The sequence below is a fragment of the Aegilops tauschii genome, chromosome 3 (genome assembly GCF_002575655.3).
Source record: "Aegilops tauschii subsp. strangulata cultivar AL8/78 chromosome 3, Aet v6.0, whole genome shotgun sequence".
Lineage (NCBI taxonomy): Eukaryota > Viridiplantae > Streptophyta > Magnoliopsida > Poales > Poaceae > Aegilops > Aegilops tauschii.
In genome coordinates, this window is record NC_053037.3 from 435947522 (window position 1) to 436018622 (window position 71101).

At 45.6% G+C, this 71101-nt stretch overlaps 3 protein-coding genes across 7 annotated transcripts; 1 reads left to right on the forward strand and 2 right to left on the reverse strand.

The window, feature by feature from the left end:
- Positions 1-4205: 4205 nt before the first annotated feature.
- Positions 4206-5773, forward strand: LOC109736092 (uncharacterized). The gene is made up of 2 exons (XM_020295315.4): positions 4206-4642; positions 5363-5773. The coding sequence occupies exons 1-2, from the start codon at positions 4280-4282 to the stop codon at positions 5537-5539; spliced, it is 540 nt and encodes a 179-aa protein (XP_020150904.1). The 5' UTR covers positions 4206-4279; the 3' UTR covers positions 5540-5773.
- On the reverse strand, positions 5726-40349 carry LOC109736091 (inositol hexakisphosphate and diphosphoinositol-pentakisphosphate kinase VIP1). Of its 4 annotated transcripts, none has more exons than XM_020295310.4 (31): positions 40070-40349; positions 39878-39937; positions 39079-39125; positions 38528-38611; positions 37846-37909; positions 32589-32742; positions 32028-32098; positions 31324-31428; positions 30372-30464; positions 30129-30203; positions 29315-29409; positions 28995-29198; positions 28822-28921; positions 28661-28731; positions 16825-16903; positions 15789-15947; positions 15437-15479; positions 12369-12451; positions 11568-11630; positions 11418-11492; positions 10976-11098; positions 10343-10581; positions 10196-10240; positions 9296-9362; positions 8856-8927; positions 8357-8595; positions 8222-8279; positions 7841-8008; positions 7025-7099; positions 6724-6939; positions 5726-6231 (listed from the first exon to the last, which is right to left on the reverse strand). In XM_020295310.4, exons 1-31 carry the CDS (start codon positions 40139-40141, stop codon positions 6223-6225), a joined length of 3108 nt encoding a protein of 1035 aa, XP_020150899.1. In that variant the 5' UTR covers positions 40142-40349; the 3' UTR covers positions 5726-6222. The 4 variants fall into 4 exon arrangements, with proteins under 4 accessions (XP_020150899.1, XP_020150900.1, XP_020150901.1 ...); XM_020295311.4 differs by having other exon boundaries at positions 10343-10470; positions 40070-40345; XM_020295312.4 differs by lacking the exons at positions 37846-37909; positions 38528-38611; positions 39079-39125; positions 39878-39937; positions 40070-40349 and adding an exon at positions 31814-31865 and having other exon boundaries at positions 32589-32662.
- Positions 40350-41900: 1551 nt separating this feature from the next.
- Positions 41901-46502, reverse strand: LOC109736089 (ultraviolet-B receptor UVR8). 2 transcript variants are annotated; one of them, XM_020295308.4, is made up of 8 exons: positions 46205-46500; positions 45258-45413; positions 44929-45087; positions 44286-44447; positions 44075-44206; positions 43883-43996; positions 43247-43345; positions 41901-43163 (listed from the first exon to the last, which is right to left on the reverse strand). In XM_020295308.4, the coding sequence occupies exons 1-8, from the start codon at positions 46428-46430 to the stop codon at positions 42988-42990; spliced, it is 1224 nt and encodes a 407-aa protein (XP_020150897.1). In that variant the 5' UTR covers positions 46431-46500; the 3' UTR covers positions 41901-42987. The 2 variants fall into 2 exon arrangements, with proteins under 2 accessions (XP_020150897.1, XP_020150898.1); XM_020295309.4 differs by having other exon boundaries at positions 42687-43163; positions 43895-43996; positions 46205-46502.
- Between the last annotated feature and the right edge of the window lie 24599 nt (positions 46503-71101).

The window sequence follows — 71101 nt, forward strand, 5'->3', positions numbered from 1 at the left end:
TTATGATGATTACATAAGGGGAAGGAAAAGTGTAAATACCCCTAGAAGTATCCCCGTTTCGTCCACATAAACCCTCATGTCAAAAAATAGGATCTTAATCTCCTCAACTCCCGACCCCACCGAAGCGATATGGAACGAGCGGTTCTGCTTACGTGATGCTTGGGTTGAGCGACCAACCGCAAAGCGGTATGGAACGGTAGGTTGAGCGACCAACCGACCATGCCAGATATAGGTTTTGCTGGATGCGGTCTAAATGACCCTCTGCCCCTTCACCTTCGTCCCCTTCTCTTCTCATGTTGTCATCGCAATTGCCCCTCTCTCTCACACGGCAGTGACAAGGTGTAAGACGAAGATCACTGACAGGAACCCAACATCGTACAATGGTGTGACGAGCAGATCCGTCCCCATAACTAGGGCGTGTTTGGTTTCCTAGGCGCATCTGGCCTGCATCGCATGAGGGAGCCCGGCTGGGTCTGGCCTGGTTGAGCTGATGCAAGTTGGAGTTGAGATGTGTGTTTGGTGTACTTGCATGATATGGGCCAGGTTCACCTTTGATGTTGTTTGGTAGGCTGCATGAGGCCAAATAATATGATAGATGTAGAATTTGATTCTAGGTACTTATACATGTATGTAAAATAATTAGAAGACAATTTTGGTGACATGCACTTCAACTCAGATATTTGCTTATTGAAGTAAAAATAATATGATCAAATACAGATAAGAATCATAATATTCTGAATCTAACTAATTTCATATGAAGATCCTTTGAATCAAGGAGGTAGCTAAACAGCGAAAGGAAACAAATGAAAACCAATGTATTTATATGTATACTCCATTGTCAGCATTCACGAGGTCCTATAAATTAGCAGCCGATCCCTGCGTTTCCGCTCAGCCTGGCTGGGAGCCTGATTTTGCATCAGTCGGGCCTGGCCCAGTGAGATATGCGGCCTACCAAACATGGAGAAAATTGCTTGATGGATGCGATGCAGGTGCAAGCCAAGGAACCAAACACGCCTTGATCTCCATATGAGTAATTTATGAATCTCTCCTTGTTATCCATTCAGGTAGTTTTAGGGGTTCACCTTAGATTGCATCAAAGACTATCTTTAGATGCTTTAATCGGCCTCGTGTCACAATTTTATTAATTGTCGGAGATCTATAACTTAAAAATATTAAATCTGAAAAATAAATGGCTTCGATAACATCAATACTTGCTAAGGGCATCGTGATTATGTTTATTAATTTAAGAAAATAGCCATACCATCCACGAGAGTTTTTCAGAGAAAATCAATGGGCATTGATGAAGCTATTGCCGCTTCATTGTCGTCTCCGGCTCTTACTAAGAAAACAGAAAACTGGAGAGAGAAAAAGTGGATATTGCTCAGGAGAATCTGACCAATAAAATATCTACATCTCTACATAATAATAAAGAAGCTATTGCTTCTGACGGTATCATGTAATTTACCCTATAAGTTGACAAAAATTACCCATCAATGCCACCTGTAAGTCAAATCATTTTTTCTTAAGTTGCTTCCATTCGCTTTTAGTTCATGTACATCTATGTCCTGAAACATCACAAGTGAACAACTGGCTAAGAGCAACTCTAGCAGACCCCGCAAAATGCCCGGCCCGTAAAAATTCCGGCGAGTATGTGGGCTCGGCCCAATTTTCCGGCTAAAACAGAGCCCGCATACTCGCCCGGCCCGCAATTTTTTTTGCCGCAGCCCGCAAACCGCACGCCCCGAGCACTATAACTGCGGTTCCGCGACCCTTTTGCGGGTCCAAACCCTATCCCCCGCCGCCGTGAGCCACCCGATTCCCCTTTCCCCTCTCCATATTTCTTGCCGCCGGCGACCACCTGCCCCGCCTCCAGCCGCCATGTGGGGCCGAATGTGGAGCTCCGGACGTGGCTCCGGTAGCAGATCCGGCCGTGAGAGGGACCCGGAGCGCGAGCGGCACGTCCGGTCGGACGGCGCGAGGAAGTGCGGCGCCCGAAAGTGGACCAACCACGAGATGTCGCCGCCGGCAAGCTTCAACCGCCGCCAGACGGAGGAGTACGACCGCCGGCGCGCGTCCTTCTCCTCCGCGAGGTCTTCCTACGCCGGATCCTCCTCGTCCTCCGGCGCAGGCTTTCTCCCCGTGAAGAGGGAGTGATCGGACGACGACGAGGAGCCGGTGCCGTTCGCCTTCGTCCCGGTGAAGGAGGAGCCCGCTCCGCTCGGCCGCCGCGGAGTCGTCAGGCCCAAGGACTACGTTGCGGACTTCGAAGCCGTTGCTGCCGCCATCGCCGAGCGGAGGAGAAGCCCTCGAGTGGCGGCAGGCGGTCGCCGACAACGTCGCCGCCAACGAGAAGGCTGAGGAGTGGCGCCGCATCCGCGCGGAGTAGGCGGCGAAGTACGTCGACCTGTGCAGCTCCGGCGAGGAGGATTGAGCGTCGCTCGGCCTCCACGGCGTCGTCCATTTTGCCGCGACCTCGCCGCCGTCAGATCCGACCCCCTCTACTACTAATTAACGTAGCATGTAGTATGATCTATGCTTAATTTATTCATCATGTAGTATGTATGAACTCTATAGTATGTGATGTGATGAACTATGTTTGTGCAATTTCTCCGGCGAAAGTGTTTTTTCAAATTATGCAGGTTTAGATACGGTATCTGATCGGCCGCGCATGTTTTCGACACGCAAACGCGATCTTCGTGAAACCGCAAATGCATTTTGCGGGTCGAATTTTTGCGGGCTCTGCTAAAGTTGCTCTAACGGGCAAGCGGTTTGATTCCCCCTACTCCCTATTTTCTGTTTCTTTTTCTCTTCTAATGAGTAGATGGGCCGCACAGTGTCACAATTCGACACAGCCTCTCTGTTTAACTTTTCTTTTTTTGGGACAGTTAAGTGCTTTTTAAAATAATAATATTTTTCAAAAATTAACACCAAATTTAACATGTTATTTATGGAAATCGCTCAGAAAAATTTGTAGATTCCAAAAATGTTTTTTTCTCATAAATCTTACATGTTAATCATTTTTAAAAAGTTAATACTTTTTCTTATATGTGGTATTTTAAAATGTTTATTATATATGTTTCCTACGCATTTAAATTGACTAGATAGGATAGTACAATGTCACAATTCGGCCCGGTTTCTTAATTTAACTTTTCTATTTTTTGACACATTCAATTAATTTTTAAAATATTCATATCTTTCAAAAATTAGCACCAAATTTAACATGTTATTTATGAAATCGCTCAGAAAAAATGTGTAGATTCCAAAAATGCTATTATCTTACATGTTAATCGTTCAAGAAAAATAGTACTTTTTCTTATATGTGATATTTTGAAAATGTCCATTACATATGTTTTCCATCCATTTAAATTGACTAGATAGGATAGTTTGATGCTCCCACAAAATATATTATTGGTGCCTAGCTTTCGTTCCTTTTTAAAGAAGAAACTACTAGCTAGCTTTTGTTCTTTTCCAAAGAAAAACTACTAGCTAGCTTAGTGATATATATGTACGTGTAGAAACATATGTCTACATGTCATTGTGTACAGTGGGGCCGCCGCCATTGCATGTCAACGCTCATCAATGTGAAGCAGTTGATGGTCGGCTACAAATGACATGGACTGGAAAGGAGCAATGTCAGATTCAGGGGGCAAGGGAGCTAGGGTCTGAAGTTTGCACGAGCCGCAACATCAGACGGCGATTGGAAGGGGAGGAGGTCTCGACCAGATATCAATCATGATCTCGCCTAACACAAACAAGCATGTTTTGCTTGCTCCCACCGTTACTCCAGATTTTAAATTTAGCTCATGACATCATGTCCAAATTTATTAATAATGTTATTACTTCAAATTTTAATTTTAATTTCAAAATGAATTAATAAGCTGAACTAAGTTGACTCGGGACCAAATCTCATGTCTCAAATTGACATCCTGAGAAATCCTACCCTTTCATTATTCCACATGTTGTTCATTGTTTTGGAAGCTCACTGTGCCGAATGACCATTGGTCGTGATGTTAAAATAGAGGGCATGGACTTGTGAAGAGTCATGAGAATGCTTATCATATTAGAGACGTGTGTTATTGTTTGATCTCCCGTTGCAACGCACGGACACATTTACAGGTATAAATCTAAGTTCTTCTCCGAAGAAATTATAAATCAAGTAGCACAACCGTATGTCAGAAAAACAACGCCGCAGAAAGTCTCAAAAGGCGCCCAGCCACAAAACCAACTGAAGTCTGAGCTCTGAAGCGGCGGCCACCCTCAATCTGTACGGACTAGAGTCATGAATCGACGCTCGCGCCGCAGAGGCAAGCGCGGGCGCACGAGCCCGGACCCCCAGGCGAAGCGCCGCCGCGGCCCGCTGGAGTCGATGCCCGGCGAGCTGGAGGCCGCTCCAGCTCCAGTGCCGGCGCCGGCGCCGGCTGCGGCTGCGCAGCCGTCCGTAGTCATGGTCGCCGGGCTGCCGCCCGGGTGCGGAGTGATAGAGCTAAAGTCGCGCCTGGAGGCGTACGGCACCATCGCGCGCACTCGCATAGACGCCGCCGCGGCCACCGGGCACGTCACCTTCCGCTCCGCTGCCGCTGCCACGGCCGCCATTGCCGCTTCCCTCGACCCCGAGTGCGGCATCACCATCGGATCCAAGAAGGTAAAGATCTACGTTTGCTGAAGCGTGATGTCGGAGTTACTGGATTCAGCATCAGGGGAGCCAATTCTTTTGCTAGATACGGCCAATGGTAACTTGCTGTACATCTAGCAAGATCCGGTGAAGGTTCCAGCCTTTTTTTATTAGGTTTATTACTTATAGTGCCAAAACAGATGGATTTGTTGAAGTGCAAAGCAGTTATTTGATGGTGAATGCGCGAATGGCACCGATGCTTCTTCCAAACCTAGGCCAGACCAGGCATTGGTAGTCCATTACCCCTTTTAGGTTCATATTATGTTGGTAGGTTTTAGCTCAGTTCAGACATGTGAAACCCAATCTGGCTGTTCACTTTTGTCATTCACTTGGTAGTTTAATTTTTTTTATTTACCCAAGCATTCTAGATTTTCTTAATATAATCAATGTGCATGCTCATCTAGCTCTGCAAAGTTGGATTGACTATTTGATATGCTGTGCTTCATATAGCAGTAACAATAACTGATTAAAATGCGAGGACTTGCAAAATTGAATACAGACCAGAATTAAGCATTTATATCTGTGATATACTGCTTGACATCACCCAATAGACTCTGTTGATCTCTCTGAGATTGTTGCTCAATTCATATGAAGCGTACGGTTGTGGGTTTCAGATGTATACTGTGTCTTGCTTGCACTTTATTTGCCAACCTTTGGTACTCAGATTGGTGTTTCTTTCGTTTGATACAGGTTTTAGTTGTACAGGCAAGTGAGGCGCCAAATAATTCGACAAGCGTAGTTCAATCAGACCCAGCAGATGCGAGTAACAATATTGCTAGTGATGCTTTGGCCATCCCAAGCTCCAGAATAGCTCCAGAGGCGATCCACAAAGCGCGAGAAATAGTCGCTTATGATGATCTGTTCTGATAGGCATTCTTCCTCTAGATAAGGGAGAAATCAGTGTGCTGTTGTGCAATATTAGGGTCTTTAGCTGTCTAACTGTAACTGAGAGGGGTATCTCCTATCTCGTGATGTTGCGCTGTAGGCCACAACTAATTGCTTGTCTTCATCATTGAACCTATGTGTAGATCAAGCAGTGTCGTACTATGTGACTTTTCACTGAATTAATTTATTACCATGCAAATCAGGCATTATACATGATTACATTTGTACTAGAAACAAAGTGGTGTAAGCAAAAAGAAAGCAACTCCTGGTTAAACTTTCTGTAATGTTGTAAAATTTAAAGGGCACATCATCTGTACTCCATGTATATCATGGAAGAAATGGTATCAAATAGTTGGCCTATACACACAAGCTATTATTTACACATTAGTATCTGGGAAATGAGCAAGTTTCTTTCTCAGTGTGGGCGAGATTCTTTCTGCAGCATGATGTCATTGGACCTTGCCAGCATTTCACTGAATGGTTTGCCTCATCTTGGTGATAGTTGGGTGCTTTATCAACTTCAGTCTGTTGGTACACCACTTACTTGAGCTCTTTCATTAATGGTGACTTTACTGACTCAGAACACATTGCAGCTGAACTGAGCAATTATGTGCTATTCTTGCAGCTTCTTGCCTTCCTTCTGGGGTACCACTCAGCATGTCTCACTAATGTTGCTACAAAATTTTAAAATAAAGAAAGTTAAGGAGAATCCCAAGTGTCACAACAGGTCACCCTCCAAAATCTGTGTGCTGGTAAGATAAACGAAGACGTAAATTCTAAGCCAATGTCACAACAGGTTAAATACAAGGAATAGCCAAAATGCATCATTTGTTGAAAGAGGAAAAGAGCCTTGTAATAATATCTGCCTGCCCAATTATTCATATTGATATGACTGGTTGATTACTGTCAGAAGTAACCAACGTTCTACACAGATAGATTGGTCAAAAAAAGCAGACATAATTCTAACATTAACTTGGTCGCATCTTCATACTCTTTTTGGATTATGAAGCTCAAGAACAGCATGCCATAGTGCACTAAGGTTATTAAGACAAAATGTGTGCACTTCATCAAATGAAAGCAACGGGAATAAAAGACAAAGAGACAGGAAAGGAAGGTTTTATCCACTAGCAACAATATTGATAATAGGAACAGGGATAGAGACTAACCCGTCTTGCTCCTTGCGATTCGATATCTTCACAGAAGCGGACTGCCAAACATTGAGGAGTAGCTGGGGGGAAATCCTCAGCTGGCATTGCAAATGGGCGGGTCATTTTATCAAATTTGTCTAAGGTGAGATATGAACCAACTTCTTGCAATTGCTCCGGTTCCATAATTTGCATTGTGTGGTCATCAGGTAGAAAATAATCTGTGTTAGTTGCACTCTGCATGGAGAAATTTTAAGAAACATGTGAATTAAAGAGTAATGCATTCATTAAGAACAAATTCATGTTAATCAACTAAAATCACCTCTAAGCAACTTATATCTGCGCCACGACTATATGTCATCTCTATACGGAACCTCTTTGGATCTTCCAAAGGCACCTGTAATAGTAGTGCCAATTAAAGAAAAGAAACAACATTGCTTCATGTCAGATATGTTTCTTGCATGTCCTAATTGTTCCAGAAAATCAGTTTGTGACTTCGAGGTGGTATAAGCCTCAAAACTTATAAGACAGAATCAGAGATATTATTTATCTAAAATATTGCCATGGAATGAATCCTAAAAGCATTAAAAGCACCTGTATGAACCTGATGTAGTTGGTGGCATGCTGTTCTCCATTATTATAATTAATATGGGTGCAGCTAGATTGCTTAAAGAAGCAGTGCCGCAACCTCACTGTTAATATTTCTCCGTATCAGGGAATTTGAGGATTAAATTCACGGAAACAAATACTTAATATTCCCCCAATATCAAGATACTGAAACTAAATCTGGAACAGATGTAGAAGATTTATCTGTATTTCAGTTGGTCATGCTTTATGTTTTTTCCTGGCATGATGCTGGCAAGTTGGGTTCCAAACTTGTTTATACCAAGAGATGGAAACTACATCAGCTATTTACTGGCAGGTTTGACAAGTTTGTATCAATTTGATAGCAATTATACTGCATCAAGTAACATGTAAGAAAACAAGTGTATTTACACATTTAATAGTAGATCCTTTTCTAAAAAACAAAAGATAAAGACAGTAATAATTGTACTGTTTGCTTTTCGTTGGTGAAGTTAGTAGCAAACACTGCAAAGGTATGACGATCCATTACACATGGTTAAGGGAATTTTAATACCTCCGTATTCTCGAACATACGCAACACAATGTAACTCATGTAGTCAAGTTCCTTTGTTTTAAATAGATGATCTGAAGCATTTTTGCAGATAAGACTCTCTTCTCCATTCAGAGACTCGTCCAAATAGCAGTATCGAAGTACGTTCATTAGAGAATGTATATGTGATTCCTACAAGAAGAGAAGAACAAAATCTTGAGTCATGCTTCTGAGGAGAAAACGAGTGAACAAGAAAACTACTCCAGGATACACTTAATTTATTGAGAATGTAAAAAATGAGCATGATTGATATTTCATGCTCTATGATGTCATAACACGAGAAAGCACAAATGAACAAAAAAAATCTTGCAAAAAAGAAATAAAGGTTGAAGATCATCTACATACCGATGTAAAATAGAGCCTTGTTCGAACACGTCTCTCGGGATCCAACACATTTGCATATCTGCAGGAAGATTATTTGCTTATCTGTTTGTATCATTCAGAAGTCAAAATGACTTGAATTCTTGGTAAGTTACTTACTTCGGATCTAAGCAGTATTTTGTTTCTTTATGGGAATCTAGATCAACTGACTTCTCGTCTGTGCTAGATCCTTCAAAATTCTCATTCCTAACACTATCATGGTAACACCTCTCCTTTCGTTTTGTAGAAGATACTACTATTGGATCATGTCGTGTACTAGATTCAGCAGCTACCTCGGTAATCTCTCGTCTGGTGTTGTGCAGGTCAATCAGAATCTTGCCCAATAAACGGCGTGCTATCTGCAGAAATGGACAGAAGAAATAGATTGTGATGATTTTTACCACGAAACAAAGGGGAAAAACACCCTAGCCTTGAGTAGTAGAATGCCTGCAGATTATCCACAAGTTATCAGTTTATTTATGTTCAGCATCCTTCCTGTCTAAATAACTTTATCTTCTTATTTGCAATAAATACTGTGTAATGAGCAATTGAATATACAACTATACAAGATACGTCACATTGAACAAACCCAACTTACTGAATCTTTAAAAGACAATACCTTTGAACCTATTTTGAGTTTTTGTTTCGGATTTATCCCGTACTCGTTTGGAATGACACCATCAGCTAGCAACTGAGTGAAATAGTAAAACAACAAAATAATTAGAAATGTAGGGCAGAAAATTTCAGAAAACAAAAATATTGGGCCGAAAATGGATCGAGAGATAGCACTGGAATAAGACTAGGCTTACTTTCATCAAACTAACAAAATACTACACTTCTCATATTTTGTTTCACAAAAATGACACTCTTTTTGTCACACTGTATGCCAAAAAATCAAGGATCGAGGACTTCTTGGGCCCGGACCCCATGATCCCACTGAGCCTGGGTAGCTCCAGCACCGAATAAAATGATCAACAGCAGAAGGGGGGGGGGGGGGGGGGGGGTATTGCATCTATAAACTCTGTTTTATTTTGGGGATGAGAAACATGCTTGGTTTACCTGAGATACTTTGAAGAGATCATGCAGACCATTAAGATTGAGATGTGAGTTATGCAGAAGGTCATACCTGTCATGTACAGTATTATTAGAAAATAATGACGGATCAGCTTAAAGATGATGTGCAGAAATGAAGAACCACCATCTTCTTCAGATGCATCATGCCATTTTTAATAAGCACAGGAAGCTTTGAATATAAGAAAGAAATTATTTAAAGAAAAATAATGCACGCAGCAGATGCACACAGGCACCGGAAAGCAATCAGGAAAAAAGGCAAAACAGTGTTAGTACGATGAATTCTGTTTCTTTGTCTTTGTGATACCTCCATTTGAACTTTTAAGTGATCCACCAGAGCAGCATATATAACACTAATCAAGGCTAAAAAGACTTGCAGGTAAGCTCAGATCTTCTTCGGGACTTGGGCAGAGTATGAGATCAGAAATTTATTGTCCTATGACCCTTCAGTGAACTCACTATTCTTGTTAAAGTAGGTCTTTGTACCAAATGACGCCTACATCAGGCGAGTCCGCGAGTAACCCATTATTCTTGTTGAAGTAGGTCTATTGCTGAGCATGGAAAATAGGCAGTGACAGCAAAAGATTAACTAAGTTGTCAGACACCAAAAAGTTGTTGGCTAAGATTTTCCATAGCACTTCTATTCGATCTTTATCAGAAAATAAAGGCCAGCTGTTTGCCTGATTTGTTTGGAAGAGGAACATGGAAAATTATGTCACCGCTATGGGTGTTACCACACTGCAAGCTCATCATAAAAGACAACTTTGAATGGGTCCGGCTGTAATTTCCAGAGATCTTACAGAAGAGTATATGACAACATATATTCAGCTCTTCTGTAAAGACAAAACCCAAACAGACTAAGAATCTGAGGGATAGACTGTTACCTACTTGCAAGAGTCATATATATCAGGAATCTGTGTAGTGTCAAAGCGCCTGCATTATAGAGAGAATTCTGACAATGGTTACACAAGCAACCTTAAGAGAACTTCTAAACAGGCAAGCACTCAATAAGAATGTTGAAGCTGGGAGGCATACTTTTTCCTTTCATTGTAGAGATCCCTCTCTAGTTTCTTCCAACGGGCAAACATCAAAAGGAAGCTTTCGCTGCCACAAGGCAATCCAGCAGCGATGCGGTCCATGTCAATTTCTGTTCTCCATAGTGCCTTCGCTTGATCATAAGGATGATTAGGTGAGTCACTATCGGTTGCAACCTCCTCATTTTCATCATCAGAGAGCCGCTTCACTTGTGAAGTTATTTCTTTTGTTAACTCAGCCTAATCAGAGAGGGACAACTTAGTTACTACTTACAATTGACATATTAGAGTGTGTTGAAGATATTGCTGGATGTTTTTAGTGAGAAGAATGAGCAATAGTTTTGGCATTCTCTGGGGCATTCACTGTTGATTCACTGGCAATTGAAGAGAGAAATAGAGAAGAAGTAGCACATTTGTGTGGAACCTGTTGCCGACATGGCAAAACACAAAAGCAACCAGTTTTCGGAATACCATGCACCAGTTTTGACAGTAGCCCGGTTTGAACTAAAGGGTTTGTTCCCGACTCGAACAACAGCTTTTATTTTGGTAGGGGTGGGGGAATCAAGTCACTCTTGTATAAAAATTATAAATCTAGAATTCGAGGGAAATGAAAGACGATATCTAATGGATTTACCAAATCTGTTAGAAGCTGAGCAGCATTTGTAGACACATCAGCCCCATCAACCATCCATGGAAACCCCGCAGGATCACCACCATTTGCAACTTTTGAAGAGATGATAATATCATGCAACTGAGCCTGCAGTGAACGGGCATTTTAGAAACATTGGACTCAATCTCAACATGGAACGTTTATTTATGAGCAAAATATATCCAAGATCATAAGCACAGGATAGTCTCACTGAGGCTTATATTTGCACAATTGGTTCAATTTCCTTCTAACAGCTGGTCATTTTACTTCATTCAGTTCTGAATATCATCTATAGTTTTCACTCTCTAATTTCTTAGTGCGATCGAGTTTTTGGGTATTATGAGTTATATTGGTTCCCATGGCAAAACTTATTTGAAGTTTCAAACTAATATTTACTATAGTTATGGTATTGGCATCTGAAGCATACCTTTGCTTCACTTATCTCAATAGTACCATCCTGCAGTCCATCAAGCATAGACGAGTCCTTACTCACTAGTGAAACCTGGACATATCATAATCCAGTGAATAGCAGTTCTGCTTTGCTTCAACTGACATATATTATTGAAGAGGAACAGACCAGGATTGGCGTTAAGTCCCCTTCCAAATCAAGAAGACCCTTAGCGAAAGCCGCAGCAGACATCTAAAATAAATCAATTAGCAAATATGGAAGCAACCAATCCAAAATTACCAATACATGCAGAATGACATAACAAAAGTAAAGACTGGGAAATGTCCTTGCCAATGCCTAAAACAGTTGGGTTCAATGGAACAACCTTACAACCGTATGAAAGATCAACCAATTTATAATAGGATAATGGTACTCCCTCCATTTTTGTTTACAAGGCCACTTCATTTTTCTTGTCGAACTTTGACTTATAATTTTGGCCAACAAAATATGAACTATATGTCATTAAAAATATATCATCGGAAAGTTCTTTGAAATGTGCATCCAATGAAATAGATTTTTATGGCATATAACTCAATTTCTGTAGGTAAAATTAATGGTCAAAGTTAGATATGAAAATATGAAGTGGCCTTGTATAAGGGAATTGATGGAGTATTATTTTGGGTGTCCCAGTGACAGGTAGTGGGATTAGAAGAGTTGCAAGTAAATAATGAATCATGTCATGTGTTCTCCCAAAACTGTATGCCTGGGGGGGGGGGGGGGGGGGTGACAGTTATTTTATTAATAAAGTAAGTAAGATGTTTATTCTTTTGAAGAGAGTGCATTATTTTATTTTAGAAAATGGAAGCTTCATTATCACTGGCCTGCATGCAGGTTTTGCTTTCCGTTCCGTAATCCTAAAACCTGCTATGGACCACGACATACTTTGATAAGTGATAACACAAGATTGCAAGACGAGATACTAAGGTTTACCTGGACACGACCTTCATCTGAACTATATATTTTCAGATCATGCCTATATGTACTGTGCAGGCGAAGCAATCCTGGTCCTTCACCTAAGTGAACCAAATTTGTACAAATCAACACAACATTCACAGGCATTAACTGTTTAGTCCATTCAGATGGTTCACAAAACACTTGGAGGCGCTGTCTAGTGAAGTCTGAACAGAAACAATAGCCAAATTAACAAAAAAAATTGAAAAAAAAGGATATACTTAGGGTACCAAAGATCAAGAATGGGAATTAAAAAAAGATCAAGAATGGGAATGAGCGCGATCAAGAATGTGGTCCACATGGTGAGGGCACGACAGCAAATCGGTCTTTTATCCGGAATCAGTGACATAGTGTATGTGTTAGATGAGTTCAAAGCAGAATCTGAGCATTCGGCAGTTGCTTTCACTCATCGGTCGCATGGTCCCGTGTGAGGTTTACCCTCTAGTCTCTGTTGTTTAGGGTTTTTGTGTGTTTATTTCATTTTCAAGATGCTTTCGCGGTCTTCTATATGACTGCTTTTCTGCTTAATGATAAGATGTGCAAAACTATTGCACGTTCTCTAAGAATATGAATGGACATGAGACAATGGAGAATGACCATATAAGCAGAGTCAACAATCTGACCAGCAGAAAGGAGCTGCATGGTAAATTGAGGAACATGAGCAACAGAAGGAACATGAAAAGATGAAGTTCTAAGAGTGCTTTTCTTAATGGTGAGGAGGTCATCTGATCCTGGTCCAAGCAACGACCAGGAGGAGCCCCTCCCTTTCCTCCCGCGACGCCCCCGCGGGCGCCCGGGAGGCTAACCCTAGCCGCTGGCGGAGCCCTCCTCCTCTCCTCCCCTCCCTCGCCGCTACCAGGGGCGCGACCGGGCGAAGCCCGGCCGGCGGCGGCGGGGAGTTTCTCTTCTCCTCGCTCGGGTGGCTCGACACGGGGCGGCTCGCCTGAGTCTGGGTGCCGCGCTAGGCGACGGGCACGGCAACTCCTCAGCGCGCCGGTGCGGGACGGCGTCGGCGGCGTGGCAGAGGTGCGTTGGGCGGCGCGGCGGAGGTGCTCCCAGGGGGTGGTGTTGGCGGCTTCGGAGCTCACGGCCCGGCCAGATCCGATCTCGTGGGGCGGGTCGTGGGCGGCGCGGGTCACGGGCGGCTGCCCCTGCCATGGCGTCTGGCTGGTGGGGGTGGCGGCGTGACGGAGGTGGTCGACTCTCTCTCCTCTGCTCTTCGGACGATGCGTGTGGCCGACGGTGGCGGCTTGCTGGTGGGTTGTCAACGGCTCAGCGGGGGTGCCGTTGGCTGGCCGGTGGTGGTTGGGGCAAACCGGGGAGGGAGGCAGGAGGCCTCCTGGCCGTACTGACGCCGAGTTCTGGAGCTGGAGCTGCCAGAAGGGTCGTGTCGGTGGTCCATGTCCCCGATGGAGCGGTGCGGTGGCTGCGGCGTGGCCGGCGGCTGCCGGAGACCCTTCCCTGACTAGATCTAGCCGGCTGGACTGCCTTCCCGCCAATGGGTTTGTTTTGGGGTGGAAGGAGCTACCTTCTACCTCTCACCGGTCGATGACATCCATTTGTCATCGTCGTGGTGGCGGGGGGTCTTGGTTGCCGGAGCGGTGGCCTCGGTGGTGGAAGTCGCGTTGCTTGTGGGCGGGGTGCGCGGCTCAGGTGCGGGCTGGTTGCTATGGTCGTTCCCACAGCGTGGCGGCCGGTGCTTCTGTGAGCGTTGGTGTTTCGAAGGTGGAGCGTGCGTGCCAGGGGAGATCCCTTGCCCGGCTTCGGTTGGGCCAACGGTGGTGGCGTCTGTGGGTGTCGTCTCCTTCCTGAAGGCATCGTTGTGGCTACTCTCCCCCTTCGGATGGTCTAGGTGAAAACCATGATCCTTTGGATCCAGCAGCGACAGCGCTCCGGTGTCGTTCCCCTTCTTGAAGGCGCCGTCTTGGAGGCATACATTCGCCGAGCTCAGCTTCGTCTCTCTGTGACAGTTCTGTCACGTTGGAGTACTCCGACTAGTTCAAGCAGTGCCCTCATTGCTCATTTGTCGTTTGCTTGGCATGTTGGGGTGGTGTGGTTGTTCCTTTACCTGTTGTATCCGGCCTTGGGTGTGTTGTGTTGTGGTGTGATGTGGTGTTGAGTTGTATGCGGTGATCTTGTTTGGTCGATGCTTTATCTATAAAGGGGGGCAATAGCCTTTTTGGGTAATGGTGAGGTCTACATACACCCAACCCAACACCTGGGTATTTTGTTCCTGAGGGCATGGTATGTCATCTTCGCCGTTCTCCTTGTGGCCTTAAGCAAGCCCTTCATGCTTGGTTTGAGCGTCTCACCTCTGGTCACTGCTGGGTATTTAGCGAGTGATCATGATCCTCCACTCTTGTCCACCATTTGTCCCGAGGTCAAACTCGTCTTCTTCTATAGGTGCAATCGGCCTTGCTAGTGACCCTATGAAGCATGAGCTCGCATAGCATACCGGCGTTGATGCTTCCTTCTTGCGGTTCCATGTGCAACAGCTGTTCACTCTTCAGTATGTGCCTTTCGGGCTTCTGTTTGTCGATTCTTCAAAGGCCCAAATTAGAGCACAACACAAGTTTTACACCTCCAAACAGTGTTGTTCATCCACCATGAGTTTTGAGAGGAGGGGGGGGGGGGCTGTCTGAACTCTTTTTTGCGTATTTAACACAGTACGTGCGTGTATATGTCAACATAGGGCCTCATGGAAATCCAAGCTGCAAATTTCCTCATCTTCTTGATGACATGATAACTAAAAAAAATTTAACATACAACTTGCGTTAAAGTAAATCAACTGAACTGAGCCTAAACTGACCAGAAATATTGAAATTTTAGCCAAAGCCAAAGGCGCGCACTGAAACTCAAATGGTAACATTAAGAAAAATTGTTCTAGTGAAAAGTAGAATAAGATGGATAGCTTATGGAAAATGTGTAGTTACTCAGTTCACACATGCATTTCAGCTAAAGCCGATTATCTCTTTGGCGACTAAAAAAATGATGTGCCACATAGACAATTTGATATAGCAAATGTACCAAGGTTTATGAAGGCGTACTTGGATACATATTATTTCTGAAATATCTTCCCAGCTCTTCTGCCTGCACAATGAAAATATGCACATGAAAAATGCATGACATGAATTTATGTGAGTGAACCTAAAGGTATTCAGACATGTTAAGGTTCTAGAGATAAAATAGTAACGACTTTATATTTAGAGAACAGTAGGCTCAATATTTGTACACTGGGATACGAAAAGATCGTTGAGCTAACCCAAGAAAGATAAGAAATCAATAAAGTAATGCATAACATCCTTAACACCCCAAAATCTTTAGCAAGGTGCCCATTATGTTCAGCAAACAATGGCTTCAGAAAATAACAGAAACTTGAACATGTGAAGTAGTGCCAACCTGCTTTCTTCCTGCATGGGTTAGAACACCACCATACTTAAGAATCATTAGGGCTTCGCTTGGAACCTCCTCCTCCCCTTCTCCACTACTTTTAGGAATATGGGCCCAGTTTGATGGTTTTAGCTGTACTTTCCTATAAATACCTGAAAAGTGTCCACCCTGAAGGCCACAGGAACTAATATTTAATGGGTGTAAAATTATTGTGTTCTTCAAATACCCAAGGATAGAAAGATGTGCAGAATACATGTGATATGCAAAATACATGTCTAATCATATTCATATATACCGCAGCACAAGTGCATTTCAGGACGAGAAACATGGATAAATAATTTGCCTACTGATGTCCTTGTATTTGCCTCAACAAAAAGTATCCTTCAAAAATAGTTTCATATTTGAGTTTCACGCAGCATTATAAGCTAGGACAGTATTTTTGTCAAGATAAATCTAACCTCACTGATGACCAAGCTGTTTTATGAGTAAATATGACATATGCCGCTGAACCACTTAGGCCCAAGTTTGGGATGGTAGTATCGAATTATAGTTGAACATAAATCTTGGAGAACCAACCGGATAACCCTCTAGGTGAAGCGAGATTAAGTATAACATCTGTCCACAACCATTGGATGGATATTATAAAATTGGATTCGAGATTTTGGACGGCTCAGATCAAAAGCATACCAGCCAACTCGTGCATTTTTATGTTGATATACATAATAACAGCAGACATTTCTCTTCCGTTCACATATACATGAAGTCACATTTCTGAGTTCTTGTAGAATCTCGCTAAGTCTACTAAGTTTTCACTATGATTTAGTTCTCACCCTCAACCAAATGATTGTATCTTCAGATTTAATATTTGCATGCTGACATGTAAAATTCCAAGTTGTTGAGAGGACTGTATGGTGTAAGGATATATCAATTTGTTTGCACCATGACTTCTATGCTTGAGTTCGAGGTAAACAAGGTATATAAAGCGATTATAATCTAAAACATTATCAAGGTCGACCTTAATTTATAAATACTTTAACTGTGTTACCTCTTCAAGAACCGCTCTAACTTGCCGTAGCTTCTCTGCATGCTCGACTTCAGCATCACTATCACTTTCACGGCCAGATCTGAAATTCATAGCAATTTTCTCATCTTTATTGAGGACGCGAAAGAGAACAATATTAAATAATTTGATTTATGTTCTAAATATGAGAAAAATAAGGTAGTAAAATTACGGTCAGATGCTCTGTGAAACCTACTTAAGAATTCCTTTCGGCTCCCGCTTGGGAGTGTGACTGACTTCTTGAAAGAGCATGGTGCCACCATGTTTGGTTTTGGTAATTGATGACAATCCCTATGGACTAATGGTTGCCTTGAGTTACATTTGAAGGTTTTGTCCATAGGCTTTGCTTGAAGATCATTCGTTGGTTTCAAGGCTATAAGAGAAGATTATGTGTTGACCAAGGTGGTATTCAAGGTTTTATCCAAAGATTGTTCATGTGAGAGTTGAGCTTATTGCAAGCATGTCTTGAAGAAGAAGATTGTGTGAACAAGACATCATCTTTATGAAGAAAGAAGGTATCACACAAAGTGTAGAAGATTTACCGAGTGGGATCAAGTGATCTCACGGTATGGTAAGCATTGTCCATTACGCTTTGTGTACTAACCCATGGTCTATGTGAGAGTTCGTTGTGGGGTTAGGTTTGTTTCCATGGGCATGCGTCAAGAGGAAGATCTCATACAACCCATGGAGGATGACATCAAGTGGTGATCGTCATCAAGATTGCGGTGTGCAAGTTCAAGTGGAGCATCACGAAGAGATCATGCTTAAAGCTTGCCATCCATTGTGGTGACAGTGGACTTGGGAAGATGTGCCGAAGAGTGGCTCACCCATAGGGGAGTATGGGGGAGCAATCAACTAGTCTTCATCGAGCCAACGCAATCAAGAAAGGTGGTCCAACTTGAGGAAGTCAAGATCGTCATCATCTAGCTCAAGTGGACTATGTGCAAGGCAAAGGTTTTGCCCTTGATAGGTTTTCTATTTTACCGGTCTCATGGTGGTAGTTGGGAGACCAGGTTATAGGATCGATTGCCGTTCTATCAAGGGGGGCTCTCAAGTAAGTAGCTTGATTGTATCGTTCGTATAGAGCTCGAACCATTGCATCCTTGCATCATATTTCTTGGTTCTTGTTTGCTTTTTCTCTGTGTGAGTTTTTGAGCTAGTGGTCATCTTCATGATAAGCTCGAGTTCATCGAAAACGGATTTCGTATGCATCTTCTATGATGTTTTCGATCATGGAGTTTATGTCGGTTCCTCACTGATGGAGGTTTCACACCTCTATTTGATGGGTTAATTTGATAAATGCCACTCCAAATCTGGCGATTCCAAGAAATGCCACTGCAATTTCCAAACTTTAAAAAATGCCATTTCTAGTGGCATTTTTCGAAGTCTAGAGTGGCTTTTTCAAAGTTTGCAAAAATTGTAGTGGCACTTTTCAAAGTTTGGAAATTGCAGTGGCATTTTTATGAATCGCCATAATTGGAGTGGCATTCATCTAATTAACCCCTATTTCATAGGCATATCTCTCCTGCCACTTCTTATCATATCCAGTCGTTGTTGGATAGTACTTGTCATCTTCTATCCAACAAGCTTGAGTTTCTTGATTTCGGAGTCCGTTTGCAGGAGTTATAGCAGTTTCAGTATAGGAGCATCCTTCTGTTTTGCTTGGGTAGTTGTTCAGTTTTAAGCGGTAATACTGCTCTAAGCGGTAATAGAGCGGTAGTACTTCCGCTTCCTTCTACCGCAACCACTTCCGCTTATTTTTATGCTTCTGTTGCCCAATCTGCTCGAGCAGTACTAGAGAGCGGTAGTACTGCTCCTCTGAGCGGTAGTACTGCTCCTCCGAGCGGTAGTACTGCTCTGGCAGAACTACCGTTCATGTTTTTTTGTCTCGTTGGGCTGTTTTGACCGTGCTAAGCGGTAGTACCGCTCCCCCAAGTGGTTAGTACCACTTGTGCATGTTCAGTACACATAACGGTTGGATTTGGGAGGACCTATTTAAGGGGGTCTTCTTCCCCAATGGTTCTTATCCTTTGAACTCGTGTTTGCCCCCCATTGTTGACCTTCTTCGAGCTTCCTATCTCTCAATCCTTCCAATGATTCTTGCTAGTTTTTGAGGGAAAAGAGAGAGGAGATCTAGATCCACATTTCCACCAATCACTTTCCCCTCTGAGTGAGGGGAACCCCTTTGGATCTAGACTTGGAGTTCTTTGTGTTCTTCTCTTTGTTCTTCCTCTCATTTTCCTCCATAGCATTAGTTGTTGTGGTAGGATTTGGGAGAGAAGGACTTGGGCACTCCGTGTGCCCTTGCCACTGCATTTGATTCGGTTTGAGTTCTCCACGGTGATACGTGGAAGTGAAAAGTTGAGAAGCTTATTACTCTTGGGTGTTTGGGCACCCTAGAGCTTGTTCCTCTTGGGTGCTTGGGCGCCCTAGACGATTGGTGGTATCTCGAAGCCCAATCATAATCATTGTGGTGTAAAGCTCTGGACAAGCGTCGGGTCTCCAATTAGGTTGTGGAGATTGCCCCGAGCAATTTGTACGAGTTTTGGTGACCGAGGGTTGCCAAAGTGTACAAGTCCGGTGACCGCCCCCAAGGGTTGCCATTTGTACAAGTTCGGTGACCGCCCTCAAGGGTCCCTTAGTGGAATCACGGCATCTTGCATTGTGCGAGGGTGTGAGGAGATTACGGTGGCCCTAGTGGCAATTTGGGGAGCATTGTGCCTCCACATCGCTCCAAACGGAGATTAGCATCCGCAAGGGTGTGAACTTCGGGATACATCGTCATCTCCGTGTGCCTCGGTTATCTCTTACCCGAGCCCTTTACTTATGCACTTTACTTTGTGATAGCCATAGTGTTTCATGTTATATCTGAAGAAAATATGCCCTAGAGGCAATAATAAAGTTATTATTTATTTCCTTATATCATGATAAATGTTTATTATTCATGCTAGAATTGTATTAACCGGAAACATAATACATGTGTGAATACATAGACAAACAGAGTGTCACTAGTATGCCTCTACTTGACTAGCTCGTTAATCAAAGATGGTTATGTTTCCTAACCATGGACAAAGAGTTGTTATTTGATTAACGGGATCACATCATTAGGAGAATGATGTGATTGACTTGACCCATTCCGTTAGCTTAGCACTCGATCGTTTAGTATGTTGCTACTGCTTTCTTCATGACTTATACATGTTCCTATGACTATGAGATTATGCAACTCCCGTTTATCGGAGGAACACTTTGTGTGCTACCAAACATCACAACGTAACTGGATGATTATAAAGGTGCTCTACAGGTGTCTCCGAAGGTACTTGTTGGGTTGGCGTATTTCGAGATTAGGATTTGTCACTCCGATTGTCGGAGAGGTATCTCAGGGCCCACTCAGTAATGCACATCACTATAAGCCTTGCAAGCATTGTAACTAATGAGTTAGTTGCGGGATGATGTATTACGGAACGAGTAAAGAGACTTGCCGGTAACGAGATTGAACTAGGTATTGAGATACCGACGATCGAATCTCGGGCAAGTAACTTACCGATGACAAAGGGAACAACATATGTTGTTATGCGGTCCGACCGATAAAGATCTTCGTAGAATATGTGGGAACCAATATGAGCATCCAGGTTCCGCTATTGGTTATTGACCGGAGACGTGTCTCGGTCATGTCTGCATAGTTCTCGAACCCGTAGGGTCCGCACGCTTAACGTTTCGATGACAGTTATATTATGAGTTTATATGTTTTGATGTACTGAAGATTGTTCGGAGTCCCGGATGTGATCACGGACATAACGAGGAGTCTCGAAATGGTCGAGACATGAAGATTGATATATTGGAAGCCTATGTTTGGATATCGGAAGTGTTCCGGGTGAAATCGGGATTTTACCGGAGTACTGGAGGGGTTACCGGAACCCCCCGGGGGTTAATGGGCATAGTGGGCCTTAGTGGAGAAGAGGAGAGGCGGCCAGGGCAGGGCCGCGCGCCCCTCCCCCTAGTCCGAATAGGACAAGGAGATGGGGGCGGCGCCCCCCCTTTCCTTCTTCTCCTCCACCTCTTTCCCCCTCTTCTCCTAATCCAACAAGGAAAAGGGAGGGAGTCCTACTCCCGGTGGGAGTAGGACTCCTCCTGGCGCGCCCCCTCCTGGCCGGCCGCACCTCCCCCTTGCTCCTTTATATACGGGGGCAGGGGGGCACCCTAGAGACACAACAATTGATCATTTGATCTTTTAGCCGTGTGCGGTGCCCCCCTCCACCATAGTCCACCTCGATAATACTGTAGCGGTGCTTAGGCGAAGCCCTGCGTCGGTAGAACATCATCATCGTCACCACGCCGTCGTGCTGACGAAACTCTCCCTCAACACTCGGCTGGATCGGAGTTCGAGGGACGTCATCGGGCTGAACGTGTGCTGAACTCGGAGGTGTCGTGCGTTTGGTACTTGTTCGGTCGGATCGTGAAGACGTACGACTACATCAACCGCGTCGTGCTAACGCTTCCGCTTTCGGTCTACGAGGGTACGTGGGCAACACTCTCCCCTCTCGTTGCTATGCATCACCATGATCTTCCGAGTGCGTAGGAATTTTTTTTAAATTACTACGTTCCCCAACAGTGGCATCCGAGCCAGGTTTTATGCGTAGATGTCATATGCACGAGTAGAACACAAGTGAGGGCGATACAAGTCATACTGCTTACCAGCACGTCACACTTTGGTTTGGCGGTATTGTTGGATGAAGCGGCCCGGACTGACATTACGCGTACGCTTACGCGAGACTGGTTCTACCGACGTGCTTTGCACACAGGTGGCTGGCGGGTGTCAGTTTCTTCAATTTTAGTTGAACCGAGTGTGGCTACACCCGGTCCTTGAGAAGATTAAAACAGCACTAACTTGACGAACTATCGTTGTGGTTTTGATGCGTAGGTAAGAACGGTTCTTGCTCAGCCCGTAGCAGCCACGTAAAACTTGCAATAACAAAGTAGAGGACGTCTAACTTGTTTTTGCAGGGCATGTTGTGATGTGATATGGTCAAGACGTGATGAGATATAAGTTGTTGTATGAGATGATCATGTTTTGTTGAAGTTATCGGCAACTGGCAAAAGCCTTATGGTTGTCTCTTTATTGCATAAGATGCAAGCGCCAAATAATTGCTTTACTTTATCGCTATGCGATAGCAATAGTTGCAAGAGCAATAGTTGGCGAGACGACCATATGACGACACATTGATATAGATAAAGATGATGGAGATCATGGTGTCATGCCGGTGACGATGGAGATCATGACGATGCTTTGGAGATGGAAATCAAAGGCACAAGATGATCATGACGATATCATGTCACATATTATGATTGCATGTGATGATTATCTTTTATACATCTTATTTCGCTTAGTTCGGCGGTAGCTTTATAAGATGATCTCTCACTAAATTTCAAGGTATAAGTGTTCTCCCTGAGTATGCACCGTTGCCAAAGTTCGTCGTGCCCAGACACCACGTGATGATCGGGTGTGATAAGCTCTACGTCCATCTACAACGGGTGCAAGCCAGTTTTGCACACGCAGAATACTCAGGTTAAACTTGATGAGCCTAGCATATGCAGATATGGCCTCGGAACACTGGAGACCGAAAGGTCAAGCGTGAATCATATAGAAGATATGATCAACATAGTGATGTTCACCATTGAAAACTACTCCATCTCACGTGATGATCGGTTATGGTTTAGTTGATTTGGATCACGTGATCACTTAGATGATTAGAGGGATGTCTATCTAAGTGGGAATTCTTAAGTAATATGATTAATTGAACTTAAATTTATCATGAACTTAGTCCTGGTAGTATTAGCATATCTATGTTGTAGATCAATAGCTCGCGATGTTGCTCCCTGTTTTATTTTTGATATGTTCCTAGAGAAAACTAAGTTGAAAGATGTTAGTAGCAATGATGCGGATTGGATCCATGATCTGAGGATTATCCTCATTGCTGCACAGAAGAATTATGTCCTTGATGCACCGCTAGGTGACGGACCTATTGCAAGAGCATATGCAAACGTTATGAACGTTTGGCAAAGCTCGGTATGATGACTACTTGATAGTTTAGTGCACCATGCTTTACGGCTTAGAATCGGGGCTTCAAAGACGTTTTTTGAAACGCCACGGAACATATAAGATGTTCCAAGAGTTGAAATTAGTATTTCATACCCATGCCCGTGTCGAGAGGTATGAGACCTCTGACAGTACTTTGCCAATAAGATGGAGGAGAATAGCTCAACCAGTGAGCATGTGCTCAGATTGTCTGAGTACTACAATTACTTGAATCAAGTGGGAGTTAATCTTCCAGATAAGATAGTAATCGACAAAGTTCTCTAGTCATTATCACCAAGTAACTAGAACTTCGTGATGAACTATAATATGCAAGGGATAACGGAAACGATTCCCAAGCTCTTCGTGATGTTGAAATCGACGAAGGTAGAAATCAAGAAAAGCATCAAGTGTTGATGGTTGACAAGACCACTAGTTTCAAGAAAAGGGCAAAGGGAAGAAGGGGAACTTCAAGAAGAACGGCAAGCAAGTTGCTGCTCAAGTGAAGAAGCCCAGGTCTGGACCTAAGCTTGAGACTAAGTGCTTCTACTGCAAAGGGACTGGTCACTGGAAGCGGAACTGCCCCAAGTATTTGGTGGATAAGAAGGATGGCAAAGTGAACAAAGCTATATTTGATATACATGTTATTGATGTGTACTTTACTAGTGTTTATAGCAACCCATCGGTATTTGATACTGGTTCAGTTGCTAAGAGTAGTAACTCGAAACGGGAGTTGCAGAATGAACAGAGACTAGTTAAGGGTGAAGTGACGATGTGTATTGGAAGTGGTTCCAAGATTGATATGATCATCATCGCACACTCCCTATACTTTCGGGATTAGTGTTGAACCTAAAATAAGTGTTATTTGGTGTTTGCGTTGAGCATGAATATGATTGGATCATGTTTATTGCAATATGGTTATTCATGGAAGTTAGATAATAATTGTTATTCTGTTTACATGAATAAAACCTTCTATGCTCATACACCCAATGAAAATGGTTTGTTGGATCTCGATCGTGGTGATACACATTTTCATAATATTGAAGCCAAAAAATGCAAAGTTAATAATGATAGTGCAACTTATTTGTGGCACTGCCGTTTTTAGGTCATATTGGTGTAAAGCGCATGAAGAAACTCCATGCTGATGGACTTTTGGAATCACTTGATTATGGATCACTTGATGCTTGCGAACCATGCCTCATGGGCAAGATGACTAAGACTCCGTTCTCCGGACCAATGGAGCGAGCAACTGACTTATTGGAAATAATACATACTGATGTATGCGGTCCGATGAGTGTTAAGGCTCACGGCAAGTATCGTTATTTTCTGACCTTCACAGATGATTTGAGCAGATATGGGTATATCTACTTGATGAAACACAAGTCTGAAACATTTGAAAAGTTTAAAGAATTTCAGAGTGAAGTGGAGAATCATCGTAACAAGAAAATAAAAGTTTCTACGATATGATCGCAGAGGTAAAATATTTGAGTTACGAGTTTGGCCTTCAGTTAAAACAATGTGAAATAGTTTCACTACTCACGCCACCTGGAACACCATAGTGTAATGGTGTGTCCGAACGTCATAACCGTACTTTATTAGATATGGTGCGATCTATGATGTCTCTTACCGATCTACCACTATCGTTTTGGGGTTATGCATTAGAGACAGCTGCATTCACGTTAAAAGGGCACCATCTAAATCCGTTGAGACGACACCGTATGAACTATGGTTTGGCAAGAAACCTAAGCTGTCGTTTCTTAAAATTTGAGGTTGCAATGCTTATGTGAAAAAGTTTCAACCTGATAAGCTCAAACCCAAATCGGAGAAGTGCGTCTTCATAGGATACCCAAAAGAAAATGTTGGGTACACCTTCTATCACAGATCCGAAGGCAAGATATTCGTTGCTGAGAATGGATCCTTTCTAGAGAAGGAGTTTCTCTCGAAAGAAGTGAGTGGGAGGAAAGTAGAACTTGATGAGGTAACTGTACCTGCTCCCTTATTGGAAAGTAGTTCATCACAGAAATCTGTTCCTGTGACTACTACACCAATTAGTGAGGAAGCTAATGATGATGATCATGTAACTTCAGATCAAGTTACTACCGAACCTCGTAGGTAAACCAGAGTGAGATCCGCACCGGAGTGGTACGGTAATCCTGTTCTGGAGGTTTACTTGACCATGACGAACCTACGAACTATGAGGAAGCAATGATGAGCCCAGATTCCGCGAAATGGCTTGAGGCCATGAAATCTGAGATGAGATCCATGTATGAGAACAAAGTATGGACTTTGATTGACTTGCCCAATGATCGGCGAGCCATTGAGATTAAATGGATCTTCAAGAGGAAGACGGACGCTGATAGTAGTGTTACTATCTACAAAGCTAGAATTGTCGCAAAAAGTTTTCGACAAGTTCAAGGTGTTGACTACGATGAGAGTTTCTCACTCGTATCTATGCTTAAGTCTGTCCGAATCATGTTAGCAATTGCCGCATTTTATAAAATCTGGTAAATGGATAAACAAAACTGCATTCCTTAATGGATTTATTAAAGAAGAGTTGTATATGATGCAACCAGAAGGTTTTGTCAATCCTAAAGGTGCTAATAAAATATGCAAGCTCCAGCGATCCATCTATGGACTGGTGCAAGCATCTCGGAGTTGGAATATACACTTTGATAAGTTGATCAAAGGATATAGTTTTATACAGACTTACGGTGAAGCCTGTATTTACAAGAAAGTGAGTGGGAGCACTACAGCATTTCTGATAAGTATATGTGTATGACATATTGTTGATCGGAAATAATGTAGAATTATTCTGCAAAGCATAAAGGAGTGTTTGAAAGGAGTTTTTCAAAGAAAGACCTCGAAGAAGCTGCTTACATATTGAGCATCAAGATCTATAGAGATAGATCAAGACGCTTGATAAGTTTTTCCAATGAGTACATACCTTGACAAGATTTTGAAGTAGTTCAAAATGGAACAGTCAAAGAAAGAGTTCTTGCCTGTGTTACAAGGTGTGAAATTGAGTAAGACTCAAAGCCCGACCACGGCAGAAGATAGAAAGAGAATGAAAGTCATTCCCTATGCCTTGGCCATAGGTTCTATAAAGTATGCCATGCTGTGTACCAAATCTGTTGTATACCCTACACTGATTTTGGCAAGGGAGTAGATCACTGGACAGCGGTCAAAATTATCCTTAGTGGAATAAGGATATGTTTCTCAATTATGGAGGTGACAAAAAGGTTCGTCGTAAAGGGTTACGTCGATGCAAATTTTGACACTGATCCAGATGAATCTAAGTCTCAATCTGAATACATATTGACAGTGAGAGCAATTAGCTAGAGTAGCTCCGTGCAGAGCATTGTTGACATAGAAATTTGCAAAATACATACGGATCTGAATGTGGCAGACCCGTTGACTAAACTTCTCTCACAAGCAAAACATGATCACACCTTAGTACTCTTTGGTTGTTAATCACATAGCGATGTGAACTAGATTATTGACTCGAGTAAACCCTTTGGGTGTTGGTCACATGACGATGTGAACTATAGGTGTTAATCACATGGTGATGTGAACTATTGGTATTAAATCACATGGTGATGTGAACTAGATTATTGACTCTAGTGCAAGTGTGAGACTGAAGGAAATATGCCCTAGAGGCAATAATAAAGTTATTATTTATTTCCTTATATCATGATAAATGTTTATTATTCATGCTAGAATTGTATTAACTGGAAACATAATACATGTGTGAATACATAGACAAACAGAGTGTCACTAGTATGCCTCTACTTGACTAGCTCGTTAATCAAAGATGGTTATGTTTCCTAACCATGGACAAAGAGTTGTTATTTGATTAACGGGATCACATCATTAGGAGAATGATGTGATTGACTTGACCCATTCCGTTAGCTTAGCACTCGATCGTTTAGTATGTTGCTACTGCTTTCTTCATGACTTATACATGTTCCTATGACTATGAGATTATGCAACTCCCGTTTACCGGAGGAACACTTTGTGTGCTACCAAACGTCACAACGTAACTGGGTGATTATAAAGGTGCTCTACAGGTGTCTCCGAAGATACTTGTTGGGTTGGCGTATTTCGAGATTAGGATTTGTCACTCCGATTGTCGGAGAGGTATCTCAGGGCCCACTCAGTAATGCACATCACTATAAGCCTTGCAAGCATTGTAACTAATGAGTTAGTTGCGGGATGATGTATTACGGAACGAGTAAAGAGAATTGCCGGTAACGAGATTGAACTAGGTATTGAGATACCGACGATCGCAAGTAACATATCGATGACAAAGAGCCTAGTTGTTTTAGGTTTTGTGCTTGACAAATTAAATGCTAGTTTTATTCTGCATTTGTTCAAGCCTAAACCATAATTATTTTAAAGCGCCTACTCACCCCCCCCTCTAGGCGACATCCACGATCTTTCACTTCTTAAGAACACTTTTAACATATTCTATAAGGGGTATGTATGAAATTTGGTAGCTGTTGTCCAAAATTACCCAATTCAATGGCACAGTGTAACAAAACAGAGTAATCCTACAACAACATCAAAGGCTTTAGTCCCAAACAAGTCGGGATAGGCTAGAGCTGAAACCCATAAGATCTCTCAACCAACTCATGGTTCTGGCACATGGATAGCTAGCTTCCACGCACCCCTGTCCATGGCTAGTTCTTTGGTGATATTCCAGTCCTTCAGATCTCTCTTTGCCGACTCCTCCCATGTCATCTTTGGTCTACCCTGACTCTCTTGACATTATCAGCACACTTTGGCCGTCCGCTATGCACTGAAGCGCCTGGAAGCATGCACTGAATATGCCAAACCATCTCAAACGATGTTGGACAAGCTTCTCTTGAATCGGTGCTAACCTGCTACACCTAACTGTTGAACATGTCGCCTTTCAGTCAGCTAACACTCAGCGCCATACAATTTGCAGGTCGAATCGCCATTCTATAGAACCTGCCTTTTAGCTGTTGTGGCACTCTCTTGTCACAGAGAACGCCAGAAGCTTGGCGCTACTTCATCCATCCGGCTTTGATTCGATGGCTCAGATCTTCATGGATATCACCATCCTTCTGCAGCATTGACCCTAAATATCGAAAGGTATCCTTCTGAGGTACCACCTGCCCATCAAGGCTAACCTCCTCCTCCTCGTGCCTGGTAGTACTGAAACTGCACCTCATGTACTTAGTTTTAGTTCTACTAAGCCTAAAACTTTTTGATTCCAAGGTTTGTCTACATAGCTCTAACTTTCTATTAACCCCCGCCCGACTATCAATGACTAGTACCACATCATCCGCAAAGAGCATACACCATGGGATATCTCCTTGTATATCCCTTGTGACCTCGTTCATCACCAAAGCAAAAAATATAAGGGCTCAAAGCTGACCCTTCGTGCAGTCCTATTTTAATCGGGAAGTCATCATTGTTACCAACATTTGTTCGAACATTTGTCATAACATTATCATACATATCCTTGATGATGATGAGCTACACAGAATCCTAACAGAGTAACCCTAACTCTTACAATATTTGATGATGATGAGCTACACAGAATCCTAACAGAGTAACAGGTATCTCTTGCATTTTTCCACAGAACTAATGATGTTGAGCACGAATTGGACGGAAAGCAATTATAATGTGAACATGCTTAAAATAGATACTTGGTGGGGGTATAGTCATAGTTTAAAGCTCCATAAACCATAAAAGTGGAGCAACCTTGAGGTTCCAGAAAGTTACCTAGCACGTGGTACAAGGATTCTTGTTGCATCTAACAGATCTTGCAGTTGCAAGGCACTTTTAAGCTTCGCCTGCGTAATTATAACAACAGATTTTTTGTCAAGCAGCGAAGATACAAAGGATTTGAATAAAACCAAATAAAATTAACATAATTTTCTCACCTCCGCGTGGGCCTTTCCGCCATTGTATTTCAGCATCAATTTTAAAAGCTTCTCTTGAGTTATTTTCAGCTTCACCTTCTGCTTTGGTGTGCGATCCCCACTTGCATAATTTGCAGTATCAGAAAGCAGCTTCATGGTCAATTTTTTTTTACAATCTTAATAATTATCCTTACTGGCGTATAACAGCTATGACACAGCGCAACTCTTCTGACTGCGTAGGTATGCCCACAGTTCCCTGTTCTCGATTTCTTACAGCATCTGATGGTTGCGCTGGCTCACTGATTCTCCATGGAAGATGAGCAGGAATGGTATAAATATGTGGAGCTTTCTCATCAAGAAACATTTTCCTCAGAATGCATGCAGCGTCATCATAGTACCTGGAATTATGAAAGCATTCACCAACTAAAATAAGATGTACAACGGACTTCTGGGCTCTGGCCATACTAATGCATGAAATTCTTAGAATGGTCGTTGTCACCAGAAAGATGCTTACTTGTATGAGCTTTTCACAAAACTCCAGCCATTCACATCACATACATAAGATCTTGCCTCCCCCAGGTCACACCTTAGAAGATCAAAGCCACATACCTACACACAAAAAAGGGATATGTAACATGGGGATGCTACGTAAGTGCGTGGTTGGAAATTTCAGATAGCTTCAGTCTGGGCTCTGCTCATTTGGAGATTGGCTCAAGCAATGACGAGCATAGCTTATATTCTAGATCCTTGTCCAGTTACATTTCAACCATAGAAGACCATATGAGGAAGTGCACTGCTCAAGGAATCGATCATGTTCTGTGGATTTGGTTTGACCTTGTTCAACACCAAGGTCTACCATGCAAAAAAGAGTAAATAACTAGTTAACTGGACCTTATCAGATTTTACCATTTAACAAATTTGAAGTCAACTGCTGAGACAAGTTCTTACATATTGACACAGGCTTTGGCCTACGTCCTACTCCCAATGTGGCCGTCTCAAGATTAGCCATGAGTGATACCAAGATACACTTTAGGCTGATGAAAGAACGATAATTAAGCTAAGCCTATTTCAAATTTCTGACTAAGTTGCGGCCATCCAAAACTCGCCTACTCTGACTTCCACAGCAATCAATTGACATTTGATAACAAACAAATCCAACTGGAATGTTTGAGAAGAGAAAACAAGAATGATTTCGATGTTGGTATCCACCTTTTCTGGCTGTACCCACACTCTAACAGCTCATAATGAATAAGAGAGATATATGCATAGGTTCTGAATGTAGATTTCATCATAGTAGTCATTAAAAGAGAAAAGCATCTTGAATGTACCGCTTGTCTGAAGGCTTGGCAAACATTCCGTGCAATTTGTTTCTCGGTAGGGGTCAGTAAAACAGGATAGCGGACCTTCAAGCAAGATACCAAATACATTATAAGACAAAACAAGAAACGAAGAAACACACCAAGGAAGCAATTTATCACTTTCTCTTTTCCTTTAATTGTTCCATCAACATGCCAAAAACACTAGTCTAATAGATATAAAGTAGTGAATCCTAATGAGGCAAGGAAGGGCACCTCTTTTCCATCAGAATTTCTCATGACAACCCCATCTACAACTGGGGATTTACGAGCTTCAGCATGTGCATATCCTGGTCCAATTGTATAAACCTACAACAGAAAGTGCACATTCCCTTTTCAGTTAATAGAAGTAAGAGTGTATCTAACAATATAACTATCTATTGCTGCTTTCCGTAGAAGAAGAAAATGTAGCCATTACTACCATATAACTACTTTAGTACTGTGTTGCCATGCAAAATTCTAACAGAATCACAATTACCTATACAAGTAGGAATATTGACTACAAGAGTATTTGTGCTGTCACTTCAATTAACAGAGATATATTTAAAATGGACCACATGGGCTAAATCCACGGACCTGTGGTGATACAGTGGGCACTATTGTATTGTGGATGACATATCACAAGAATGACTACAATCTTGGTAATCAGATACTACTTAAAATCTCTGCAGTCAGTTTGGTGACAAGTGCAGATTAAATCTACGGCACCCGAGAACTCGAGGGATGAATTCTCACTGCTTAGGAACTCAATCAAGAAGCTAATGCAGGACCAGATCTGTTTGAGCCTGTTGTGGATGACCGTCTTGTTGCTTAATTTCTTTACATGAAATCTGGGTTAGTGTTTTTATAGCTTATAATAGGGCAAAAACCACCCTGCATCCATCAAGAAACCATGATGCTGCAGACGGACTTCCTTCGGATGCCAGAATTCAGGGTGAATTTGAACCCCTTTTGGTAATTCTACAGAGATTCTAGGCTCCTTATCATGGTGGGTTTTATGATGCTCAAGTAAATTACAGAGTTTATGACATGTGTTGATGGATGTATCTTTCTATTCAAGTGTCTAAATTATAACCATCAGCAAGTTGTACAAGCCCATTTTTTCACATATTACACAGGAGAGGAAAAATAAAGAAAAAGAGAAAGTAATAAATGCAAGGTGTATCACCTTGACATCTGTTCCTCCTGTAGGCATGAACTCCTCATAAATGTAAGATCCATCTCGCCTCACCTTCCTAACTTCTGGATAAAATTCACTAGATCTATTGCCAACCTGCATAAATTGGAGGAATTTTACATCTCATCACTGCATTTGTGTGTGTGTGTGTGGGGGGGGGGGGGGGGGGGGGGTGTGGAGGCAACAATACGGACTTGAAGAACATACATGATACCACTATTTGATGAAGAAAAAAATTCATACATATGTGTAACCTATGGATTCACAAAAAAAACCAGATATTATTCACCCATATGAAGCCAAGATATTAGCATTTATGCATTTTATAAAAAATAAGCTAGTTCATTGTAGTGCTCCTGAACTATGCAAGAGTGTCAGCAAGGAATACTGACAGTGTCAGTTTAGAAGCAAAAAAGATAAGTAAAGTGTTTGAACAGAAAGCAGATCATTTTCTAGTTAATTATAAGCTTATAACTAATACCGTGTCAGAGTAGGCTCGTCTGTATTTTCTCTAGCTGTAGCCTATTTCAGGCCTGTACAACAAGGCACAGCAGTCATTGCATTTTCTAGAAGTAAAAAGAATGCTAATACTGTATTAGCCGCTATGTTTTCAACTTGGATTTTCTTGAACATAAAGAATTTGATCGCAAATTTCAACCAAGAAATGTGTGAAATTAATGGTATCAAAACTTTACCTTACGGAACAGTTCTTTCATTCCTCCACCAGCATAGCTAGGATAATATATCATTATATTATGGTCATCTCCTTCATAAATAAAGGTAATCAGGAGCAGAACAGGTTTATTTTAATACTTCTTCACCTTAAATAGGTGATTAGTAGTCAAGAGAACAACAGTTTGACAATGAAATTACAGTATTGTACATATAACGGAATATGGATGGACGCACCAATACTGGCAACTCACACAAAAAGGCTCCATGAGTCCAGAATTAATTACAGAACAACTAGGCAGTTAGGAAGGGTAGGCTTTTCAGAAAATGGAAGAGCACAGTGAACACAAGCATGCAATTTAGAAGTACCATGCCTATAGTAGGTTATAAAATAACAAGAAAAAGTGAACATTTTATCCATCAAACTAATATGTAATATACATACCATGTCAGCAACAATATCTGTGGCAATATTCTAATTTTTTATGGCAGGCAAGTATTGAGCTGAAAGAAAAAGAAACAGCTGCTATTCTTTGTGCAAATCGTGGAAGGACAGGCTGAATATATTAATCAAGAGCTATTACCATCGATGGGTTTCTCCACGAAAGGCTTGCAAAAACGCTTTCCATGAATCTCAATAAAATCATCTTGCTCGATAAAGTAGTTTAACTCTTGATTAGGATGCTCTCTTCTGACAACAGCATAAGTAGGGACCGGAACTCCGAACAATTTAAGGTGCTAAACAAGCAAAATACAAATATATCAACATTTAGATCAAGAGAATAAATGTTTGAATGTAAGATGAAGAAGCCTTTATGTAATAGGCTACAATTAGAATGCACTGAGTTTTGAGCAAGATCATTTCTTCCCCGAGCATCATAGAATGACACTACTCTATCGAGAAGTAAAAGGATAAACTGTTACAGGACAAGCGTTTTATTGAAATATCGAAGATGGAATAACAAAGTAGACAACCGATGTATTGCGTGTGCGGATTAAGATCAGAAAAAATCCATAGTGTAACGAACAAATATAAAATCATAGTGTATACTTTGCATCATCTAGACAATTTTCTTCAAATACAAAATGACAGGCATTTTGGTGGCGTCTTTGAGAAAAGATAGTCTATGGTTACCATATACTAACATAGTTACGTTAGGCAAAGTTCCAAAAATTCCAGAACATAAATGAAAGATATACCTCCGTCTCAAAATATAAGACGTTTTTGTAGGCTAAACTAGCCTACAAATATCTCTAGTAGTACTTATGAATTAAAAATGGGTTTTCTTTGCAAGCCAAAATAAACTTCTCGGATTACATCGCTTTGCCCAAATATGGTTATCTCAGTTGTGCAAATTTCTCCCAAAAAGAAGTGCATTTGAAGTTTCGAACTACTGTATTTATTGAGGAAAAATATCCTATTTGTATGAACAGTGTCACACGGCGATACCCAATACTGTAGACCTGAAACTAACAGAGTCGCTGACATCATAGCCATCCGGGCCCGTGAGATCCTTGATGGCAGACTCGCTGAAACACGGGCTCGCCTCCTCCGCCAACCTGCTGAACCGACCGCCACCCCCTCCACGGCGGTGGTTCCGACGGTGCCCGGGGAGGTGATCCGTGGACGCACCCGCTCTCGCACTGCGGCCCTTAGGGCGCAGAGCGCCTCCCGTGTCCTGGGGTCAAGCAGCCCCCCGATGGAGGTCTGATGCGAGTCCTCTTCTGGAACATCCGCGGCTTCGGCCATGATGGCCGACGCCGCCAACTCATCGAGTACATGCGAGACGAACACATTGACATCATAGCCATCCAGGAAACCATGTGTACTGAATTCTCCCTCCGCGACCTTGATGGCCTTAGCCCCCACCTATTCGCCTGGCATTGGCTCCCTTCTAGTGGGACCACTGGGCACTCGGGTGGCATCCTTTTAGGCGTGAAGGATGCCACCTTTGAGGTGGGCGGCATGGACCGAGGTGAATTCTTCGTTAGTATGGAGATCTATGAACGGGCTCTCAACTTCAAATAGGAGATCGTGATCGTCTATGGCCCGACGGATCACCGTTGCTCTCCGGCCTTCCTCGCTGAGCTTCAGAAGAAGGTCACCGCTTCTCTCCTCCCTGTAGTGGTGGGAGGAGACTTTAACCTCATCCGCTCCCCTAATAAGAACAACGACCGGATCAACCTCCCCCGGATGCAGATGTTCAACGACTGCATCGCGGAGCTAGGTCTTCGCGAGCTTGATAGGACGGGTGCCAGGTTCACCTGGACCAACCCTCAAGCGGACCCAACGCGATCTGTCCTTGATCGCGTCCTAGTTTCCCCTGAGTGGGAACTTAGATGCCCCTTGGCCTCGCTGCGTGCGATCACCCAGATTGGGTCTGATCACGTCCCTCTCCTCTCCACTGCCGACGAGCGCCCCCCCCCCCCCATCCCGTCGCGTTTTCGGTTTGAGCTCTTTTGGCTAAATCAGGCGGGATTTGTTGAGGCGGTCGCTGCTAGATGGACGTCCGCGCGCTGTTCCCCCCACCGCTCCATGTCCGCCGTTGACTCGTGGCAGTTCTGTGCCAAGCTCGCCCGCCAATTTATGAAAGGGTGGGGCGCAAACCTTGGACGGAACCTTCGCGAGCGCAAGAAAGCCCTCCTCACTGCGATCCAAGCTCTTGACATCCGTGCCGACACTTCTGGGATTTCCCCGGATGAGTGGATGTTAAGATACGATCTCAAGGATCAACTCTCGACCATCTACACGGATGAAGAGGCATAGTGGAGGCTCCGCGGCACCCAACGGTGGGTGCTTCGTGGGGACGCCAACACGGCCTACTTCCAGGCGATTACCAATGGACGGAGGCGCCGAAACTCCATCCATTGTTTGTGGGATGGGGATACCCCTATCGTCCGTCCCTCGGACATCCGAGTCCACGTCGATGGCTTTTATAAAGCACTATTTTCCCCAACCCCTAGGGGTGGGGCTGCACTGGCTCCCAACACTTGGTCGGCGACCCAGTTAGTATCTGCTGAGGCGAATGCCGCCCTGGTGGCACCGTTCTCCGAGGACGAGGTCCTCGCGGCCATAAAGGGTATGAACCCCTCCTCTGCTCCGGGGCCGGATGGGCTACCTGTGACGTTTTTCAAAACATTCTGGCAGACCATCAAACCGGAAGTCATGGCCCTCTTCGACGAATTCTACTCGGGGGCCATGGATCTTGGGCGCCTTAACTATGGGGTTATCACGCTCATCCCCAAAGTCCCGGGCGCCTCTGACATCCGCCAGTTTCGACCTATCACTGTGATCAATGTGATATTCCGGATCTTGGCTAACGGGTACGCCAATAGGGTGACCCTTCTAGCTGACTCCGTCACCCACCCCAACCAATCCGCCTTCATCCAAGGGCGGTTTATTCTGGATGGGGTGTTAGTCTTCCACGAAGTTCTTCACGAAGTCCGGTCCAAGCACCATCGAGCGGTCTTCTTGAAGCTCGACTTCCACAAGGCCTATGACACGGTTCACTGGCCCTTCCTTCGGGAAGTTTTGCTCCGCAAGGGCTTTGATGACCGGTAGGTGACCAGAGTTATGCAGTTCGTCACCTGCAGTCGGACTGCAGTTAACATTAACGGCGAGATCGGACCTTACTTCCCCACTCTTTGTGGGGTTCGCCAGGGCGACCCGTCCTCCCCGTTTCTGTTTAACATGGTGGTCGATGCCCTTGCCGTCATCCCGGATAAGGCTAAATCTACTGACCATATCCATGGAGTAGTCCCTCACCTGGTAGGAGGGGGAGGGGTCTCCCTCCTACAGTATGCAGACGATACCATAATAATGGTGGAGGGCTCCGCGTCTGACATCGCTAACATGAAGTTTCTCCTCCTATGCTTCCAACAGATGTCCGGGCTCACGATAAACTTCGATAAGAGCGAAGTGATGATTCTGGGTTACTCCCCTGCGGAGGCCCAGGCCATGGCCGACCGGCTGAACTGTCGGCTGGGTTCTTTCCTCACATCTTATTTAGGGATACCCATTAGTGACTCGTGACTGACCGTGGCTGGCCTTCGCCCGGCAGTGACTCGGATGCAGCACCGGGTGGAGCCATGGAAGGGGAGGTGGCTCTCGAAGGCGGTCAGAGTGATCCTCATCAACTCCTCGCTTGCCGGCCTCCTCTGGTTTCTCATGAGCTTCTACAACATCCATGAGACTCTCCATCAGGAGATCGCCAAATACCAGTCCAGGTTTTTCTGGGCAGGCAAGGGCGAGAAGCAGAAATACCATATTGTGAGTTGGCCCGACATTTGCAAGCCTAAGGACCAGGGAGGTCTTGGGATCTTGTCGTCTCGACGTATGAACATTGCTCTGCTCACCCGATGGCTCTGGCGAATTGCCAATGGGGAGGGGGGACTCTGGCTCACCATCATCCGCAATAAGTACCTTCGGGGCCAACCTCTAGCTTTCTGCCAGCGGTCTGGTGGCTCCCAGTTCTGGCAGGCGGTGATACAGCTGCTACCCGTGCTCCGTATCGACACGTCCATCTCGGTCGGCTCTGGATCCTCGACCCTGTTCTGGTTCGATCGGTGGATAGGGGACTCCCCCTTGGCCGCCCGATTCTAGGAGCTATTCGCCATAGCGTGACCCTCGGGTCTCTGTCGAGACGGCCCTTATTGACTTAGGGCGTCTCGCTTTCCGGCGCCCCTTCGGCCCCCTTGAGGTGGCCGCTTGGGACTCCCTCCTCCAGGACATCGCCCTTCTGCCAATGGACATTGAGGGCGCTCCTGACTCCATCTCTTGGCGGCTGGAGTCCAACGGCCGCTTCTCCACTAAGTCCTTATACTCGGCCATCGCTCCATCGCCGGCCCCTGAGCCATTTAGCCTGATTTGGGACATTCGCCTCCCTCTGAAGATTAGGATCTTCCTATGGCAGTGGATCCAGGGACGCCTTCCCTCTGGGGTTGAGGTCCTCAAGCGCAATGGACCAAGAGACGGGATGTGCCCCCTCTATGGCACGGTGGAGGATGCTAACCACATCTTCTCCTGCTCCACTGCCCAATTCCTGTGGTCTTGCTTCCGTGAAACGGTCGGTGGATAGTGGTGCAACACCAACTTCCCAGACCTGCTTGCTGAGATCCACGCCTCCGCCCCTCGCCACCGCCATATTAGATGGCTGTGCATTGGGGTACTTGCCTGGACGCTTTGGACCATCCGCAACAAGCTTGTGATTCAGAAAGTGCCTCTTCGATGTGCGACTGGCGCGATCTTTAAAATGTGTGGTTACCTGCAGCTTTGGCGGCCGCTTAGCCGCCCCCAGGACCGGGACGCCATCAACACCCTCCTCACCGATCTTCGCTCGATGGCCTTCCGCGTGGCACCCCCGCTGCCTCCCCCACCTCCGGAGCCCGATTAGGCCTGCTGTTCGGCCTGCTGTGCGTGTGTCTGTGTTTTGGTTTTCAGGGCTTTTTGAGCTGTGCCCTCAGCATTAACCCATTTTGCTACTATGTATGTCTATGGAACTTGGGTGTGTGTGTGTGTGTGTGAACCTTGTTGGATGTTTGGCTTGGGCGGTTTGCTTTATCTATAAACCGGGGCGAAAGCCTTTTTCGGTAAAACTAACAGAGTCATGAATAGACTGCAGCAAAAAAAATCTTGTGAAAGAAAAGTCCTTCCTTTTAGTTTGGGATGACATTAAACTGTCGTCATGAAAAAATCCAGCTTCAAAGCATCTACTATAGGGGGGGAAACTCATTTGACCTCCGGAGGGAAGTTAATGATTATTTTTAGCAGAAAAGTAAAGTTAATGATTGAAATAAATCTATAAGAAATACATGAAGGCCAGCTTGTTATGATATCAATACCTCATATACTTTGCTGCGATCATGAAGCAAGTATTGTGGGTCCAACTCATTGACCAAAAAAGGCCTGAATAGCAATATTTACAAAATCAGATCGCAGAACTCCTTCAAAGTTGAATAAGTATTATAACTTCTCATCGAAGTTGTATTCTTGAAAGGATAAAATATATAATTGAAGTTTCATTTGTTTGTGTCTTTTCAAACAGAAACAAAAAGGAAATACATTCAAACTAAGTTGGCGCATGCAGCTTTGCAGCGCAAAAATGAACTCGGAGGATTATCTATACGATCTGTGAATTCTTCCATTTCTCCGGTTATGGAAAAAGGGCATGGAGGAGGTCACATCTATAAATACGAATGGAATGATGATAGGAGTTTAAGAAATATTGTTTTAAACAGAAATGATTTAGGCAGGTGAATTAGTCACGGGTAAATTCAAGGACAACTGTGTCGGAGTAACTTTTTAGAAGGGTGCAATCCTTGAAGACAAAAAGGAAAGGTGTTTTGAATGAGGACTGGGAATCCATACAGAAGCCACACATATATGGTCAGTCTTAGAAAATATTTGCATGTCAGGAAAGCATAATGCACAACCATAAAACTTTGTCAAACCCAATACTAAGATCATTTGATGCATATTTAAAGTGGGTGCTTTGAAGAATTTATGAGACAGAAAGCATTTAACCTGCGTAAAACAGCATATTTCTCCGCCTTTTCTAATGGGTAGCCAGCTGAATAAAAGGCGATTAGACAGTCACATAAAGGCCAACTGCCAACAAAAAACAGTGGTTAGTTCAATACTATGAAAACTTGCACTTCTAATGGTGTCACAAACAAAAATACTGTCATGGGGTCATGGCAGGTCTGATGGGTAAATAACATAGATGATAACCATCGACATTACAGGAATAAGAACTTAACATCTGCTAAGAAGCGCATAGATAATGGAAATTTAGCACCACAAAGTACAAAATTCTAAGATTTTACAATACACAGACAGATATTTCCAGTCACTCCCACATTGAATAAATATGGATAAGCTAGAGGAATAGTAGTTAGTTAAGTAATAATATTTCCTAAACTCCATCCTTCGAGTAGGACAGCATGATCTTGTGTATCTGTAAAGTAAATTTTGGCCTGCCTACACTCACTTTCTTTTTCATGAATATTCAGAAAATTAATACTGAAAAATTCATATTCTAAGAAGACTCGCCCTTCACATTGTCAGGTATATACCTTTCGATGGGATCTTCTAGAATTACCTTGTCACCAAAAATTATAATCTGCATACATCAAACATGCATATTACTTCAGTCTTGAATCTTGATGATCAGGACAATGATTTTAGTAACTTACCATGCTAAAGAACTAGAGTTCCTAACATTTGAACAGAAACAGGGGAAAGGAAAATAAATGAAGAGCTCGGCTAAGAGCTTAAGAGGTTCTGTATTTCTGAATTCTGATACATGCCAGCAGTAATATAAACTTAATGGTCCAGCCTCAAATCCCGGTGTTCACATTTACACACACAGACTCGCACGCGCGTGTGTGCGCACCTTGCAAGGTTCTTCCTTTATACTCCCTCCGTCCCAAAATAAGTGTCTCAACTCTGGTACAACTTTATACTAAAGTTAGTACAAAGTTGAGACACTTATTTTGGGACGGAGGGAGTACCATTATAAACTTGAATTTGTGTCTCTGCAACACACTATTCAGTTGTATGCACTGATTCAAGAACTGTATGGTACGATGATATGTACTTTTTGTGACGACTAATATTCCGAGAATGGTGCAAGGGACTGGTTAAGCAGCACGCAAAAAAGCCTTCATTCACCGACAGAAGGAATTGAACCCATGTGGCGGGACTGTACTACCCCCAATCTCCCGACCAAGGGAGCCAGGCATTCCCCAGAACTCTGTTTATCTCCTCAATCATTGTACCCAATTTATTCATTTCTACCAGCACCAGATTAGTTACCGAAAGAAAACGTAGACGATAATCCGCACGGAGGAGCGGCCGAATCCCGAGCCATACCTCGAACTCGCCGAAGGCGTGCAGCCTCTCAAGAATCTGCTCCATGGGAGAACACGACACCTGCAAAAAAAAAAGTTCCAGCACGAAGAAAAAAACTCAGATAATCTTGATATTTTTCTTCTCACTCCCGCATTGCGGCGAACCCAAGAAATAGAAATCACGAGAACTCGATTTTTGTCCCAAAACGCGCACCTTCTTCTCCATGACGCAGACACCAATCCTGATCTTGCCTCCGCCGTGGGCGCCATGGTTCCGCCGGTCCATCCCCTCCGGTCCCCTTCCGTCCGTTGGTCCAAAGGTTACAGCAGGAAAGGGGATGTTTGTTTCCTGGGCATTCTTGCTCCTCAGGACCGGAATCTGGGGGGCTTTATGCTTTACAGAGGGGAGGAGGAAGGAGAAGTGAACGCAGCCCAAGAAGAAGAGGGGATGTCAGCACTCAGCAGTGAGTAAATGAGTCTTCTTCTTTTGAGCTGACTGATGAGAGGCTTTTTCTTTTTCTTTTGAGCTGACTGAGCGGCTTTCTTTCCCCCCGAAAGCCGTGTTTATTTATGGATTTTAATCTATTATGAATTTGCTCAGCGAAAACTGTGGAAAATCCTACTCCCTTTTATTCATATTACTTGTTGCTTAAACGGATATATCTACGTCATGTCCTTGAAATAATTAAGAATATGAGTGGAAAATTGTAAAACTTATTAAGGACAAGGCCCAGTTCACAAATTATGTAAAAAAGGGCCCGGTTCTCAAATTGTGCTGAGTTGTCCTTTTTTTGGTGCATGACACGCTTAGTCGTGTTTTGACACCAAATTTAAAATGAATATACCACGATGTATATCAGATAATCAAATAGGCATGACACTCTTTAGTCACGATGAATATAGCATCATTTAAAATATTCAATTTTGGCATAACCTAGTTTCTTTTTGCGAAAATGATCCAGATCTATTATCAAAGTTCAGCGGAATTACAAATTATCTCGAACATAATAAAAAATACATTGAGATTCCAAGACTCCCAAACAATCACTACTGCCACCAGAACGAGCCGCCGACGCGCCGCTGTCGCTACTCCCCTACCGGAGCCGGCTTGACCTTGTCGATGACAGGTGGAAAGTCTTCGCGCCCATGCTCCTAAGGACCAGCGCCCTGGAGATGCAGTCGTCGTTGTTGAACCCTTACATAGATCTGAAGCACCTGACACCAAATTTCGTCACAAGACGAGAAACCCTAACCTCGTCACCCCAAAGAGACGACAGAAATATACGTCGAAGCTCCGTCGACTACGTACAGATAGACATACTCAAAGAGGATCGGAGCCCAGAAGACAAACTCGAAGAAGCAGCGTTGTCACCCGCCCGAGCACCACACCTGCGGGGACTAAAAAAATCCTAACCTAAACTACTAATCGGAGCAGAGGCGCTGGGATTCTCCTCCCCGCCACTGGTCGCTGGAGCGGCAGGCAGAGGGGAGGCGAATCCACGGGCTCGCCGCGAAGTTTGAAGAGAAGAGTTTGCCCTAGCCGCCTAGGGTTAGGGAAGAAAAAACTTCGTTCGGCATAACCTAGTTGATACGTATTAAAAATCATCAACCAGGCAAACCTGAAAAGATTAACGGAGTTACCATAATCGACCGAGTCAACTTATATCGGCCTAAGTTTATCGTTTGCACAAGCCCTTGATTCTCAGGGTAGAATTTGGCTCGTATTATATGGCATGTAGGTACAATTCGTAGCGAGCAATCCCTATATTTATGGAAGAGCAGGACAAACATTCTCTAACGAGACACGGGGAAGCAGGACATTCATAATAGAGTATTAATTAGAGTAAGGAAAGACCCAAGTAGGAATATTACAGGGAACATTCAGCTACAGTAGGAGGGAATATCCGAGCAGCCAAATGCTCTGCTCCCCATGGAATGGAAGAGCATCCAGAGTTAGGCGAAACCATGGGGCAAGTAATATGGATTAGAGGGACTAGCTTTAGTAAACATTTACTAAAGCTGGGGCAAGTAATATGGATCAGAAGGAGTATAATATCTTATAATACTGAACATAACAAATAGGTACAATCGTAGAAAGCAGTATATTTGTCGAATAGCAAGACAAACATTCTCTAACAAGACACGGGAAAGCAGGAAAATTCACATGACAACAGAGTATTAAAGTATGGAGCAGCTGAGAGTGGATTCATGGCGCATGGTCAAACACGTCAGGCAGCTTAATCACTCTTTAGTCTTGTATATAACTGCCCCCCATTAGTATCAGGACTTGCGTGGCCTTGCGCTGAATAAGGAAAGACCAAGTAGGAATATTATAGGGAACATTCAGCAAGGCCGGGAATATCCAAGCAGGCAAATGCTCCCCATGGAAATGGAAGAGCATCCCAAGTTCGGCGAAACCGGGCAGCCCTCCTGACTGACTGATGGTGATGATCGATCTAATGGCTGTTCCCGTCGCCGTACGTCGACGTCGGGATCGCAGAGCATCCAGCCGGAATATCCCAAACGTCGGTCCCGGTCTTGGGAGCCGTGGATACTCTCCCAGTCCCCACCAAAGGACACCATCCATCTACTCCAAAAGACTTCTTGGAGCTTTCCCTCCAACATCCATATTCAACTTAGAATTTGACCTTCGGTTTACGCAAGAGCCGTGTGGCCTCTGTATATGTAGTGTATCCCTTTCCTTGGTTTGAACATACTAGCATCCGAGCACACTGTTTTCTTCTCATCCAGGAACCAGATGCGTCACTAACTCATCCAGGAGTAGTATTTATATATCCCCAATCCTCAATCCACAATATGATCCTATGCAATTATGAATGGCCCCGAACAGTACGGCCTCGGTATTATTCAATCTTCCAGTTTCACAAATACTCCAGTTGATAGGTCCAAATCGCAGGATGCAACAATATTGCTGCCCCAAGCCGGAATACATTTATAGGCAACAACAAGTGGTTCATTTCATGCACACAGGGAGCAAATCCTCTTGTGTTCCTCCTTCACTCTCCAACAGCATTACAACGAAGCATCTACTACTAGTGCTCACCTTTCTCACATACTGTGTGGAGACATAACGAAAATACGGTGGTACGGCAGTAACTAACTGATCTGCCACTAAGCCTGGCTCACGGCGACGGTAAACCCACTCCCACAGTACACGCCGAGCGAAGCATAAGAACGTGAGCCCTCGTCACCTAGATTTACTCTCTGAGGAACCACCTGATCACAAGTATCGCCCAATCCCAGTTGGCCGTGCTCTCCCCAGCCCCAGGTGAACAACGCTCCGCTCTCTGACAAAAGAAGCAACAAAAAGCAGTTAGCCCGGCTGCTGCTGATCTTACATTTTTAGATTCTGGGATAAATGGCCTTTTACCTGTCACCAAAGCTGAATGTTCAGTGCCGGCTGCTATCTGGGTCACCTGCTGTCCATGAATAGAGGGCACCTTCGCTAAATTTGACGCTGAAGATGGTTCTGCACAACACACACATACTTTCAGACAGTGAGGGAGGTGCAAATGCAACATGGTCATCAGATGGAACAAACATGAATCTAATCTAGGAAAGTTAAATGAATATAGAATAGGCCGGGGTGTGTATCGACAGTGTGAGCTACTATCTACTATATGACATACATAATGATAGTATTTTCTCATCATTCGTTCGTGCAGTGCGCAATACTATATCTGCACAACGTTTTTGTACAGTTCACACCAGTCATATTTTCTCATGAATTTTCACAAGTTCATATGTTCTACATCTATGAATGTCTTTTTTCTCATTCTTTTAAATACAGAGAATGCATTCTTGCCATGGGATGCAGACAAGTTGTCGCAGTCATACATATTTGACTTCCTATCTGAAGGTACCATTTTGTGCGAACGGTTGGCATATTCTCGTTTCGAAGGATGCTCAGCTGCTTGGCGGTATTTACCAGATGAATGTACAAGATACATGTCTCTATTATATAATTAAAATATGATAATAGTGTATCAGACGTTGTGAGGAGTACCATGATGTATACTGCTTGCTGTGGTAAGATTCAGTTGCCGCGCTACTGCATTTTCTGACACGGTAGGGTCACACTTCTGATGGCGGTAAGCACCAATGGCGTACAATTCACCTCCTGAGATAAATAAAAAATGTCAACCTTCTGAGAAAGCTTCTGGAAAACATGGTTCAATTATATGAAACAAATACGTACCAGATAAGACTAATGCATGATGCCATCCTAATGCCACTTGAGAAATACTCAAAGAGGGAAAGGCTGCCCGAGGTTGGTCATCATCATGTTCACCAACTAATGCTCTTCCCCAGATGTGCAATTGGCCAGATTCTGTTACATTCAGTGAAAGGGAAATTATGCCAAGTACCAAATAGAAGAGAGTTGGTGACTGCAGATTTCCGATGCTTACCATCCAATGCAGCACTGTGATCTCCATTGGCATATAAATTCATTATTTTACAGTTTGGAAAACCATCAATTAATCTAGGAGTATTATAAAACTTTTGATTTTTGGAAGCAAATTTGCCAACTTGTCCCCGTCTTGCTGAGCCAAATCCATAAACGGAATTATCTGGAAGAAATAAGAACAATGTGTCATTTAATCGTAATGCACATGGGCCAAATTTTACTGTGTCATTTATCTGGAGAAAGAAGTCTGTTATGAAGGAGAAATGGTATGGTCAATAAACTTCCAGCTGTCTGGTGAAAAGATCCTAAGATCATGATGATCTAACTTTTTTTTCTTTTTCCTCTTTAGTAGCTTCATTTACAGATTTTTTGCTTTCCATAATTTTCAGCAAGTTGTGCCCTGTTTTCCCCCACAAAATACAGAATACTGGAATATTGATTAAGTATTCCCTTGCGGATGTCAGAACCTTAGGGAAGGCATAAATGAGTCACTATAGATATTGGGTGTTGCCAGGGACTAAAAAGATTACTGATCAAGTTGTTATGGAAAAGGTATTACCAGAGTAAATTTGTATTGTTTCATGAACATGCAGTCTCTTATAAATTAATGTGTCACTGTAACAGTCTGTCATAATTTCACCTACCTTTCAATAGGACAAGAGAATGGCGCATCCCAAATGCAAGCTTCTCAACATGCTTTGTGGTAAAGGATGTCGCTTCAAATGGCAAGTTCCTTGACTGATTATCACCAGTGCCAAGCTGTCCAAATGAGCCATCTCCACACATGAAGAGTTGTCCAGAATCTGAAAATAACAACTAGAAACATCACAGCAAAGATCATCAGTGACAATTCACTTTCCAAACAAAATAAGACAATAGCTCAAGAGCAAAACAAAATAATAAACAGCCTGGCATGAAACGTGAAGCCAAAATGGAAGTAAAACATAAATGAATGGTTTCAGAATTTGGAGACCTGTAGCAAATCCAGAATGGTTCCATCCAGTAGACACACAGGTTACTGTATAGTTTTCAAAGAACTTAACGGACTTTGGATGAGGGATGTTCTCTATGTTCCCATGGCCAAGCTGACCATGGGTACCTCTGCCCCAAGTAAATACTTCACCATCACCTGAAATGTTGAGTAAAGATTGTTCAGAAAACTAACCCGTATTGGTCTAGTCAGAGTGTCAGACATCAAGGAAAATGGCATATGATGGATAGGTAAGTTTTTTCTTGAGTCGCTGATAAAAATGGCACAGCAAGGCATCAATCAAGATACAGTTGCCTCCAACTCCAAGTAAACAGATCATCTTCAACAAACAAAGTATGTTGACAATTAAAACGCCCAGGGAGAGATCAGCATGCCAAAATGCTTTAATCATTCCTACTCGCCAAGATGGAAAGCGGACCTGAACTGAAGAGCAGCTCAGTCACTGAACGATACAATGGTGTATCACTGTATGAAACTGTGGATATAAGATCCTCTCTTGCATTACCAAGTTAGACAAGGAGACAGTTCTAAAACTGTGCAGTAGAACTCCTACGAACAATGTGTCTATCATATAAGTCCACAATGAATATGTATGTGCAAATCCAGTTCAAAGGAACGAGATGTGGGTGTCCAGACAAGAGTCACCAGGGCACAGGCACCTAGAAGCAGGCAAGTAGCTGAGTGCACAAGAAGGAAAGCCTGCAATACAATTCGAACTCTCTGAAACTGTGATGCTATGGTTACCAAAGCCCATTGTCGTGCACAAATTCGTCGCAATCTAAGTATCCAGTCGAGTTCAGCTTCTACCCATGTGAGAGCCGTGTAATCACTAGACGACGAGGACCACGAAGACGTGCAAGCTCGCCTGAACAAATCCTGTCGAGAAAGATCCTACTGAGGTGGGGTATCTGAACGAACACGGGACGTACTTGTGAGGGCGATGGCGTGGGCGCCGCCGCCGGCGACGAAGGAAACGCGGCCTCGGCAGCGAGGCGGGAGGAGGAGCGCCTGCGGGAGATGGTGGTCCTGGAAGCCGCCGTTCCCCAGCTGCCCGTCCGTGCCCGCGCCCCAGGTCCACGCCCACGCTTCCTCCGGCTCCTCCTCAGCCGCCGCCGCCGCCGCCTTCTCCATGGCGCCCTGAGGAAGAGAGGTCATCTGTGTTGGCTCGATTGCCCCGTGGTGTCACTCGAATTTCTGAGACTGCACCGTCCGATCGGGAAGCAATGGCCAGGATTTCACGCAGGGTGGAGAAGAAGGTAGTCAATGTATCTTTCCCACAGCAGAGACCCTTTAATCCTCTCTTATCGTCAAGAGCAATTGTATGCATTTTTTATTGGAGGAATTAAATATTATGAAAAGGGCAAGAGATTAGACCGTCGGCTCAGTTCCTCGAAGGTGTTAGTAGAATATGTGTGCGCGTATATAGACACACGCAGATACTAGAGGTGTTAGTAGGATGTATTATTTCAACTTCGGTATTTAGAATTTAATTAAGTATTCACAATATAATTTTGCTTACAATCAACTAAAGTTTGGCGGATAATATTTATGCATAGAGTAGTTGTTTCAAAATTTTCATCAAAAATTCCTCTAATTTATTACTGACATGCAATTAGTGGAAAGATCATCGGAAGTAACAAAAAATACAACCAAGTCTATGGACCACCCTCTTCCCTCCCTTAGTAGAGCCGGATAAACCTAGTTATAGTAAATAGTCATAAAGTCGTCGTGTTAAGACCCAAAAAACCAACGCACTAGAATAATAATCGTCGCTGGCGATGAGCATTGCGGATCAGAAGGATTCTACCTGCAAAGACATCAACGAAAATAAGGCCCAACTGAATCCAAACGGACTTGCGGAGGACACATATACGCACGCCCTTCGTCGGTGCTAGGTGCACTAGTGCGAAGATATGACCGGAGGATATTATTCTAACTTTGGGGTGTTGCTGCCACCTCACCGTCCCAACCAAGACACTAAAAGTACCTAAAGTAAAGATGTGATCCCTTTCACCGGTGAGGGGTCGGGGCCTGGCACACGGCCACCAAATACTCGGTCACCATCATTCGGGGGTGACTAAAGCGTGCAACTCAGTTCCACATATTTGTAGAGTTTGCATATGTAAAACCTCAGAATTTCAAATTTCACATTGACAACATGTAATTTTGCAAAAATATATATTGAAATTTGACATGCGTTCTTCAAATGCAAAATCAACATATTTATGCTTATTGGATACGAGCCTCTGATGACATTTATACTATCCATCGATCAGTTTGGCGTTGAAGCCACACAATCTGATGTCGATGTCTGGGAAATCTGACTGTAGTATCTGTCAGGCACATTCCCTACGAAGAGATGGCAGTCGCTACGTCCCTCCCTATTTTCCTTTTGTTTTTCCTAAAAGGTGGTGATCCCCTATACAGTTTCTGAGAGCATCTTCATTTGAAGATGTAAAACAGGAGATGAAAAATTTTACATCTTTAAAATGTGTCTTTTGCATCTCCAAAATATGCCAATTCCAACGGATGATGCAATACGGAGATGTAAAAGAGCAACTTCAACAGATGATGCAAACTAGAGATGTAAAACCGGCCGCCGGCCGCGGGACTGTGTACAAGTAGTCGGCATGAGCACCAATGCTCGAGCATCGAGAGAAGGGAGGAGGGCCGGTGGACCGAGCGGCGGCAGCAGGTGCGCTGGCGGCTGAGCGGCGAGAGTCGGGAGGTCGAGTGCGGCGGGCGGAGCTCGAATGGCCTGCGGCGCGGCTGTGAATTGAGCGACGGGGCTACAGCCGTGATCCGGTGGCGGCAGGGCGAGCTCAAATCATGCGGCGGCGAGGCGGCGGCGGAGAAGCGGCCGATTTGGAGGCAAGCGGCGGCAGAGCAGTGGTAGAACCAACAGCGGGGGCAGTGGAGCGGCCGGGTTTGGCAGCGGGGCGACGTCGGCGTGGTGCGGTGGGCGAGTGTCGCGGCAACGAAAGTGCGGCGAGACGAGCTCAAATCGGCGGCTCCTCGGCAGCTATGGCGGTGCGGCGGGGTGAGTCAGACCCGCGGCGGCTGTGGCAGAGGAGGCGACATAGTCGTTGGAGTCGGCCATGGCCTAGGCGGTGGTCGGCGGGCGGCGGCTGGTCGCGCGAAAGTGAGATGAACGACAGTTGGAAAGTTGGTAGACGGTTGCATTTTTACATTTTCTATAGGTGGAGATGCAAATTTGCATCGTGATGTGTCGTAGTTTACATCTTCGAAAGGTAGAGATGTAATTTTTTCATCTACATCATCTGTTGGAGAAGGGTTTGGGGGTCTCGGAGATGTAAAAATTAGTTATTTTTACATCTACATCGTCTATTGGAGATGCTCTGAATTCTGGCAATCTGCAAATGCAAACGGTTTTCTGAAGGGAAAGTGGTGGTTGCACCCATGTAACACCCCGAATGTAACTTTCCATATTTGTAACTCCAACTCTTGCCATTTTCGGCCATGTGTTATGTTTTTCCCTTCGTGGTCGGGTTTTGTTTGTCGTTTTGTATTTTGTTCATGTCATGCATCTCATATCATGTCATCATGTGCTTTGCATTTGCATACGTGTTCGTCTCATGCATCCGAGCATTTTCTCCGTTGTCCGTTTTGCAATCCGGCACTCCCACCTCCTCCGGTGCACCCCTCTTGTCTTCTTTTCGTGAGCGGGTGTTGAACGTTCTCGATGTGAGTTTTGGCTTGATGAAGTTCTTTACCTTGGTCACATCATCTCTGCCAAGGGCATCGCTGTTAACCCCGAGAAGGTGTCTGCAATTGTGAATTGGGAACCTCCTCAGAATGTCAAGCAGCTCCGCAGTTTTCTTGGTCTTGCAAGCTATTGCCGAAAATTCGTTGAGAATTTCTCTAAGATTGCAAAGCCTCTTTCCAACCTCCTCCAAAAGCATGTGAAGTATGTCTGGTCTCCTGAGTGTGACGTTGCTTTCAACACTCTCAAAGAGAAACTCGTCACAACTCCTGTCTTGACTCCTCCTAACGAATCCAAGTCATTCGAAGTTTTCTGTGATGCTTCTCTCCAAGGTCTCGGTGCTGTGTTAATGCAAGAGAAGAAAGTTGTGGCCTATACCTCTCGTCAGTTGAAGCCCAACGAAAAGAACTACCCCACTCACGATCTTGAGTTGGCGGCAGTAGTCCATGCATTAATAACGTGGAGACATCTCTTGTTGGGAAGACAAGTGGACATATTCACCGATCACAAGAGTCTCAAGTACATCTTCACTCAGCCCAACCTCAATCTCAGGCAGACTCGATGGGTCGAAATGATTCAAGAGTACAATCCGAGTATTGAATATACTCCAGGCAAAGCCAATGTCATTGCAGATGCTTTGAGCAGGAAGGCTTATTGCAACAGCTTAATCCTCAAGCCATTCCAACCGGATCTTTGTGAAGCTTTCCGCAAGCTGAATCTCCAAGTTGTTCCTCAAGGCTTTCTTGTCAACCTCATAGTCTCTCCTACTTTGGAAGATCAAATTCGTGAGGCACAACTCCTGGATGCCATGGTGAAGAAGGTGAAACGTGGTATCGACAAGGGTCTTTCCAAATACAAGTGCTATCGCATTGATGACAGAGACACTTTGTTCTTCGAGGACCGGATTGTGGTTCCTAAAGGTGATCTAAGGAAAGTCATAATGAATGAGGCGCACAATTCTCTCCTTTCCATTCATCCTGGAAGTACGAAGATGTACCATGACCTCAAGCAGTCGTACTGGTGGACTCGAATGAAGCGAGAAATCGCCCAATTCGTGAATGAATGTGATGTCTGTCGAAGAGTGAAAGCAGAACACCAACGACCAGCTGGTCTCCTCCAACCTCTTGCTATCCCAGAATGGAAGTTTGATCATATCGAAATGGACTCGTGACTGGTTTTCCCAAGTCCAAGCGCGGAAATGATGCTATCTTCGTTGTCATCGACAAGCTTTCTAAAGTGGCTCATTTCCTTCCAATCAAAGAATCTATCACAGCAGCTCAGTTGGCAGAGCTTTACACCTCCAGGATTGTCTCTTTGCATGGCATTCCACAATTGATATCTTCAGATCATGGAAGCATCTTCACCTCTAAGTTCTGGGGCTCCTTCCAGAAGGCCATGGGTACAAATATTCGCTTCAGCACAGCTTTCCATCCTCAAACTAGTGGCCAAGTCGAGCGAGTCAATCAAATTCTTGAAGATATGCTCAGGGCTTGTGTCATTTCCTTTGGCATGAAATGGGAAGATTGTCTTCCATATGCCGAATTCTCCTACAACAACAGCTTCCAAGCAAGTTCGGGCAAGGCCCCATTCGAGATTCTCTATGGCAGAAAGTGCCGTACTCCTCTCAATTGGTCAGAGACTGGTGAACGCCAACTTCTTGGCAATGACTTAATCACAGAGGCTGAAGAAATGTGTAAAGTCATCCGTGATAATCTCAAAGCCGCGCAATCGCGCCAGAAGAGTTACTATGATAGTAAGCACCGTGATGTGGCTTTCGAGATCGGAGACCATGTCTACCTCCGCGTCTCTCCAATGAAAGGTACTCGTCGCTTCGGTATCAAAGGGAAGCTTGCCCCTAGATATGTGGGTCCTTTCAAGATCATTGGCAAAAGAGGCGACCTCGCCTATCAACTTGAGCTTCCTTCCAACTTCGCGAACGTGCACGATGTGTTCCACGTGTCTCAGCTTCGCAAGTGCTTCAAGACGCCTGAGCGCACCATCAACTTCGAAGAGATTGACCTCCAAGAAGATCTGTCTTATCATGAGCACCCCGTTGCTATTCTTGAAGAAACTGAGCACAAGACTCGCAACAAGTCAATCAAATTCCTGAAAGTGAAGTGGTCGCACCATTCCGACCGAGAAGCCACCTGGGAACGCGAGGACCACCTCCGTTCCGAATATCCGGTGTTCTTTCAGTCCTAGATCTCGGGACGAGATCCTCTCGTAGTGGTGGAGTGTTGTAACACCCCGAATGTAACTTTCCATATTTGTAACTCCAACTCTTGCCATTTTCGGCCATGTGTTATGTTTTTCCCTTCGTGGTCGGGTTTTGTTTGTCGTTTTGTATTTTGTTCATGTCATGCATCTCATATCATGTCATCATGTGCTTTGCATTTGCATACGTGTTCGTCTCATGCATCCGAGCATTTTCCCCGTTGTCCGTTTTGCAATCCGGCACTCCCACCTCCTCCGGTGCACCCCTCTTGTCTTCTTTTCGTGAGCGGGTGTTGAACGTTCTCGGAATGGACCGAGTCTTTTCAAGTGGCCTTGGTATACCACCGGTAGACCACCGGTCAAGTTTCGTTCCATTTGGAGGTCATTTGGTACTCCAACGGTTAACCAGGTAACCGCAAAGTCCGTTTGTGTGTTGCAGCAAAACCCCTCTCTAAACAGCCGAAAAACCCCTCTAAGTCATCTCCATGCTCTAGGTCGTTTGATCACGACCGTGTGGGCGAAAACCGCACCTCATTTGGACTCTCCTAGCTCCCTCTATCTATATATTTGCACCCCTCCCGAAATCACTCGCAGTCCAAAACCCTAAAAATCGCCTCCGGCGCCGCCGGACGTGTCCGTACCGCGCCGGACGAAGCCGCCACCGCCCCGCAGCCACTCCGCGTCTGCCACGTGTCCCGCGCCGCCCACCTCCGCCGCCGGCCCGCCAGGCCCGCGCGAGGCCCGCGGGATCCTGCCGCCGCTCGCCCGCTCCTCGCTCCCGTGCGCCGCCGCCGCACCTCGCCTCCGCCCGCTGCCTCGCCTCTTGCGCCGGCGCCGTCGCCCCGCTGTCGTGCGCCAACGCCGCCGCCGCGCCCCGAGGCCGCCGCCCTCGACGCCGGTCGCCGCCGCCCGACCTCCTCGCCGTCCTCCTCTTCCTCCGCCGCCCGGCCGCCGTCCTCTCCACCGCGCCGCGCTTTCCTCCACTCCGGCGAACCTCCGTCCGCCCGACGAGTCCGAGCCCCGTCCAGATCCAATCGACCCCGACGGTTGACTTCTTCCTCTCTTTCCCCGTTTTTTCTCTAAGTCCGAATAATTTTATAGTATGTGCACCTGTTCATCTTGGTATAACTCTCTGCATATAGCTCCGTTTCGCGTGTGTAATATATAGAAATGTTCGTCTCGTGATGCTCTTCATTTTGTTCCATTGCACCATGTTCATTGGAGTCCATCTTGATGCCCAAATCTCTGGTGCAAGAGTGCTATTTGCTGTTATCTGCTGTTACTTATCAGAACTTGGAGATTTGTTATTTTTGTTGCATTTAATCTGTGCATCTTATGGGCATGAGCTCTACATGTGTTTTGTTGTATGCCATGCCATATTTCCAGAGGTGTATGCCATGTATTTTTGTGATCTCTGTGGTGACTAGCACAAGCATGCAAACTAGGCCCCGGATTTCAGGGACTTAGTGATTTCTCGAAGTCTTTGTCTGCTGTTATTTTGTTGCCATGTAAACTTGATGCTACAGAGAGATCCATGCATATTTTGATGATGTTCAGTAAGGATGTTTTGTAGATATTGTTGTAATTGATCCATTCCTGCCCTTGTTTGCATTTATGGAGTGCCATAGCATGACTCAATCTTGCTCTACTTTTGCTATAAAATATTTCTGGCAGATTCTTAACATGATATTCAATTTTGCCAAGCTTGTTGTAGTTGATCCATACATGCTATTCGTTTGTTCTTGCCATGGATAGCTTCATAAACATGCTATCTTGCTGTAGATATACTTGTTTTGTCATGTATTGCTTTGTGGTGAGTGCATAAAGCTCACCAAGATGCCTTCATATTATTGTTTCTGCCATGCTCTGTTTTCTGCTAAGTCTGAAACCTGTTAACGAAACTTGCTATGTTTACATGGTTGCCATCATATCTTATGGTCCTTTTTGGCTTATGGTCAGTAAGGGACTTTCTTCATATGCATTTAGTAGAATACTGCCATGTGTTGCTTTGCCATATTAAGTTCCTGTAGCATTTTGATTTCGTGCTCTGAACATTGCTACCTGATGTTGTTTCAGGCATGTCCAGTAATTTCACTAAGTCTGGGAACCTGATACCTTTTGGACTTTTGACATGCTTGTTTGAACCTGTTATGTTGTGATCTAGCCATAGCTCAGTGTTCATCTTTTGTCAAGCATCTCCTGTAGTTTACTGCCATATGCTTTGTTGCTATGTTGGAGTGCTGTAGCATAGTTACTTGTTGCATTCTAAGTGCTATCATGCTGTTAATCACAGATTCGTGTCATTCTTGTTTTGCTTGCCATTTGCAAACCGTGCATCCGTTTCTGGTGATCTTTATATCGATTTCGACCGAAATCATCTCATCTTTCCCGTGGCATGCTTGGTTTGCCAAGTTACTACCTTGTTCATTATTTTTCCTTCCAGAGCACGCATATGCATCGCATATCATATCTTGCATATCATTCATGTATTGCATCATGTTGCTTGTGCATTTTCCGTGATTGATTGTGGTTCCGTTGCTTGTGTTCTTGTTTTGGGTAGAGCCGGGAGATGAGTTCGTGAACGAGGAACCTGTTGAGTACGCTTTCGAGGATCAAGCTTTCGACAACTCTGAGAACCTTGCAGGCAAGATGACCACCCCTCGAAATCACTTCTATCTTTGCTTTGCTAGTTGTTCACTCTATTGCCATGCTGCGCTACCTACCACTTGCTATATCATGCCTCCCATATTGCCATGTCAGCCTCTAACCATCCTTTTCCTAGCAAACCGTTGTTTGGCTAAGTTACCGCTTTTGCTCAGCCCTTCTTATAGCGTTGCTAGTTGCAGGTGAAGATGAAGTTGGTTCCATGTTGGAACATGGATATTTTGGGATATCACAATATCTCTTATTTAATTAATGCATCTATATATTTTGGTAAAGGGTGGAAGGCTCGGCCTTATGCCTGGTGTTTTGTTCCACTCTTGCCGCCCTAGTTTCTATCATACCGGTATTATGTTCCTTCAGTTTGCGTTCCTTACGCGGTTGGGTGATTTATGGGACCCTCTTGACAGTTCGCCTTGAATAAAACTCCTCCAGCAAGGCCCAACCTTGGTCTTACCTTTTGCCACCTAAGCCTTTTCCCCCGGGTTTTCGCGAGCCCGAGGGTCATCTTATTTTAACCCCCCCGGATCAGTGCTCCTTCGAGTGTTGGTCCGAACCGAGCAGCCTGCGGGGCCACCACGGGGAAACTCGAGGACTGGTTTTACTCGTAGCTTGACTTATCCGGTGTGCCCTGAGAACAAGATATGTGCAGCTCCTATCGGGATTTGTCGGCGCATCGGGCGGCTTTGCTGGTCTTGTTTTACCATTGTCGAAATGTCTTGTAAACCGGGATTCCGAGACTGATCGGGTCTTTCCGGGAGAAGGTTTATCCTTCGTTGACCGTGAGAGCTTATGATGAGCTAAGTTGGGACACCCCTGCAGGGTATTATCTTTCGAAAGTCGTGCCCGCGGTTATGAGGCAGATGGGAATTTGTTAATGTCCGGTTGTAGAGAACTTGTCACTTGACCCAATTAAAATACATCAACTGTGTGTGTAGCCGTGATGGTCTCTTCTCGGCGGAGTCCGGGAAGTGAACACGGTTTGAGTTATGAATGACGTAAGTAGGAGTTCAGGATCACTTCTTGGTCATTTCTAGATGACGACCGTTGTGTTGCTTCTCTTCTCGCTCTCTTTTGCGTATGTTAGCCACCATATATGCTTATTGCCTGCTGCAGCTCCACCTCATTACACCATCCTTTCCTATAAGCTTAAATAGTCTTGATCTCGCGGGTGTGAGATTGCTGAGTCCTCGTGACTCACAGATTCTACCAAAACAGTTGCAGGTGCCGACGATGCCAGTGCAGATGATGGGATCGATCTCAAGTGGGAGTTCGACGAGGAACGTGGTCGTCACTACGTGTCTTTTCCTGATGATCAGTAGTGGAGCCCAGTTGGGACGATCGGGGATCTAGCATTTGGGGTTATCTTATTTTCATTTGGATTTGACCGTAGTCGGTCTATGTGTGGATTTTGGATGATGTATGGATTATATTTATGTATTGTGTGAAGTGGCGATTGTAAGCCAACTCTTTATCCCATTCTTGTTCATTACATGGAATTGTGTGAAGATGACCCTTCTTGCGACAAAACCACCATGCGGTTATGCCTCTAAGTCGTGCCTCGACACGTGGGAGATATAGCCGCATCGTGGGCGTTACAACCCACTTTCAGTGCACCTATGGTGCACCCACGCAAGAAAACATAGCAAAACACTTTAAAAAAAATCTGAAACTTTGTGAAAATGATGATCAACAAATGTTATAAACGCTTGCAAAGTTTGGTGGTCAAATAACATTCAAGAAGCTCTATAAAAAAGACAAAATTAGAGAATCTGCTTAAACAGTGCACTCACATTTTGACTAATTTTTAGGGATTTTGTCTTTTTTACAGAGCTCATCGTATGTTATTTGACCACCAAACTTTACAAGCACCCATAACATTTGTTGCTGATCATTCCACTAGTAGAAAACTGGGCTTTTGTCGTGGAATTGTCACGACAGATGTCCTCATGCAAGGACTTAGTCGTGGAGCCATCGCAGCTAGGAAGCTTAAAGGGGTTAAACGGGACAAGGAACACGAGGATTATACTGGTTCAGCCCCTTACGGTGAAGGTAAAAGCCTACGTCCAGTTGAGATGGTATTACTTAAAGTTTCGATGACCAGGGAGCTTAATCGCTATGCCTGGCTATCGATCTGTCCTCTCCCCTCCTGAACCGCCGCCGGGTCGTCCCTTTATATAGAGAGGTTGACGCCTAGCGGCTCTCAGAGTCCCGGCCGGCTTATAACAGTATTCGGCTCGGACTCTTAACTGCTCTTGCCTTACATTACAAGTCTTGCCATAACGGCGGTTTATCACTACGGGCCTTAAGCCGCCTCCGGGTCTTAAGCCCATTACTGATCCGCCATGTCCAGCCTGGTACTGGGCTTCACGTGATGATCATTATGACGTAACCCGGCCCCTCCTGGGCGGGTGACTCTAATGGTTATATCCTCAACATTAGGCCCCAGGTTGATTTGAACCGGTTCATGTCAATCTTCAATCCCTTTAAGAGAAAATCTTCCGGCTTCTGCTTGTGCGAAGGTTATAACCCGGCGTGACGTCATCTTCTGGATTCCTGGTAACCCGCCATGACGTCATCTTCCATTAAATTCATTTTTTATTCTGTCATATCCCAACGGATCTTATCTTTAATGACCATCCCGAAAATCGAGGCGTTTCTGCGGCAAGATAATCACGTCTTCGGCCTCCTTGTTTCTCGCGCTCATTTACCAGCCATCCCTTATAAATAGGCCCGGCCCATAAGCCTTCGTCACTCTTCTCCTCCATCGTCTTCCTCCTCTGACGCTCCAGAGCCCGAGCTCCACCGCCGCCGCCGCGCCTCTCGTCTCCCTCAGCCTCGGCCGCTGCATCAACCTGAGTTGGTCCAGAGAACGGCGGCGACTCTCCACAGTGAACCTGCAACCGTAAGTCTTCTTCTTCTTCTCAAATGTCAGATCCGCATTAGGGTTCCAAGCTTTCTCCGTGTTCTTCGTAGTTCATCTCAGTTCTTCACAGTTCCGCCACCGAGGTTCTTTTTGATCCAAAACGATACAGACTCCCTGCGGTAGTAGTTTCTCACCCATTTTTATGCTAGTGATCCCTTTTGTCCGCAAAAAGACCTCGTTCTGAGCTTATGAACTTCTCTGTATCAGCTTTCTAGGTCTAGAAATTTTTCCTTTCTGGACGATCGTTGATCCAAAATAATCCCTGCAACCTGTGAAACTTGTTTATGCAACACTTAGACAAAAACTGCATCTGTTAGCCCTGGCGGCTCATATCACCGGCTTAGAAGAAACAATGCTTTGTGAAATTTCCGGCTTACTCATAATAGAGTTAAATAACTTAAATTGCTCATAATACCCACGGCGGCTTAAATAACCTGACACAATTAGTCATATATCATTAGGCCCTTTCATAAGCCGCCTTCTTGAATACTGAACTGAAATTTCCCTCCGGCTTAAATTTGAACCAGAAATTTTCTTTTGTCATAGGCTTCCGTCTTTCACAATGCCACCCAAGGCTCCCAAGGCGCCCATTACGTGCAACTGGGTGAGATCCAGCGTTACTGATAATACCTTAGATGACTTCGTGAAAACGGGTTACCTGCCTAAGAAGGAGGTCATGTCTTATCGTGCCCCTGACCCGTCCGAGGAGAGACCTCGACCGAAAGACGGAGAGGTTGTTATATTTGCTGACCACATGAGCCGGGGCTTTGCTCCTCCTGGCTCAAAATTCTTCAGAGATGTTCTGAACTTTTTCGATCTGCGACCTCAAGACATTGGACCCAATTCCGTGTCAAACATTTGTAACTTTCAAGTATTCTGTGAGGTATACCTTGGAGAAGAACCCAGCCTTCTACTCTTTAGGGAACTGTTTTACCTGAACCGCCAGAATGAATGCGCCAACGGGCCTAGCTTGGAACTTGGTGGAATCTCAATTCAACGATGGAGAGATTGTCTCTTTCCTTATGCTGAGCCGCCAAGCCACCCAAAGGACTGGAACCAGACATGGTTTTACTGCCAGGATACTTCTCCGGCTGATGAGAACCCTCTGCCCGGCTTTCGCGCCCTGCGTCTGGAGTCAAATCACCCCCTGCCAGATAAATTATCTCAAGCTGAGCGTCAACCACTTATCCCCACCATCAACAAAATCAAAGCTCTTCTGGGAAACGGCCTTAACGGCGTTGATCTGGTCCGGGTCTGGATTGCTTGGCGGGTGATCCCTCTAAGCCGCCGCCCTGGCTTAATGTGTGATTATACGGGCCGGAAGGATGATCCTCTGCGGCACAGCCCCAACGACTTACCGGAGGACGTCGTTGACGACATGACCAAGTCCCTTCTAAACGAGAGCTTAGCAGACTGCGGGAGGACAGGCTTAAGTCCCTTCTGCAAAGCTAACCCGGCTCCGGCGGTAAGCTACTGATCTGAGCACCTTACTTTCCATTTTAACAATTTTCGTCTTAACTTCAAGAAACCTTTGTTGTATTTTTCAGGATGATGATAAGTTCTGGAAGGTCAGGTATGACCATGAGGCTGCTAAAAAAACCAGGAAAGTTAAAAAAGCCGCCAGGAGAGCCGCTCCCCGCAAGAAGGGGAGTAAACCTAGCGCCTCAGACCTGCTTCCGCTGGATGACACCTCCGAGTCAGAGGTAGCCCTTGATTCTTATGCTCTTCTTTTGTTTTTTGTTTTGTTCTTAACCACCTTATTGACACTGATTATCAGCAGGAGGACACCGGAGCGAGTAACCCGGTGATTGAAGAGGTAACTATACTTTCCTCCGACTCGGAGCCCTTGCCAAGGCTGAAAGTCCGAAGAGTAACCCGGAAAGTAAGATTTTCCCATCCTTTAGCTTATCAAGATCCTCAATTTCTTTTGAAGCAACAGATTCATGAGAGCCGGAGGCAAACCCGGGCCAGCAAGGATGTAGACCTCTCCTCCGGCTTACCCGAAGCATCAAGGAAGCGCCGGACCGAGGTTATCTCCAACTTATATCCTTTTCATCCTTTGGCGGGCATCACTCGCCAACCACTCAATTCTTCTGATTCAAACTATCAGGAAACTTCACCTTCCTCCGGTGACTCGATGCAATCTAACTTGCCGGCTTTCAAGACTGCACCCGGGTAATGATGATCATCTCATTTTGTGCTTATCTTATTCATGTTTTTTGCACTAACCTTTTGACTTTCAGTGCACAAGCAAAGCTCAGCAAGAGGGCAAAGAAAAGTAAACCGGTCGAAGAGCCGGACTTGACTGAACCCAACGCCTCTGCCTCTGAGCCACCGTCTGCACCAGCTCCAGAAACCACCACCGCCCCATCTGACAAGCAGGTTATGGAGGGTTCTGATAACCCGGAGATCCCCATCTCGGCTCATCCGGATGACCCGGATGTGGTGATCACCGGGACCGAATTTGTTGAACCAGGAAGACCCACCGTGCTGGCTAAGTGCTCCGCTAAGGAGGAATTTTTGGAACGCCGCAGAGCCAGGCTGGACATTACTAACTATACCAATCTGAGCATTGGAGACATTGTCGCTGGTTATATTGGCCAAGTGCACAACAGCCGAGACCTGGAAATTGACATGGTGAAACAGATACAACAAAAATCCGAGGTACAACTCTCTTGCTTACTCCATAGTCATCCTTACCATGCTAGCCCCCAAGTCTATTACTTATGATAGAATATGTTGTAGACTTAATTCCGGCTTACCTGGTAACACTCAAGGGCCGAGTTAAACAGCCTATAAATAGAGTAACTTTGCCTGCGAAGTGCTCGGGACTTACCTTCATGAACCGGCACTATAAATAGAGTCTTGCAGCATACATTAGCCCCCAAGTGCCAAGTGTCTTTGTTTGCAAAGTGCTTGGGACTTTAATGTTGCATGATAATCACTCAAACTGTAACCCGGAATTTGTACAGGCTGCCTGCAAGAAATTTGAATCAGAAATCTCTGAGCTGAAGAACCGCCTGAAGACTCAGGAAACTGAGACCCAGAAGGCCAATGCCAAATTTGAGTTCAGTGTTGCTGCACAAGAAAAACTGAAGAAAAAATTTGAAACAGAAAGAAAAACTTGGGCCGATGAGAAGACTGCCTTGCTCAGCCGGGCCGAACAAGCGGAGGCTGCTCTTACTGAAAGAACCGCCGAACTCTCCGGCTTAAAACACCATGTGTCACAGATGGTCTCCGCAATCTTCGGTAAGTTATTCTGTAAGCTTTTAACAAGTTTACATTCTTCATGTCTCATAAGTCCCACCATTGCCATCAGCTCACCTGACGTTATTATGCAGGTCCCAGAAGCTCCAATCTTAATCAGAACGTGTTGACCAAGCTGAAGGCTGTTTACACCTTGGTGGAGCAACTCTACACCAGGTCACAACGTGCTTTAGCCGTTGTGGCTCTGTCCAATGAGGTTCCCACTCACCTGGCAGACGTACTCAGGCGGCTTGCCGTACTTCCTCAACGCTTCCAAGAGCTGAGACGGGCTTCTGCAAGAGCCGGAGCTATAGCTGCTCTGAGCCGGGCCAAGGCGTTTCTGTTGGAAATATGCCCTAGAGGCAATAATAAATTGGTTATTATTATATTTCCTTGTTCATGATAAACGTTTATTATCCATGCTAGAATTGTATTGATAGGAAACTCAGATACATGTGTGGATACATAGACAACACCATGTCCCTAGTAAGCCTCTAGGAGACTAGCTCGTTGATCAATAGATGGTTACGGTTTCCTGACCATGGACATTGGATGTCGTTGATAATGGGATCACATCATTAGGAGAATGATGTGATGGACTAAGCCTAGCACAAGATCGTGTAGTTCGTTTGCTCAGAGCTTTTCTAATGTCAAGTATCAGTTCCTTAGACCATGAGATTGTGCAACTCCCGGATACCGTAGGAATGCATTGGGTGTACCAAACGTCACGACGTAACTGGGTGGCTATAAAGGTGCACTACAGGTATCTCCGAATGTGTCTGTTGGGTTGGCACGAATCGAGACTGGGATTTGTCACTCCTTGTAAACGGAGAGGTATCTCTGGGCCCACTCGGTAGGACATCATCATAATGTGCACAATGTGACCAAGGAGTTGATCACGGGATGATGTGAGTTACGGAACGAGTAAAGAGACTTGCCGGTAACGAGATTGAACAAGGTATAGGGATACCGACGATCGAATCTCGGGCAAGTAACATATCGATAGACAAAGGGAATTGAATACGGGATTGATTGAATCCTCGACATCGTGGTTCATCCGATGAGATCATCGAGGAGCATGTGGGAGCCAACATGGGTATCCAGATCCCGCTGTTGGTTATTGGCCGGAGAGTCGTCATGTCTGCATGTCTCCCGAACCCGTAGGGTCTACACACTTAAGGTTCGGTGACGCTAGGGTTGTAGAGATATTAGTATGCGGTAACCCGAAAGTTGTTCGGAGTCCCGGATGAGATCCCGGACGTCATGAGGAGTTCCGGAATGGTCCGGAGGTAAAGATTTATATATGGGAAGTCTTATTTTGGTCGCCGGAAAAGTTTCGCACTTTATCGGTATTGTACCGGGAGTGCCGAAAGGGGTCCGGGGGTCCACCAGCCCCGGGGGGGGGGGGCACATGGGCTGTGGGGGGTGCGCCTTGGCCTATATGGGCCAAGGGAACCAGCCCCAAGAGGCCCATGCGCCAAGAGATAAGATAAAGGGAGAGTCCTAAAAGGGGAAGGCACCTCCGAGGTGCCTTGGGGAGGATGGACTCCTACCCTGGCCGCACCCTTCCTTGGAGGAAGGGCCAAGGCTGTGCCCCCCTCTCCCTTGGCCCTATATATAGTGGGGGGGAGGGAGGGCAGCAGCAATCCAAGCCCTGGCGCCTCCCTCTCCCTCCCGTGACACCTCTTCCTCCCCGCTTGCGCTTGGCGAAGCCCTGCCGGGATCCCGCTACTTCCACCACCACGCCGTCGTGCTGCTGGATCTCCATCAACCTCTCCTCCCCCCTTGCTGGATCAAGAAGGAGGAGACGTCGCTGCTCCGTACGTGTGTTGAACGCGGAGGTGCCGTCCGTTCGGTGCTAGGATCATCGGTGATTTGGATCACGACGAGTACGACTCCATCAACCCCGTTCTCTTGAACGCTTCCGCTCGCGATCTACAAGGGTATGTAGATGCACTCCTTCCCTCTCGTTGCTAGTAAACTCCATAGATTGATCTTGGTGATGCGTAGAAAATTTTGAATTTCTGCTACGTTCCCCAACAGTTTCTACCGGAGCTAGACCCGGCTGACATCGCTCTTGGATACCCCAGCCTGAAGGAAGACGGCACCCCCTTTGACCAAAAAGACTTCGCCGCCTGTGTGAAAAGCATGCGCCCGGCGGCCACCTTGATTGGGAATGACACAGATCTTACCAAGTATCAGCCGGGTTATGACGCGGAGAATCAGAGGATCCCAACTCCACGCTATGAAGCAGTCAGCCTGATCCCTCCGACTCGTAAGCATACCTTCGCCCCAGAAGTTGACCCGGCCGGGTTAATTGATGATGAGGCTCAATTCGAAGCTTTGAGTGGCATTGACTGGAAATCAACAACCTTCCAGGTCATGGAAACAGCCGGAGGAGCGGAGAGGGATGAGCCGGGAGCTTCAACCCAACAAGCACCTTGACTTCTTAGGCGGCTCATGGTTACGCCTTAAAAACAATGCTTCACCTTTTGGGCTCGGGGAGTCCTGTAATAGAGTAGGACAAACACTTAATTTTGTCGTGCCATAGTGCACGTGTGCGGCGCTTAACTCTGTCGAAGCTGCTCCTTTATATTCTTCCGGGTTATATTTGATCATTTGCTTTCTTTAAACTTAAAGAACTACCTTTAATTGTCCTGCATAAAAAACAAATCACAAGTCTCTAGGCGGCTTACCGCACTGAGAGTCATATACTTTACATATAACCCGGAATATGAACCAAAGTCAGAAAAGACCGGCTCTCAATTGTATCCTCGAGGTAACCATAACAGCATACCTGCAAACCTTCAAGTACACTTCCGGTTTATGTAACTCAAATAATGAGGTTGAGAACTCAACTCCGGTTCACCAGCATCGATAATGCATGTTGTGTGCTATCAACACTGTTAATCAAAGTTAAGCCGGCGGAATAAGAACCGCCCTTGCACACTGTTGATATGATCAAAAGAACTTGTTGCAAACCAAAAAGATCAAAACTTAGGGGCTTGTGGTTCGAATACAACCAGAAAACCGTCCCAAAGGGGTTAAGCTAAGATTCGAATGCGATCATATAGCCCCCAGTGGCTTTGGCGTTGCCGATCAAGTGGGTACCGACAGCTATGTTCTCTTTGGTTCGAATACGACCTATGTTTGAACAGGAAGCCCCCAGATGACCTTGAGAGTTGTTTAACGACGCTGATTCGAATACGATCCACGTCGGTTCCCAAAGGGGGTTGAGCTATGATTCAAATATGATCAAGAAAAACTCCCCAATGAGCTCGGCAATCTGCCAATCAAGTGGGTATCGACAGCTATGTTCTCTTTGGTTCGAATACGACCTATGTTTGAACAGGAAGCCCCCAAGTGACCATATTGTTAACGGCTAGATTCGAATGCGATCATAAGCCGAATCCACCTCCAAGTGACCATGTAATGTTGTAATGGAAATAACACATTTACCTTTGGAGGAGAAAAGGACAGAGGTCCTGCTTTATTATTTATCATAATATATACATGGCTATAGAAATATGTACATTATGAGAGCCGGTGGCTCAAGTGTAATAAGGCCAAAGCTGAGGTATGTTCCACGGCCGACGGGTCTCTTCCTCCGACTTACGTGACTCTTTGTGCTCCCGAACATCAATAAGGTAGTATGACCCGTTGTGCAAGTTCTTGCTGACCACAAAGGGCCCTTTCCAAGGCGGGGATAACTTGTGTGCATCTGTTTGATCTTGGATGAGCCGGAGCACCAGATCACCTTCCTGGAAGACTCTGGACTTAACCCGGCGGCTGTGATAGCGGCGCAGGTCTTGTTGGTAAATCGCCGAGCGAGCCGCTGCCACATCACGCTGTTCATCCAACAAGTCAAGAGCATCTTGGCGCGCCCGCTCATTATCCGCCTCAACATAAGCCGCCACTCGAGGCGAGTCATGACGGATGTCACTAGGGAGGACCGCCTCCGCTCCATAAACCATGAAGAAAGGCGTGTAACCCGTAGACCTGTTAGGAGTAGTATTGATGCTCCATAACACGGAAGGTAACTCCTCCACCCAACAACCCGACGTCCGTTGCAAAGGGACCAAAAGCCGGGGCTTGATGCCCTTCAAGATTTCCTGATTGGCTCTCTCAGCTTGACCATTGGACTGAGGGTGAGCCACTGATGAAACATCAAGCCGGATATGCTCTCGTTGAAAAAACTCCTCCATGGCGCCCTTAGACAGATTGGTACCATTGTCAGTTATAATGTTGTGTGGAAAACCAAAGCGAAATATCACCCTCTTCATAAACTGAACCGTTGTGGCTGCGTCACACTTACTAACTGGCTCTGCTTCAACCCACTTTGTGAACTTGTCGACCGCCACCAGAAGGTGGGTCTTCTTATCCTTGGATCTTTTAAAAGGCCCAACCATATCAAGCCCCCAGACCGCAAATGGCCAAGTAATTGGAATCATCCTCAATTCTTGAGCCGGCACATGAGCCCGTCGCGAGAACCTCTGGCAACCGTCACATCTACTGACCAAATCCTCCGCATCAGCATGAGCCGTCAGCCAATAAAAACCATGACGAAAAGCCTTGGCCACAAGAGATTTTGAGCCGGCATGATGGCCACAATCCCCCTCGTGAATTTCACGTAAAATCTCTTGACCTTCCTCAGGTGAAACACAATGCTGGAAAGTTCCAGTGACACTGCGACGATGTAGCTCGCCATTGATAATTATCATTGACTTAGACCGCCGGGTTATTTGTCTGGCCAAAGTTTCATCCTCAGGCAATTCTCCCCGGGTCATGTAAGCCAAGTATGGTATTGTCCAGTCTGGGGTAATGCGGAGAGCCGCCACCAACTGTGCCCCCGGGTCAGGAACAGCCAAGTCTTCCTCTGTAGGCAACTTAACAGAAGGGTTATGCAAAATGTCCAAGAAAGTATTAGGCGGCACCGGCTTTCGCTGAGAGCCCAGTCGGCTTAATGCATCAGCCGCCTCGTTCTTCCTGCGATCGATGTGCTCTACTTGGTAACCCTGAAAATGTCCCGCAATGGCATCAACTTCGCGGCGATAAGCCGCCATGAGAGGGTCCTTGGAATCCCACTTGCCTGACACTTGTTGGGCCACTAAATCTGAGTTGCCAAAGCACCTTACCCGGCTCAAGCTCATCTCCTTAGCCATCCGAAGACCATGGAGCAAGGCCTCGTACTCAGCCGCATTGTTAGTACAGGGAAACATCAACCGTAGCACATAGCAAAACTTGTCACCTCGAGGGGAAGTTAATACAACTCCAGCCCCCGAGCCCTCCAATTGCCTAGACCCGTCGAAGTGAATAGTCCAGTATGTATTATCCGGTTTCTCTTCAGGCACCTGCAGCTCTGTCCAATCGTTGATGAAATCCACCAATGCTTGATATTTGATAGCAGTGCGTGACACGTATTTCAGACCGTGAGGCCCAAGTTCTATAGCCCACTTAGCCACTCTTCCCGTGGCTTCTCTGTTTTGGATGATATCTCCTAGGGGAGCAGAACTAACCACAGTGATAGGGTGACCCTGGAAATAATGCTTAAGCTTCCGGCTTGCCATGAATACCCCATAAAAAAGCTTCTGCCAATGTGGATACCGTTGTTTGGACTCAATGAGTACTTCGCTGACGTAGTAAACCGGCCGCTGAACCGGATACTCCTTACCCTCTTCCTTACGCTCCACCACCACAGCCACACTGACGGCTCGTGTGTTAGCGGCTACATACAACAATAAGGGCTCCTTGTGAACAGGAGCAGCAAGGACTGGGGGCTCAGCCAGCTGTCTCTTCAAATCCTCAAAAGCAGCATTAGCAGCATCATTCCAGATAAAGTCATCTGTTTTCTTCATCAACTGGTACAGTGGCATGGCCTTTTCACCCAAACGGCTTATAAACCGGCTCAAAGCAGCGATGCGGCCCGCCAGACGCTGGACGTCGCTTATGCACGCTGGCTTAGCCAGAGAGGTGATTGCCTTGATCTTTTCCGGGTTAGCTTCAATGCCTCTGTGAGAAACCAGAAAACCCAAGAGCTTGCCTGCGGGAACACCAAAAACACACTTGGCCGGGTTAAGCATCATCTTGTAAACCCGGAGATTGTCAAAGGTTTCTCTAAGATCATCTACCAGGGTCTCCTTCTCCCTGGATTTAACCACGATATCATCCACATAGGCATGAACATTGCGCCCAATCTGGTTATGAAGACAATTCTGCACACAACGCTGGTAAGTCGCCTGTGCACTCTTGAGCCCAAAAGGCATAGACACATAACAGAAGGCTCCAAAGGGAGTGATGAACGCCGTCTTCTCCTGGTCCTTAACTGCCATTTTAATCTGATGGTATCCAGAATAAGCATCCAAAAAACTTAAGCGTTCACAACCCGCCGTAGCATCAATAATTTGATCAATACGAGGGAGAGCAAAAGGATCAGCCGGACAGGCCTTGTTTAAATCCGTGTAATCCACACACATCCGCCAGGTGCCGTTCTTCTTGAGCACGAGCACCGGGTTAGCTAACCACTCTGGATGAAAGACTTCCACGATAAACCCGGCCGCCAAAAGCCGGGCTACCTCCTCACCAATGGCTTTCCGCCTCTCCTCATTAAACCGCCGAAGGAATTGCTTGACCGGCTTAAATTTTGGATCAATATTGAGAGTGTGCTCAGCGAGTTCTCTAGGTACACCTGGCATGTTAGAAGGTTTCCATGCAAAAATGTCCCTGTTCTCACGGATGAACTCGATGAGCGCGCCTTCCTATTTCGGATCCAGATTGGCACTGATGCTGAACTGCTGAGATGAGTCACCTGGAACAAAGTCAACAAGTTTAGTCTCATCAGCTGACTTAAATTTCATTACCGGCTCATGCTCCGTGGTTGGCTTTTTCAAAGACGTCATATCTGCCGGGTCAACATTGTCCTTGTAAAACTTCAACTCCTCTGTTGCACAAACAGATTCAGCGTAAGCCGCGTCACCTTCCTCACACTCCAAGGCTATCTTTCGGCTGCCATGAACCGTAATGGTCCCATTGTGACCCGGCATCTTGAGCTGCAAATACACGTAACACGGCCGTGCCATGAACTTGGCGTAAGCCGGCCGCCCAAATAAAGCATGGTACGGACTCCTTATCTTAACCACCTCAAAGGTTAGTTTTTCCGCCCTATAATTGTACTCATCTCCAAAGGCCACTTCCAGCTCGATCTTACCGACTGGATATGCCGACTTACCGGGCACCACGCCATGGAAAACAGTATTGGACTGGCTGAGATTTTTATCAGTCAAACCCATACGACGGAAGGTCTCATAATAGAGGATGTTGATGCTGCTGCCTCCGTCCATGAGCACTTTAGTGAATTTATATCCCCCAACCTGAGGAGCCACCACCAAGGCCAGGTGACCCGGATTATCAACCCGGGGAGGATGATCTTCCCTACTCCACACAATAGGCTGATCAGACCATCTTAAATATCGTGGAACCGCCGGCTCAACAGCATGCACAGCCCTTTTATGGAGCTTCTGCTCTCGCTTGCACAGACTAGTAGTAAACACATGATACTGCCCGCCATTGAGCTGCTTTGGATTGGTCTGGTATCCCCCCTGCTGCTGCTGCTGATGACCCTGGCCGGACTGCTGATTAAAGCCCCCTTGAACATTCTGAGAATTGGAATTTGAACCGCCGCCCGGGCCATGAAAGCTGCCGGCGCCTGAGCCGCCACCCGGGCCACTGTTGCCATTGAAAGCATTGGAATTTTTAAAGGCCTTCATGATTGCGCAGTCTTTCCATAGATGAGTGGCCGGCTTTTCCCTAGAGCCATGCCTTGGACAAGGCTCATTCAACAACTGCTCAAGCGTCGGGACTGACCCGCCGGCACGGGGAGGTGGTCTCCCCTTACGCCGGTGGTTGTTACCCTGTGAATTGGCGTTGGCTACAAACTTCATACTGCCATCAGCCTTACGCTTGTTACCTCCCTGGTTCGCCGGGTTATGCTGGGGGCCCTTTCCATTGCCATTCCGTTTTCCCTTCCCTGTCCTTTCATCATCCGACGCGGGATCCTTGGTACTATCAGAGTCGGCGTACTTGACCAGAGCCGCCATCAGCGTACCCATATCATTGCAATCGCGCTTGAGCCGCCCGAGCTTCATCTTCAGGGGCGCAAAACGACAATTCTGCTCTAACATTAAGACTGCAGAGCCGGCATCCATCTTATCAGATAAATGTATTATCTCTTTGACCCGGCGAACCCAATGGGTTGTAGACTCACCCTCCTGCTGCTTACAGTTAGTCAAATCCACAATTGACATAGATTGCCTACATGTATCTTTGAAGTTTTGGATGAACCGGGCTTTTAGCTCAGCCCAAGACCCGATAGAGTTCGGTAGCAGTCCTTTCAACCAAGTGCGGGCACTCCCATCTAACATCATGGTGAAGTACTTGGCCATTGCCGCTTCGCTGACCTCCAGCAACTCCATAGCCATCTCGTAACTCTCGATCCATGCTCTGGGTTGTAAATCAGCCGTGTAATTAGGTACCTTCCTAGGCCCCTTGAAATCCTTGGGCAGACGTTCATTACGGAGAGCCGGCACCAGACAAGGAACACCTCCGGTCCTCGTAGGTATACCCGCGTCAATGGAAGCCGTCGGATAAGACGGGAGTGGCTGGTAAGCCATCAACTGAGCCGCCTGTTCCGCCTCTTGTCGTGCTCTGTCTTGGTCTACCGCGTTAAAAGCTCCATTATGAACCGGGCCGTGGCCTGGAGGCAAGTCACGACGTCGGACATTGCTAGAGCCGGTCGCTGAGACCATGTGTCTGCTATAACTCGGGCTCCGGCCCGGACGAGGGGTTGAATGAATCCTGTCCCGGCTATAAGAGCATGCCTCCTATTGCGCCAGAGCCGTCTGAAGGAGTTCTCTGACCCGGCGGGTTTCAACCGCCGTCGGAGAATCGCCATCGATTGGGAGAGCCGCTAGTCGCGCCGCCGCGGCGACCATGTTTTCCAACGGGTTGGCATAATGGCCCGGTGGTATTGGCACGTACTGAGGAGGGGCGGCGTTCACCCGGGGAGGCCCCATCACTTGGGGCTGAATTGACGTTCCAGCCCCGGGCGCCGTGATCTCTGGCGGGTTACTGGGCCCTGCACCAGGCGTGTTGAAGAGGTTTCGAGGATCGTAAACCGGAGGGAGTCGAGATTGGGCCTTTTGATGCCTTCTTCTCATGACCTCATTGGACGCGTTCTGATCCATCGTGAGCCGGAAAGATTGCGCCTGAATCAGCTGAGTCTGGGCATCGAGAGCCGCCCTCTCTGCAGCCATCCTGATCCCTTCCGCCACCAGATCCTCCTTGGCTTTTGCTAGATCCAACCTTAACTGTGCCACCTCCGCGTCATGCTGAGCTTGATCCGCCGGGGTAGCGGTTAACAGGGCCGTCATCTTGTCTGTGAGATCCATCAGCACCTCAGCCGGCGAGGGCACAGGGCTTCCTGCCCCGGCGGTGGGGTTTGGAACAGGTTGTGCGCCAGCCATGAAGATTCCAACCCGGCTCGGCGGCTCAAAGGGGTCCGGAATACTGTCGCCATCGGAACAACCCCTGAGCCTGCCATCTTGAAGTTGGTATAACGAGTCGGTCTCCTCTGTGGATGACTCGCCGTCAGAGCGAGCGGCCGTCTCCTCGCCAGATCCAGATCCTTCAGAGAGTCCTCCATGGACGCATCCCACGAAAGCATGCTTCAAGGCAGGCAGAGTTCGGGCGGGTCGTGCACGCTGAGCCGTCTCGATGAGATTGGCGCAGGGGCCCGGCTCAAGGCCCGGCTCACCAATCTTGCCAATAAAGACATGGATTCCGCGGAAGGGGACCCGGTACCCGTACTCAATTGAGCCGGCGTCGGGGCCCCAGTTTGCATCGTCGATGTAGAGCTTGCCGCGACGACTCTTGGTCATCCGGCCCACAGCGTATCCCTTGAGCCCTTCGAAGCTGCCCTTCAAGAACTCAAATCCACCGTGCGTTGGCCCCACGGTGGGCGCCAACTATCGTGGAATTGTCACGGCAGATGTCCTCATGCAAGGACTTAGTCGTGAAGCCATCGCAGCTAGGAAGCTTAAAGGGGTTAAACGGGACAAGGAACACGAGGATTATACTGGTTCGGCCCCTTACGGTGAAGGTAAAAGCCTACGTCCAGTTGAGATGGTATTACTTAAAGTTTCGATGACAAAGGAGCTTAATCGCTATGCCTGGCTATCGATCTGTCCTCTCCCCTCCTGAACCGCCGCCGGGTCGTCCCTTTATATAGAGAGGTTGACGCCCAGTGGCTCTCAGAGTCCCGGCCGGCTTATAACAGTATCCGGCTCGGACTCTTAACTGCTCTTGCCTTACATTACAAGTCTTGCCATAACGGCGGTTTATCACTACGGGCCTTAAGCCGCCTCCGGGTCTTAAGCCCATTACTGATCCGCCATGTCCAGCCTGGTACTGGGCTTCACGTGATGATCATTATGACGTAACCCGGCCCCTCCTGGGCGGGTGACTCTAATGGTTATATCCTCAACAGCTTTGGTCACAGGGCAATATTCACATTAGTCCCGGTTCAGTCATGAACCGGGACTAATGTGAGCATTGGTCCCGGTTCGTGCGGCCAGGGGCCTGCTGGGCCTCGTGGGGGCATTGGTCCCGGTTCGTCCGGACCCTTTGGTCCCGGTTGGTGGGACAAACCGGGACCAATGGGCCACACTCCTGGCCCACCACCCTTTAGTCCCGGTTCCTACCACAAACCGGGACTAAAGGGCTGGTCCTAGTTGCGGCCAGTGTTTAGTCCCACCTCGCCAACCGAAGGGCGCTCACACCAGTTTATAAGCCCGTCCCTCTCTGCCTTGTTGAGCTCCTCTTAAAGTGAAAATAGATGCCCTTATACAGGGAATTTGACCTAAATTCACAGTAAATTTCATAGAAATTTATTATGAATTTAGGTTGAATTTCCTCTATAAGCGCATCTATATTCATTTTTTATATTTATAAAATAAATAAACCTTAATAAAATAAATAAAAATAAATAAACCTTAATAAAAT

Coding starts and splice junctions, on each gene's coding strand:
- LOC109736092 (XM_020295315.4), top strand. CDS start 4,280: ATGAATCGACGCTCGCGCCGCAGAGGCAAGCGCGGGCGCACGAGCCCG. Junction 4,643..5,362: donor TCACCATCGGATCCAAGAAG/GTAAAGATCTAC, acceptor CGTTTGATACAG/GTTTTAGTTGTACAGGCAAG.
- LOC109736091 (XM_020295310.4), bottom strand. CDS start 40,141: ATGGACCGGCGGAACCATGGCGCCCACGGCGGAGGCAAGATCAGGATT. Junction 32,099..32,588: donor CGTGGAGAAACCCATCGATG/GTAATAGCTCTT, acceptor TTATTTATGAAG/GAGATGACCATAATATAATG. Junction 29,410..30,128: donor GCCAAGCCTTCAGACAAGCG/GTACATTCAAGA, acceptor TTTTGTGTGTAG/GTATGTGGCTTTGATCTTCT.
- LOC109736089 (XM_020295308.4), bottom strand. CDS start 46,430: ATGACCTCTCTTCCTCAGGGCGCCATGGAGAAGGCGGCGGCGGCGGCG. Junction 45,088..45,257: donor CCATTCTGGATTTGCTACAG/GTCTCCAAATTC, acceptor TGTTATTTTCAG/ATTCTGGACAACTCTTCATG. Junction 43,346..43,882: donor AGCAAGCAGTATACATCATG/GTACTCCTCACA, acceptor TGTGTTGTGCAG/AACCATCTTCAGCGTCAAAT.